General features: G+C 30.3%; 6 protein-coding genes and 2 pseudogenes across 7 annotated transcripts; all 8 read left to right on the top strand.

Annotated features, from left to right (window-relative positions):
- Window positions 1-318: 318 nt before the first annotated feature.
- LOC114743718 (cinnamoyl-CoA reductase 1-like) lies at window positions 319-1,804 on the top strand (the record flags this gene model as incomplete). The annotated part of the gene is made up of 3 exons (XM_028931938.1): window positions 319-515; window positions 998-1,184; window positions 1,627-1,804. Coding segments are annotated over 3 exons (529 nt in total), but the record flags the coding sequence as incomplete, so codon positions are not given.
- A 3,187-nt stretch (window positions 1,805-4,991) lies between these two features.
- Window positions 4,992-18,861, top strand: LOC114743721 (cinnamoyl-CoA reductase 1). The gene is made up of 7 exons (XM_028931939.1): window positions 4,992-4,996; window positions 15,296-15,400; window positions 16,048-16,220; window positions 16,428-16,619; window positions 17,410-17,572; window positions 18,067-18,253; window positions 18,697-18,861. The coding sequence occupies exons 2-7, from the start codon at window positions 15,298-15,300 to the stop codon at window positions 18,839-18,841; spliced, it is 963 nt and encodes a 320-aa protein (XP_028787772.1). The 5' UTR covers window positions 4,992-4,996; window positions 15,296-15,297; the 3' UTR covers window positions 18,842-18,861.
- On the top strand, window positions 6,046-11,545 carry LOC114743719 (cinnamoyl-CoA reductase 1-like; annotated as a pseudogene).
- On the top strand, window positions 12,431-14,870 carry LOC114743713 (cinnamoyl-CoA reductase 1). Its single transcript, XM_028931933.1, has 4 exons — window positions 12,431-12,543; window positions 13,177-13,261; window positions 13,908-14,125; window positions 14,699-14,870. Exons 1-4 carry the CDS (start codon window positions 12,431-12,433, stop codon window positions 14,868-14,870), a joined length of 588 nt encoding a protein of 195 aa, XP_028787766.1.
- An 8,028-nt stretch (window positions 18,862-26,889) lies between the features above and the next one.
- Window positions 26,890-32,750, top strand: LOC114743716 (tetraketide alpha-pyrone reductase 1). Of its 2 annotated transcripts, none has more exons than XM_028931937.1 (6): window positions 26,890-27,121; window positions 27,212-27,384; window positions 28,964-29,158; window positions 30,037-30,205; window positions 31,129-31,268; window positions 32,355-32,441. In XM_028931937.1, exons 1-6 carry the CDS (start codon window positions 26,989-26,991, stop codon window positions 32,358-32,360), a joined length of 816 nt encoding a protein of 271 aa, XP_028787770.1. In that variant the 5' UTR covers window positions 26,890-26,988; the 3' UTR covers window positions 32,361-32,441. The 2 variants fall into 2 exon arrangements, with proteins under 2 accessions (XP_028787770.1, XP_028787769.1); XM_028931936.1 differs by having other exon boundaries at window positions 26,891-27,121; window positions 31,129-31,315; window positions 32,355-32,750.
- A 1,666-nt stretch (window positions 32,751-34,416) lies between these two features.
- LOC114743715 (cinnamoyl-CoA reductase 1-like) lies at window positions 34,417-39,638 on the top strand. The gene is made up of 6 exons (XM_028931935.1): window positions 34,417-34,640; window positions 34,736-34,908; window positions 36,721-36,915; window positions 37,864-38,032; window positions 38,289-38,475; window positions 39,490-39,638. Exons 1-6 carry the CDS (start codon window positions 34,508-34,510, stop codon window positions 39,635-39,637), a joined length of 1,005 nt encoding a protein of 334 aa, XP_028787768.1. The 5' UTR covers window positions 34,417-34,507; the 3' UTR covers window position 39,638.
- Window positions 39,639-44,592: 4,954 nt separating this feature from the next.
- LOC114743717 (cinnamoyl-CoA reductase 1-like) lies at window positions 44,593-48,937 on the top strand (annotated as a pseudogene).
- A 15,431-nt stretch (window positions 48,938-64,368) lies between these two features.
- LOC114743714 (tetraketide alpha-pyrone reductase 1-like) lies at window positions 64,369-66,904 on the top strand (the record flags this gene model as incomplete). The annotated part of the gene is made up of 4 exons (XM_028931934.1): window positions 64,369-64,546; window positions 64,758-64,927; window positions 65,506-65,697; window positions 66,736-66,904. Coding segments are annotated over exons 1-4 (661 nt in total), but the record flags the coding sequence as incomplete, so codon positions are not given.
- Between the last annotated feature and the right edge of the window lie 94 nt (window positions 66,905-66,998).

The raw sequence follows: 66,998 nt of genomic DNA on the forward strand, positions 1-66,998 counted from the left end.
AACAATATTGCAACTTGGCTATCAATGCTGGTAAATCCATGAGGGCTCCTTCTCCCTGAAACAATCTAGAACTTGCCAAATTCTCAGTCAGACCCTTGTGTATTTTGCCTGCTGTCATGTCCTATGTTTTGACTAAGAGTGAGTTTGTTTTGATTTTGATTCCCATAGTTGTTCCATGGATATATGAAAATGAGATTATTTGTGATGCATAGCAATTTACAGCATCTTCAAGCGTGTTTGGAATCATCATGTTTGGGTGGTGATGTCAAAACCATGTTTTTGGCTTCTGCCAGTGTGATTCCAAACATGAATTTCCAGGTTTCCTTTGTTGCTTCGAATTTGGTGCTTTCAGCTTTGGTACAGAGTTTCCAAGATTTTGGCTGAAGATGCTGCCTGGAAATTTGTGAGGGAGAACAAAATTGACATGGTTACCATCAATCCAGCTACAACAATTGGACCACTCTTGCAACCAACGCTTAACGCTAGTGCTGCTGTAATTTTAAATCTGATAAATGGTAATAAACAATAACCTTTTTTTTTAGTATTCAAAGATCGTTTGAGTTAATTGATCATCTTCAGCAAAAATATTTTCATAGCTGTGGTGAGTGGAAATTTGATAACTAGTTATTTAACCGGTTGAAACAGTGGTCCAAGAGTTCGTAGTTCAGATGAGATTCAAATTAGTCATGATCGAAATAATATAATTTAATCAAAACATATATAAAAGTATTCATAAATAACCCTGAAAATCGTACAATATGTAAATAAAAATACATTAATTAATGAGTAAATAAAACATTTATGTATAAAATCACCTATGATCCAATAAAACAGAGTTATTCAAAGAAAAATATGACAAAACTACACAAGTTACTTGAGTTTTTAACATATTTACTAATTCAACTTACTTTAACTGCATTTTTTGATTCTTGAGAATTAATTATTCGTCTCTTATGAAAGGGACCGGAGAAAGTAGTTTTATCCTTGTTTAATGCAGGTGCACAAACATTTCCAAATAATAGTTTTGGATGGGTCAACGTGAAAGATGTTGCAAATGCCCATATTCAAGCATTTGAAACTTGTTCAGCTAATGGAAGATATGTTTTGGTTGAAAGGGTAGCACACTTCTATGATATTGTACAGATTTTGAGTGAACTATACCCCTTGTTGGAACTTCCTGAAAAGTAAGTTTGATTATATCTATAAGTTTGAAAATGCTTGCCTAATTATATATTCCTCTCTAACCTTATTGCAACATTATTGAAATTTTTTTAACATACTAAAAATAAAATTATTGATCATTTTTCTACTTTAATAGTTGTCTGTTCTCTCTTGCAATATATTATCATGTTAAACTGTAAATGTTGGAGCTTGAAAGAAGATAGGATGTATGGGTGATTACCCTTGTGATGGATTTTGTATCAATCCATCCATATTTTTCAAAAGAAAAAAGAAATTGAAACTATAAAAGAGTTAATGAAACATATGTTCTATAGAAGAGTTATTTAAATTTCCTATATTCCTGTGGCTTAATGATAACAGATTATGATCATAATCTTCAAAAATCATTTGGTAAACCAAGTCACTTGTTCTCACTCTCAATATGCACTTATTTATATTTAATAGGTGTGTAGACCAGAGGCCATTGGAGCCTAAATATCAGGTTTCTAAGGAAAAAGCAAAAACTTTGGGAATTGATTTTATTCCATTGGAAGTGAGCCTCATGGAGACTGTTGAAAGCTTAAAGGATAAGAAATTTGTCAACTTTTGACTTTGTAATCTTTCCTTGTAGAGTAAACATAGATTAACTCAGGCTTGGTTTGATCATTGAGTAATCATTAATAACGAGCAAAACACATTAAACTATTTTATAAAAAGTTATTTAATTGATTTAGATAATCTTACTAGTTTTGACTCAATAAGAATCTGGCATGGAAAGCACTTTATAATTGCAAAAATTTGTTACAAATAATAAATTTAGAAAAAATTTAGGTCAAGTTTCTTATATCTTTTGACCGAAAAAAAGTTTCCTATATCCATTATCTCAAGTTCTCCAATTATACATAGCCATGTGTCTTTTTTTTTTTGTTTCTTATGAATTTATAATTAAATGTCATTAAATGTTGATATTTTAAAAATAGGACAAATGGTCGATTAGAAAATTTAACACAATGGATATAGGAAATTTGATGTTGCTTTGAAACTTTCGTATATACAAAACATGACTAAATTCTTGTCTTAAAATTTTTAATGGAGGATTTTTTTTTTCAATTTCCTTTTCCATTTAACTGCTCAATCAGGAATAGATGATTCAGGTCTTTTAATATGAGTATCTTAGTCAGCTTTATTTAGGAAGAATCCCAAAAAAATATCTTTAAATTTTAAAATTCCAAATCAGTCTTATTTATTACATTTTAATAACAATGAATAAAATTTGAAAAACAAATAACAACATATTTTGGTAGTCATTCCAGATTTAATATTTTAAAATTTTAGAGCTTTTTTGAGTTTTTTTCGTTTATTTATTACTTATTTTGTGCTTGTATTTATTTATTACAAGACTCAGTAGGCTTCATCAACTAAGAAGCCACCTAAGAAAAGGAAGAGGTTTCACGGACAGAAGAAGAAGGGTTTTTTCCCCCTCTCTTTCGCTAAAGGAGAAGAAAGGTTAATCAAAAAAAAGATCCACATACTCAAGTTTCAACAATTTCATACCTAAGAGCTCCCACAAAATTTTTAACAGTTTCAAGAATTGCACAAATACAAAATTCAACATTTTCTCTCTTTTCCTCTGCTATACTAGTAACATAATTTTCTACCCTCTATATCACAACCATTTTCATTTACAAAATTGTTAATAGTGTGAATCAATAAATTCATTACCATTAAGTGTTATATATATATATATATATATATATATATAAATATTTATATAACTATCGTATATGTTTTGATGTCATAGCCACTAACATTTGCAAACGCAGGCAGAAGGGAATAAAATTCCATTGCAGGGAGTCATAAATCTTATGATGAACACAAGTTAATACTACTCCGATACTATATATAAAACCCATTTTGTAGTGTAGTCTGCTCATGCTGTGCTGACCTATCGAGTGGTAAAGAGAAGAGAGTACGAAAGAATAGTATCAAATGGGTCTTATATTTAGGACTGAATGAGTATATTACTTTGACATATCAATTAAAGAGTATAACAACTCAAAAAGAAGGGACAAACAATAACTAAAGAAAGTGAAGAATGAGAAGTAGGATTAGAACATAATCCTTCAAGAAAAGCCAAGAGGACAAGCCGATTCCACCAAATAAATACTACACCCTAATCCATTGTTCCTAGTAAGTGCCAATGCGAGCCCACTTTTCAAATCTTTTGGTCCATTAATCTTTGGGCCATTCATTACATGTTTGTATATTTCAATGGATCTCTTAACAGACTTGACATGTTACAAACCTAACCAAATAAATTCTAGTAATGTTATCCTATTATTAAAAAATTAATACTGACTATTGAAATAGTAATATTAATCATTAATATTTTTAATAATAAAAGATCATATTATTATGATTTTAAACTTTTATAACAAATTAACAGTCAAGAAAATTTTCGGGTGCCTAAAAAATTGAAAACTTCCTAAACAAATTTGTATATTAATACTGCATTTTATACTAATTTGATACTAATACTAAATAAGAAAAATTTAACTGGGGGAAAAAAAGAAGAAGAAAAATTTAACCATTTAGTCATTATTATTTTAACTTATTTACAATTTCTCAACTCAATTCTTTAAATTTCAACTATTTAATTTATTTATTTATATAATTATATCCCTTCTAAAATTATCCAGTACTCATCAAGAATTGACCAAGGTTTGAAATTTTGTTGGAAGAGGTTTCTGTATTTAGTGCCTCACATTGTCTTAAACAGGATTGTGCAATGCCAATGCTTATATTTAAAAAGAAAAGGGAAAATATTGATAACTATTATTAATTGATACTTGTTTAATTTTGTTTTTTCTTTTCCATATTTTTTCATTCCTCTGTTTTTTTTTTTTTAATACGAACTCGATCCTTGGAGCCCACGTAATGAAGCCATCATTTGGTAAAAGCTGACATAGCTGCGTAAATTTATGTGGCGATCGTAAGAGCACACGAAATGAATTCGTCAGTTGTTCTGAAATTTTTTTTTAAAAAAAAAGTAAAGAAATGAGAGGAGGAAGCAAAGCCCAATTTGTCGACCCAATATCAAAATCGAACTGCTTTTTTTCTTTTTTTGACCTCAACTATTTTCTATTGTGCTTTTGTTTTAAATAAACTTGATTTAAATAATGTAGAATTTATGCTTTTATTTTCAATAAAGAAAAATATAGGATGGCAATAAATTTTAATCGATAATAAAAAAAGTTCAAATCTAATCTAGGTGGTTTAAATCTACTGAAAAACAATTCCGATGATGAAAGATTCTCTATTCAAAAGTTCTTCCCCCACCCCCTAATTCTACGAATAAATTAAATTGTCCCAATTTTCGTTTCCTAAAATTTCATAGTTTTGTTGAGAAAAAAAATTAATCTCTATAAATTTTCTAAATAAGAGTACGACTTATGAATAAAATTGTGAAATTTTAAACTATAGTAGTTTCAATTAATTAAATAATAATAATCTTTAAAAAATTGTTATCAAGCTTTAGTCAATAAAGTTTTTTTTTTGCCAACGTCACTAAAGTTAATTATAATGTTTATGACTGCATCATTAAAAAAATTTCATATATCAGGTAGATTAAAATTTTAAGTTCAAACAAAAAAAAAAAGTATTCCCTCACCTTCATCAATTACCATAATCTTGCCTTAAATTTTCAATTTTTTTTGAACAGATAAAATATTCAGGTGAGTTAAATATCCAGAACTAATGCACATCCCAAGGCTCAAAGAACACCTATATCAAATAAAAATTGTAAAAATAAATTTATCATTTAAATGAAATAAAAGTGATTTTTTTGTAATTTAATTTATTTTCTAAAATTTCAAGTTAATTCTTTAATCTTACAAAGTTTGTTTTAAATCATCAAATTATATTGGTAATAATTATTATTATAAAAAGTAAATTTATTATCTTACCATTAAGAGGTTTGTTTGGTATGAGGGAAATAGACGAAGACAGAAGGGAAGAAAAATTTTAATAAGCTCATTTTAAAAAATTGAAAAAATAAGGTTATAAAATTTTGATTAAAAGAAAATGTAAAATAAAAGAGTAACTAAAATTAATCAAAAAATTTTAACCCCATTTTTTAAATTTTTTAAAACAATCTTATTAAAAATTTTCCTCCCTTCTCATTCTCTCCATTTCTCTCATAGCAAACTGATTATAAGTATATTTTGCAAATGTCTAAAATTTGAAAGCGTCACCTCATTTTCTTTCTATACGATACAAATTACCAATTTATGTAGATAAAAATTTAATTAAAAATAATAAATATGTTAAAAAAAGCCTTATTTTTACAGTAAACATATAAAAAAATACATTAAATACTTGGATATTTTCAACATATAACTTAAGGTTAACATAATTTTACATCCTAAAAGAATGACTTCTTATGGTTGTGTTGTCTAAAATTTAAAATTAATGATTTTGGTATTTAAAATTTAATAAAATTTGAAACTACAAGTTTTTATCATTGAAATTCGATTTTGTTTTAGTACGTTTAAAAATTTTTTAGTTTTTAGAACAGTATCTTTCAAGTATCAAAATTAAAATAAAATTATGTTTTAAAAATAAAAATTATTAGTTTAAAATTTTATGAACGGAAATCAAAATAAAATAAGATTTTAAACACTAAAATTACTGGTAAGAAAGAGGGTAGTCCTTAAAAAGGTGGGGTTAAGAATTGTTTATTATCAACAATTGTGAATATTTTATTGGACTCGTTTTGACGCTGACAGTGACGTGGCGGGAGGCACATGCTATATATACGCAAGGCTCCTCCAGTTTTGCCTCACTCCCATAAATAGGAAGGCAGCAGCAGGGCAACCAAGGAGGAAGACAGAAAATGAGCAACAACGCAGGGAAGCTCGTGTGTGTCACCGGTGCTTCTGGTTATATTGCTTCATGGCTGGTCAAGTTCCTTCTCAATCGTGGTTACACTGTCAAGGCCACTGTTCGCGACCCTAGTGAGTGATCGCTTTTTATTTTGTTTCTTTTATCTCTATGAAGTCTCCGGAATTCACTTTCCTTGCTGTGTTCTGTCACTACTTTTGGGATTTAGCATTGCTCAGATATCCGTTTCCATATCTTTTCTTTGTGGTTTTGTGGGAGGGGGAGTTTATATGGTAATTGAAAATTGAAGATTGATCCTTCTGATACGAACCTCTGCGAGAGCTATGTCCCTGCGAGCTCTTATCTCATCTTCCCGTCGTTGGACTCTAGTTTCAGGCCTTGCGATGGTTCATAAAAGATAAAATGGCCTCCAGCCAAGCATATCATCACTAAATTTCCCAGAAATGAATAAACATGGTCCTGTGAAGGGGATTCATGGCTCTGATATTTCCTTTTGCTTTGTACTTTTGCTAGTATTTGTAGTAAATTTGTGGCCGTATCCTTATCTTCACGAAACATATTCCTTTGATAGTGAAAATGAATATATGTGCAATTAGCTAGCAAGGATTAGGTTATGCTCATAAGGATAAAGATTTATTTTACATGGGTTCCCCAAAGATTCCATTTTGCATTATGCTTTCCAAGTTTCAGTGTCGTTGAATTGCGTCAATTTTTCTTGTTCTTTCTTATAATGCTAATTATTAGGATTTTGAATGACAATTTTATTTTGGTTTGTAACTCCCTGCAGATGATCCCAAAAGGTAGACACTTGGTCAAACTTGATGGTGCGAAGGAGAGATTGCACTTGGTTAAAGCAAATCTCCTGGATGGAGGTTCCTTTGACCCTGTTGTTGAGGGGTGTGAGGGGGTCTTTCATACTGCGTCTCCCTTTTATCATGATGTCAAAGATCCACAGGTTCATCGCATCCTTCATTTTGTTGACGGATATTTGAATGTGGTCTATCTATTGCAAAGCATTCTGTTTTTACTGCTTTAATCTGCGTGAACAGGGTTTTAAATATCTAGGAAGGTGAGAGGGAGCGGAGTGGGAGAGCCATTAAGATGAGGTCTTCCTCATCGCAGTTCCAAATGAGCAATCAAAAAGTTATTCTTACCTAGGAACCTGAAGGCCTTATAATAAGAGGACCAGAACATAGTATTTCATTTCCTCCAATAATCAGGCAGTTAATTCTGAACACTGATAAATTGTCATGTTGACATTTGCCAAAATTTTTCCCTTGGCAACTAATAGTATGATCTTGTCGATGTAGTTAAATGAATTCATTGTGTACCCTTGAACTTGAAATTAGGCAATCTTGAGTAAGGGGAACTCTAAGCAATTTATATTAAAACGAATAGAATGCCATGCCTTAGGCAAGTTCTATTCATGACGTATAATTATAATGTTGAAATGCCATAAAATTGAAGAGAAACACAACTGCACTTTCTGCCCTTACCCTCTTCGAATGGAACTATGTATTTTAGATCAAAGAAACGAGTAGGTCTCTCATTTTGAAATGGACTAGTGGCTGGTTTCATTAATAAATTGCTGTCTGGAATGTCTTAATCATGATTCTTGGCTAAGGAAAGTGGTAAACTATGTTGATGTTTTTTGATTACGCGTTTGACATTTTCTATAATTTATCAGTCAAGCACAGAAGCTACCAGTCTTTTTTGGCCTTATTTTCTAGCTCATGACTGTTATCTTTATCATTTCAGGCTGAACTGCTTGATCCGGCAGTGAAGGGAACTCTCAATGTTCTGAAGTCATGTGCTAAATTTCCATCTGTGAAAAGAGTTGTTTTAACTTCTTCCGTTGCTGCAGTTGCATATAACGGAAAGCCAAGAACTCCTGAAGTTGTTGTCGATGAGACATGGTTTTCAGATCCAGACTTTTGTAGGGAAGCTAAGGTATCCACTATATTCCATTGTACTAAATTACTAATGCGGAAGTTATCTGTATAATCCATGCTTGTTAAAATTTCTGATAGTGAATGCTGTATAGGGTTGAGATAGCAATTATCTATCTAATGGGAAAATCGGAATCGCATGATATAATGCATGCTTTAGCATTGTCAATAGTGGCCACCATGGTTGAATGGCATGAAGGTGCAGAGCCTATCTGCCATTAAGGTGGAATGGGTCTACTCTGGCACTATCTTGGAGTCAATGCGGGGAAATTAGTAAATAAAAAGAAAAATCTCCATAACACTCGTTCAATATTGTACCATGCGCTATGAATGCAGGGAAATTTATGAAGGCTCCTCCTCAGTGAAACAATCCCAGACCTTGCCCAAATCCTCAGTCAGATCAATTTCATCTTTTCTGTCATTATTTTCCTATCAACCACCCACAGACATCTCTCTCTCCCCCCCTTCCCTCCTTGTTTCCCCCATTTTTTTCAGCTTCTGAGGGAACGAGAGTGTATTTTGCTTGTTTTCAAGTCCTCTATTTCGACTAAAGTCTCTTAGTTTTGATTTTGATATCAACCAGTGATCCAGTGGCTGCAAATGTGATTATTTGGCAGGCATACTAATTTACAATGTCCTCAAGTTTCTTTCTTTTTCCAATTTTGTGCTCTCAGCTGTGGTACACAGTTTCAAAGACTTTGGCTGAAGATGCTGCTTGGAAATTTGTAAAGGAGAACAACATTGACATGGTTACCATCAATCCAGCAGTGGTGATAGGACCTCTCTTGCAACCAACTCTTAACACTAGTGCTGCTGCAGTTTTGAATATAATAAATGGTACTTTCTTTTTCTATTCATGAAGCATCTGAGTTACATGGTCAACTCCAACTCCATTGTTTTTCAGGGCTTTAGTAAATGAAAAAAGAACCAGCATCGGTGTCACAAGATAGTAAGTGCAGAACAAAGTGTGAAAGTTGCAATATTTTAATCAGTAGCTTAAACTTGTTTTAATGTGCATTGGAATTATAATGCTTAGCATTATGCTAGATGAAAACATTTGCTTTTCCTTTTGTAGCTTTAAACTTTTATAATGTTAGATACTCTTTATCCTCATTGACTTAAATTCTGCATTAAAAGGAATATGGAACCCATGGAGTGGAATTGGCACAAAAATCAGTGACATAATTCTTTTCTATACAAAATGTAAAGTAGACTTTGTCACTTAGGACGTGTTAGACACATGGACCTCAGTTGCTGGTTGAGAACAATGGTTTTATCTTTCAGAGGAACAAAATCATAATCTAAATTTATTTTCCTTCAAAATTTCTTTATTAAGGATCCAATAGTCTGACTTGTTTGTGATTTAACTTTTGTTGTTACTTTGAAAAATATTTGATGACTTTTATGTGTTATATATACTCTATGTTTGGCCCCAGACATGAGTTTTGCATTCCACCTTTTAGGGACTCTTTCCATCCTTGATTTATGCAGGTGCACAGACATTTCCAAATATGACTTTTGGATGGATCAATGTGAAAGATGTTGCAAATGCCCATATTCAAGCATTCGAAATTCCTTCTGCTAGCGGAAGATATTGTTTGGTTGAGAGAGTGGCCCACTACTCAGAGGTTGTGAAGATTTTACGTGAGCTGTACCCCACATTGCAACTTCCTGAAAAGTAAGTTCAATTATTTTTACAAGTTTAAGACTGGATATAGTGTATAGTTTAGTTATATGCCGTTCTCTAATCTGTTTGCGAATCTTTATCTTTTCTAAAATGTTGAAGCATAAATTATCTTTTTCATTTTTCTTTCTCAATGATTGTCTCTACTTTGTTGCGGTTTATTATCACATTAATCAATGGCTGTCTAATCTACCATATTTTGCAGTGAAAGCATCAAACTTTTTTATATTAACCTGAATAAGGGCCAATTTGTTTAAGATTGGAAAAAAGTGATTTTAATTAGGCTAAAAATGAGAAAGTTGTTGGAAGTACAAGGGAGTTTTTGGGAGAATTTAACCTAAACACATGAGGGATCTGTTGGAAATAGCATATTTTGATAAGCTATTCAGAATAGGTTGTAAAAAGGAAAGCTAAAATTGATTTTTTCCCCTAACAAAACCTTCATGATTAGCTTAACTTCTCCCAACAACTCAAGTGTCAAACCTAACTACAATCACTTTTTTTCTTTAATTTTAAACAAACTGGCCCTAAATTTACTTGTGTAAATCCTTGCATGAGTTACCACCATTTACCGTTTATCTTTATCTGTCCCAGGTTAATACTGATTAATGATTAATGTGGTCTGGAGTGTTATACAACGTATAGGTTATCAATTGTGATAAAATTGGTTAGAAGATATAAGAAGCACTTGAATTCTGGACGTGATGTAACCTTTTTATGCGGAAATTTCTTTAATGCGTGAAACATAGGACACATTCCAGTAAGTGACATGTTTCAACTTTCTATTTTAAGGAAAAAAAAATAATGAAGAAAGCAATGCTTTCTACTTTTTTTGGCACTGAAGTTTTTTATGGTACAACATGATCTACAAAGGAAGTTTTTTGTCCCGTCATTTTTTCAGGTTTTCATAAATGCCTAATGTTAAATTTAATACTGGAAATCTAGAATCTATCATGACCGAAAAATCAGCAATTAACTGCTGTGGAATATCTGTGTCGTCTTAGAGCTTGATGTAAATTTAGCTTTGTGTTTCCAGTATTTTGATCATTGTGTATTTTTGGGTCTTGAAGCGAATGATGTGTTTGAATTGGTGGTAATTAAAGACCTGAAATGATGAGTATTTACAACTTGAAATGAATGAATATTTTTGGATCCGGGGGAGGAAAAGGGATGGAAAGCTTCAATTTAAATATAAATTAAAGACTCGACCGTGACTGTCAATCAAATCTTTTAGCAAGGAGTTCTCATAGGCTACTTTTGGATCTTTGCATCTTCCAACATTTGTGATGTATTTTTCATGAATCCATACTTTCAATTGAAAGAAATCTAAAAGGAAATGTTTGATTCCCAAACACATCTAACTTAGAGCAATAGGAGAATTCTTTAACTTTCCTGATATTGTGTTCCTCTCATTTGATCGCAAGAGTTTGATCATATTCCTTCAAAACCATATTCTATTCTATAAACCAAATGGTCCGTATTCTCACTTCATACACATTGATTCTGATTTTTGCTAATCTCATTGCACTTGATAGGTGTGCGGATGATAAGCCGTTCGTGCCGACATACCAGGTTTCTAAAGAAAAGGCTAAAACACTGGGAATTGAATTTGTTCCGTTGGAAGTGAGTCTCAAGGAGACTGCGGAAAGCTTGAAGGAGAAGAAATTTGTCGACTTTTAATTTTGTAATCCCTATTTTAAGAGTAAATGTTGGTTGGTTAGCTCAAGCGTGCTTTGAGTTGTATCTGTGGATTTGAAAAGCTCTGATCTTTTGTAATACAATAAACGGTGCTTTATAGGACACTGAGAGGGGTACAATGCTTGCGTTCGGCAGGAGCTATTTTGAAAGACCTTTGGTTTGTCTGCGTGCTGGTTATAAATCAGTATTTTGAATGTCGGCATTTTTAGGTAAAATTAATCTAACGTTTTTACAGCTTTACCTGATTTTTAATCATGTCCCTGTATTTTTTTAATTAGGTCCTTCTAATTTCATTTAATTTTTAATCAGATTCCTATATATATTTTTTATCTTTTTATCAGGTTTTAGCTTTACATGACTTTAAACCAAGTTCCTGTGCTTTTTTTTCCTTATTTTTTTTTATCAACCACCTAAATCAAAAGGGATTTGATTAAAAATCAGATGAAATTGTAAAAATATTAATAAAAGAAGAAAATATAAGGACCTGTTTACAGTTATGTGAAATTATAAGGATTTGATTAAAAAAAAAATTAGAGAGATTTGGAGATTCATATCTACCTTATTTTTAATACCAGCATGAGCAAATTGAGGCGGAAAATATTTCAAGCAGTGTCTTCTTTTCTTTCTTTCTTTGTCTTTTTTTTTTTAAAAAAAAAGATTAACAAAGGCATCAACAAGGACTAACTACTGACATCTACATTATTAGCGACGTTAACTAATTCCTTCTCTGTCGGAGTTGCACCATGGGGTCCGTTGTCATGGATACTTTCTCATGAAGAATTGGCAAGCCGAGGTTCACTGAGTACGAAATTTAGAAAAATTCGCTGATTTATCGACTCCGGGTGTGATCCTCGTTTCCTAAGAAATACTACTACCTCCAGCGCTTAACACAAAAACTAGTTAATTAATTTGAGTAGATTATAAAAAAATTAGTTAAGTCGAGTATGTCTATTAAATAGGGATTATCTTTCTAACAATACTTTGCCGATCATATGTACCATTTCATAAAATTTTTAAGATGTGCACTTTGTATCAGATGTCCAAGCCTCTCAACCTAACAGAGAAATATGGTGCAAGCGGGTCTCCCTGTCTCACACCCTTGGAGAGAGTAGATTCATTTCCTGTTGCTCCGTTGCAGGGTAATTGCATGTGGGGTATGAAACGCACTGTTCCATCACTTTGGAGATATATTCAGGAATGCTCAGTTCTCTTGGACAATGGATAATGAAGTCCCATCGGGCCCAATCATAGGCCTTTTCAGGTCCATTTTGATAGCGCTTCTTCTTTAAGTTTCTTGTGGTGTGGATAACCTCCTGAGTTAAGAATAAGATGATATTGTCAATGCTTTGTCGCTCCTTCAATACTGCACAACACTCCATAATATGGTGAAATTAGTAAATAGAAAGAAAACCCCATGTCAGTCATATCCACAAAGAAAACTTCAGTAGTGCTGGGAAATCCACAAAGACTCTTCCTCCCTGAAATCATCTCAGACCTTGCCCAAATCCTCCGTCAGATGACTCACATCAGTTGTGTCTTCTTTTCATTTCATTATTTTCATCTTAACAACACACGGACCTCTGTGTATTTTTTCTATTTTTCATTAGAGCGTATTTTTCTTGTCTTGGTGTCCTCTATTTGGACTAAAGTCACTTTCGTTTAAGTTTTGAATCCCAAAGTTGTTCCAGTGGGTGAAAATGTGATTATTTGTCATGCATATGAATTCAAACTTTCCTCAAGTTGCTTGGTGTTTCCAATTTTTAACTTCCGGGTGTGGTACAGGGTTTCCAAGATTTTGGCTGAAGAAGCTGCCTTGAAATTTGCAGAAGAGAATAACATTGACTTGGTTGCAATGAATCCTGCTATGGTGAGATTGGACCTCTCTTGCAACCAATTCTCAACACAAGTGCTGCTGCAATTTTGAATCTAATAAATGGTAACCAATTTATACTCACAAATCATTTGAGTTACCTGTTCATCTTCGGCAAAATGATTTTATGGCTCTGGTCAACAGAAAAAGAATGGGGACTAGTTTCAAAAGATGGAGAGTAGGAAAAGGTAATGGAAGGTTATAATACTCTAAACAAGTTAAACTTGACTTAGTGTGCATTGGAATTGTAATGCTGACCATTCTTCCAGATCAGAATAATTTTCCTTTTTATCTTTATGCTTTAATATTGTCACACACTCTCATCTTATAGGAAATGGGATGGTGACCGCATCTCCAAGCATATGTTTGACGTAAGGACTTAAAATGCTGGTCTTGAACAATGGTTTTATCTTTAGATGAACCAAATTATATCCCTAAAATATTTTTCCTTGTCAAAACTAAGGTGGGGATTCATGCATGTGAAGCCGGATGTATACTATTTGTATTTTATATTGATTTATTTATTGAGGACATAAGCTGTTGATTCAATTTTTTTTGTTATTTCAGGAAGTATTAGCTGCCTACATGCGTATTAAGTATATCGTTTTTAGCCTGAGACAAGAATTTGTGTCAAACCTTTTAGGGACTCTTTCCATCCTTGCTTATTGATACAGGCGCACAGACATTTCCAAATAACACTCTTGGCTGGGTCAATGTGAAAGATGCTGCAAATGCCCATGTTAAAGTATTTGAAACTCCTTCAGCCAGCGGAAGATATTGTTTGGTTGGGAGCGCGGCACACTCCTCAGATGTTGTGAAGATTTTACGTGAGTTGCATCCAACATTGCAGCTTCCTGAAAAGTAAGTTCAATTATTTCCATAATTTTAAGATTTCATATGACATGTAGTTCAGTTATATATCTTTCTCAAATTTGTTTGTAACTTTATCTCTTTTCTGGAATGTCAATGCTTAAATTATCTGTATTTTTCTTTTTTCTTTAATAGCTGTTTCTACTTTATTTAGTACAAATGGTCTCTATGGTGCAACAGAACCCAGAAAGGAAGTTTTTGTTCGGTCATGTTTTGGAATTTGTTAAATAGTACGGAAAGTTAACTGTAATACAAGAACCCCTAGAATCTATCACAACCCAAGGATCTTCATCTGTTTAACTGCAGTGTGCACGTTCCATAATATCCATGGGGCGTCAGAGCTTGGTTTAATTTTCCACCCAAGGCTTCATTTAGTATTTCACTTCAGTCCTTCTATTTAGCCTTCCCAATGAAGGGTTCAACTGTGTTTTTCCTGTAATTGTTCATTATGTATACCTGCAACTTGAAATGATGGGTATGTTTGGATTGAAAGGAAGAATAATGATTGAAAGCTTTTGATGATTTTTCACTAATCATTTCTTGGCTTCTCATTACACTTGATAGGTGTGCGGACGATAAGCCATTCATGCCAAAATTTCAAGTTTCCAATGAAAAAGCAAAAGCATTGGGAATTGAATTTAACCCATTGGATGTGACCCTCAAGGATCAAGGAGACAGTGGAAAGCTTGAAGGAGAAGAAATTTGTCAACTTTTAACTTTTGTGACCTCTCTATGAACTGTAAATGTTGATTAAAGCTCAAGCATGCTCTGGGTTACTATGTATCTTCTTTGGAAGTAGTCACTCTAAGGTCCTTCTAATGTCCTCTGTAATTAAGTTAAATGCTGCTTGAGAAGGCATGGAAAAGGACACAAAAGTTGCATTGAATTGGGCCTGTTTCAAAAGAACTTTCTGTCTGTCAATGCTATGGTTATATTATAATAAAACATTATCGTCCAAACGATGATGATAATGTTAATTGAATGAATGGAGGCCTTGGTTACACGTAGAACCATTGAATCTTGTGATAATTGCAAAACGACAAACTAAATGCTGGAAAAGTGACTGTGGAACTAACTGATCATAATTGAACAGCTTCAATCCCTTTTTTCGTCCACTTCAATCCAAAATTAAGCCACAAAAAAGCAACGACGCAGGAAAAGGGATGGTGGTGTGTGTAACTGGTGCTTCTGGCTTTATTGCTTCATGGCTCGTCAAGCATCTTCTTCTCCGTGGCTACTCTGTCAGAGGCACTGTACGTAATCCAAGTGAGTTTCTCCTCCTTTCAATGTGTGCGTGTGTGTGTGTGTGTGTGTGTGTATTTACACAGGCGCGTATATATATTTGGATTGTTGAGTTGCCAAGCACAACTCTAGGAGTTATAGGACTTATTCGGGTTGGCTTATTGGGTTGGGTTGAGGCCGACTTGTATCTTAACTGTTTTTCCAGGAAAAAAAGAGAACAAGGATAAATAATATAACTTATTGAAAATTTATTAATACTTTTTTCTTGTCTAATGACTCTGCTTTATTTTAAAATCTAGATATGGTTATTGAAGATCGGATACAATGGATCCTACAGGGTATTTATGGAGAGATGAGGATATGAACCTATGGGAGAGCTTTATGTCCCAGCTAGCTAGCTCGTAAGCTTATTTATAAGCTGAAATATCTTTCCACGCCTTTAAATGGCAATTAAAAAAGTGAAACTGAAGCATATTATCATCACCAAACAACTAATAGATAATTAAATAAATAGACTATGACTGGTATATATCATCTATGGCTCTGATATTGCTTTTGACTTTGGACATTGTGGTTCCTTAGTGAAAATTCCGGCCATATCCTTGTCTCTCAACAAAAAAATATACTTCTGATTGTGACAGCTTAATTTGGCTTTTTGTGACTGCCTGCAGATGATCCAAAAAAGATAGACCACTTGCTGAAACTTGATGGCGCCAAGGAGAGATTGCAGCTGATGAAAGCAGATTTGATGGATGAAGGTTCCTTTGATCCTGTTATTGAGGGATGTGTGGGTGTCTTTCATACTGCTTCTCCCTTTATTATTAATGATATCAAAGATCCACAGGTTCTTCCCATTCTGCCTTTGTTGATAGCTTCATATTTGAAGTCAGGCTCCTTATGTTATAAGCACAGATCTAAAGAGAGAGCTCAATATCAAAAAACTAATGTATTGAATGGAACTTATTAATCTCACTACACTTGGGAGTCTTTCTAATGTGAGACTCATAATACCATAATTTTTAGCTCGTGACTGTTACACTCCTCGTTGCAGGATGAACTAATCGATCCAGCGGTCAAAGGGACTCTCAATGTTCTCAAGTCTTGTGCTAAATTTTCATCAGTGAAACGTGTCGTTTTAACTTCCTCCATTGCTACGGTTGCCTATAATAGAAAGCCTAGAACTCCTCAAGTTGTTGTTGATGAGACATGGTTATCAGATCTTGATTTAAGCAGGGAATCTAAGGTATGCTCTTTATTTTATTGTCCTTAAATTACTAATGCAGAAATGAGTAATGTTTGATTTGCCCAGAGGTCATCCAACATTAAGGTATGAGGGCCTTGCTCAGGCGACATCATGGTGTTAATAAAGATGTGACATAGACATCAGATTAGTCAACAGCCTAGAACTTCGAGACTGCCAAAGTCAGATGATGCTGTTAATGAGAATTGTTTCTCTCTCTCCCCCCTCCCTTACTTCTGCAACAAAATGGCAGTTATGGCCTCCATCAATGCTGCATGACAATGTCAATGGTTTTGTACATAGCCAAGTCTGGTCGCATATAAGCTCTCCTTGTCTATATACAAGTAGGAGGTCTCGGATTCAATCCTGTTTATAACCTTAGGACTTTACTGCCTTTCTTATAATGCAAAAGAAAAGCATTCCATGACACTCGCTCAACAATATTGCAACTTGGCTATCAATGCTGGTAAATCCATAAGCGGCTCCTTCCTCCTGAAACAATCTCAGACCTTGCCAAAATTCTCAGTCAGACCCTTGTGTATTTTGCCTGCTGTCATGTCCTATGTTTTGATTAAGAGTGAGTTTGTTTTGATTTTGAAATCCCATACTTGATCCGATGGATATATGCAAATGCGATTATTTGTGATGCATAGCAATTTACAGCATCTTCAAGCGTGTTTGGAATCATCATGTTTGGGTGGTGATGTCAAAACCATGTTTTTGGCTTCTGCTAGTGTGATTCCAAACATGAATTTCCAGGTTTCCTTTGTTGTTTCGAATTTGGTGCTTTCAGCTTTGGTACAGAGTTTCCAAGATTTTGGCTGAAGATGCTGCCCGGAAATTTGTGAGGGAGAACAAAATTGACATGGTTACCATCAATCCAGCTACAACAATTGGACCACTCTTGCAACCAACGCTTAACGCTAGTGCTGCTGTAATTTTAAATATGATAAATGGTAATAAACAATAACCCTTTTTTTTTTTTAGTATTCAAAGATCGTTTAAGTTAATTGATCATCTTCAGCAAAAATATTTTCATAGCTGTGGCTAGTGGAAATTTGATAACTGGTTATTTAACCAGTTGAAACGTTGGTCTAAGAGTTTGTAGTTCAGATGAGATTCAAATTAGTCATGATCGAAATAATATAATTTAATCAAAACATATATAAAAGTATTCATAAATAACCCTGAAAATCGTACAATATGTAAATAAAAATACATTAATTCATGAGTAAATAAAACATTTATGTATAAAACCACCTATGATCCAATGACCCAATAAAACAGAGTTATTCAAAGAAAAATATGACAAAACTACACAAGTTAGTTGAGTTTTTAACATATTTACTAATTCAACTTACTTTAACTGCATTTTTTGATTCTTGAGAATTAATTATTCCTCTCTTATGAAAGGGACCAGAGAAAGTAGCTTTATCCTTGTTTAATGCAGGTGCACAAACATTTCCAAATAATAGTTTTGGATGGGTCAACGTGAAAGATGTTGCAAATGCCCATATTCAAGCATTTGAAACTTGTTCAGCTAATGGAAGATATGTTTTGGTTGAAAGGGTAGCACACTTCTATGATATTGTACAGATTTTGAGTGAACTATACCCCTTGTTGGAACTTCCTGAAAAGTAAGTTTGATTATATCTATAAGTTTGAAAATGCTTACCTAATTATATATTCCTCTCTAACCTTATTGCAACATTATTGAAACTTTTTTAACATACTAAAAATAAAATTATTGACCATTTTTCTACTTTAATAGTTGTCTGTTCTCTCTTGCAATATATTATCATGTTAAACTGAAAATGTTGGAGCTTGGAAGAAGATAGGATGTATGGGTGATCACCCTTGTGATGGATTTTGTATCAATCCATCCATATTTTTCAAAAGAAAAAAGAAATTGAAACTATAGAAGAGTTAATGAAACACATGTTCTATAGAAGAGTTCTTTAAATTTCCTATATTCCTGTGGCTTAATGATAACAGATTATGGTCATAATCTTCAAAAACCATTTGGATAAACCGAGTCACTTGTTCTCACTCTTAATATGCATTTATTTATATCTAATAGGTGTGCAGACCAGAGGCCATTGGAGCCTAAATATCAGGTTTCTAAGGAAAAGGCAAAAGCTTTGGGAATTGATTTTACTCCATTGGAAGTGAGCCTCATGGAGACTGTTGAAAGCTTAAAGGATAAGAAATTTGTCAACTTTTGAATTTGTAATCTTTCCTTGTAGAGTAAACATAGATTAGCTCAAGCTTGGTTTGAGTCTACGCTGTGCTTGGGAAGACTTTGTATTGTACATGAAACCTGCTCTCTGAGTTCTATTCATGAGATACCTCCGACACAGTTTTATAAGATCAAAAAACTTTTAATGTTATTAATTTTTTTACAATATAATGACTTTCCAACTTCCTTTCTATTTAATGCTCCATTCATTTTTTTTTTCATATTAGAAACAACAAATATGTAAAAATTGTAACTTTTTTATCTCAAAAATATCCTTAATTGTAAGAGGAGTATAAGGAAAAGAATAAAAAAATAATTAAAATAAAGAGGATGGTGAAAGAGAGAGAATGTGTGGTAGAGAGAATATTTCATATGACATTAAATATACACATATTAAAATAAGTAATTAACTAAGGACAAAATAGAAAGTAAACAAAAAAGAAATTTTAAACAACTTCTAGATATTTCTTATAAATAGAAAACAAGTCATATGTGATGGTTGTTTCATATAAAAAATGTAATATCTCACATAATTATACTCATATACATGATAAAATACTTCATTTAAAAGTTTATATGTATATCTAGTATTTAAAAGAGGTCATAATTTCAAATATTTTTCTGACAAAACTTAACAAACTAAACCATTAAAGATAGTCATGGCAACAAAAATATAATATAGCATATGCTTGAGGAGAATAGAAGCTTTCACAGCTCACTCTATTGGTGGCTTCCCTTGATTCCTTCTAGATCCTTCACCTAAAAAATGTTAATATAAAAGATGAGATCTAACTTCTTAGTAACTACTAAAATTCTAACCTATATAAGTAAACCATACATGACAAATAAAAATATGATGATATATATATTTGTGTATGACAATAATGGATTTTTACATTCAACTCAATTTCACTTTCAATTCAACAATATACCAATATCATTTTCCAATATATCAAAGAAATAATGTAATATGCAACTTCCCTTATATTACCGACTATCTTTATATTGATGACTAGAGTCATAGGCTAATACATAGTCCAAGAGAAACTAATCATTTTACTGGATTATTTCAAGCTCACCAAAATTGGAGATATATCTGGCCAAAGATATAGAGCTCCAGTTCAGACTATGGCTCCCCTCCTTAGTAAATAAAAATAAAGAGGTGTCACATGTTCCACAATTCTAATAAATTCCCGGTCAAAGAAAAACATGGAAGAAGGGGTCTTGACAAGTGCTATCCACTGTGGATTGATTGATAGCATATCATATGGTAATTTTATATCCATTCAGATCTCCCTCTATCCACAGATAATGTTACATCAGAAGTACATCTTTAGATATATTATTAAAATAAGATAACAGTAAAATTTTTGCATCAATAACTATCAATATATTTAGATATTGATCGTAATTAATAACAATAAATCTTAACAAAATAAAGTAATATATTAAAATATTTATTTGAAAAATCATAATATATACATATATTTCAGTATGATATAATAAAAACTAATAAATTCACAACATAATTATACACAATTCACATATACATGAAAAAATTTTCAGAGTTACCTGTTACTCTTTAACTTACAAATAATCACACAATAATTATCCTAAAATTCTCAAGAATTTACAAAATTACACATAAATATTTCTTAATATATAACAAAACTATTCTAAATTTATTCTAAAATTCTAAGGTTACCTTCTAAAAAATTACAAAAATATATTAACTCTTCCAGACCTAGCTATTTATAATAGATACAATGTTATTTGGAAATAAAAAATTTTTCATATAAAACAATATTTAAAATTAATAACTTAAATAAATATGTATTTATTACCCAAAATGTAAATTATTTTATATTAAAATTCTCAATTTAAAATTTTTTAAGCCTAAAAAATTATTTCATTAATATATCTTTAACTTATTTAAACTGATTAAAACCTTAGTAATACATTAAATAACTCAAATAAATTATTTAACTTAAATTTAATCAGTAAAACATTCTATAGGTCTTAAATAACAAAATTTTCAATTAAAACATTAATTTAAAATTCTCAAAACTATCAATGAACAAATATAAACGGATTAAAATGTATTAATAATATATCTTTAAATTTCTACAGTTATCTATTGTCAAAACTCACTACTTACTCCACATTCAAACTGCAAAATTTTCTCTAAACATTATGATAATATTATCAATATAAAACTCTAAATATATAAGAATATCCATGAAAAAATTTGATAAAAAAAAAGTATATTCGTGTACATAAATAATCCTTAAAACCTGTCATGTACTCTGCAACTCAACTCGCTGGCTCTCTCTTTCTCTACTTCTCTCGCACAAAATGAAAAGAAGACAAAGATTGCAGATATTTAATATTCTTATATTTAATTCCCTTCTTTGATTTTCTTCTCTGCCTATATCTTATCCTATTCTGGAATTGGATTCTCTCCTTCCCTTTTTATGAGATCCAAACTTCACTTCTGAGTCTATCTGAGTATTAAATATATTTTCGCCATTTCACTTCTTAAATTACATTTTACTTCTTATCATTGGCTTCTTTTTTTTTTTTACAAAAATGTTATTGTAGTTTATTTATAATTTTACGTATACTTTTGTTATTATTTTTTCTTTTTCTTATTTAAAATAGTTAACAGATAATTACAAACGTAATAACTAAATTATAATTGAGTCTATCTCCGAACATTGAGGTTGAGCTAATAAAATTGTGATGGTATTTAGTTTTTATGAGATATTATAATGAATGAAACTTTGTTATTTTATTGTAAATTAAGATTAAATTTATTTAAATAATTAAATCATATGTATTTTTTATAGCTTCAAGACCTATTTAAAACACATAGCAAGTTTTTAAATAAGTTTAAAAAATTGTACATAAAATAGAGTTACAGCTTTTTATGCTTATTTAAAAGCCTACATCATAAGTAGGCTTTTGAAAAGGCTTCAAGCTTTATTAAGTCTTTTGAAGGCTCTAAAAAAGCTTAGGAGAAATTACAAATAAAAACTGCCAAATATGTAAAATTGTTATTTGAGACCCTTAATTTGAAAAATAGTAAAAAAGAACCCGATTTTATTTTTGTAAATGTAAAATCGTGATGAAATATTTGAAATACCCCTAAGTCAAATGACAAGTTGACTATGAAAATGAAAAGTTCACTTTAGTGAACGATAACTTCAGTAGATCAAATCACAACTTGGCTGAGGGTATGCCAAATGACAAGTTGACTATGAGAAATAATAAATTCACTTTAGCGAATAACAATTTTAGTAGACCAAATCACAATTTGATTGAGGGGGATTTTAGACATTTCATCATGATTTCATGTTTATAAAAGTAAAACCGGGTCCTTATTTGTTATTTTCTAAATTAAAAGTCCCAAATCACAACTCTATATATTTGGTGGTCTTTATTTGCAATTTCTCCAAAACTTACATGCAATTTTAGGCTTATATTTAGACTTTTGATCTGTGCTATAGGCTCAGACGTAATTAGCTAAAATCTGGCTTACTTTCATTCTTGGGTAAAGGGACTTAATTAACATGTTAAAGTTTGAGCTCAACTTGTTAATATGAAAGTTTGACTTGTAAAGATTAAACTAAAAATCTTTTCCTTGTGCGATGAACAGACTAGAATGTTTGATTAAATTTTGAATTTTAATAAATTGTATTATCGAAGGTAGCTCAAGATTCATTTCTTATAGAAGTGTGATTTTATTTATTTATTTAAATGAGATTTGAATTAAAGATTCGGAAATTAGAAGGAACATATAAAAATTTGAAATTATTATTTATTTCTCTATTTAAGTCCTCAATTGACATACCATTTAATTATGATGCTTTTCATTTAATTTAATATATTCAAATCTCAATTAAGATATTATTCAAATTCAAAATTAATTATTAATTTCTTCATTTAAGCCTCCAATTGAAATTCCATTTAATAATGATGCTCCTCAGTTAATCCAATATACACAAATCACAATCAAAATATTATTCAAATTTTATTAATTGAATATATTCAGATGTCATAATATCATACCCAACCCGTTTTTTAAACAAATTGGTATTATAAGTTTTTAAGAATATAGTTGATTACTTGATGACTTATTAACATTTTTCTTATTTTCTTACTTGGACTTATCAATAATTTTCTCGTTATTTTCCTTTAATATATAAATATTTTTGATAGTCAATATGGTTAATGGATGTGGACTTTAAAGATTCAAATATCATTTTCAATTTGTTAACAAAAGGGCAAAAAAAAAAAAATCACTTTCACTTTCAACTGATAATGCGTGGCTAATAGGCCTCTTATCTTGAAAATGAAAGTGGAGAACTCTTCAGTAAATTATGGTTACATCGTTAGTTAGGCATTTTTAATTCTATAATATATCATTCAATGAGTCAAGTATATAAGCTATCCTTTTCTTGTCTGAAAATAATGCTTCTTTTTTGTTCAAAATTTTTAAAAATTTTTAGTACAAAACTCATAAAAAAACTGTCCAAGAAATTATTATTATTATTATTATTATTATTATTTGGACTGAAAATTATTAACTTTCATACATTTTATATTTCCAACAAAACTACAGATTAAAATTTGCAAAAAAAAATGTAAATTAAATTCTACTGCTATTTCATGGACACACACGAGCAGGGGGATTTAGAATTTTTTATCAATTAACTTGTCTTGTTGTTATATATTTCAGGGTTAAAAGTATGTTCATATTTTGTGATGAAGTGTCATTATATTTGAAAATTCCCTAATTATCATTTTCGATGTAGGAATATTTTTTTTAAAAAAAAAAATCTAAGATAGAGGCTTAAGTGACGTAAACCCTTACTTCATATATGGTTCACTTCTAATATTGAGCCATCTAAAACGACTATGTTGATAACGTGAAATTGAACGAATGGGGCCGTTTCTTTTATGTATCGAATCTTCGTGGTCAAAGTTCACAGCTGCAAAACGACAACCTAAAATGAGTGACGTTATTTTGATATCTCAAGAGCCACGGCGATGAAACGATGCTTTTTTAAAATTTTTTTTATGATTTCTCAAAAAAAAATTCTAAAATTATTGTTTTCTTTAAAAAAAATTCTTAAAAAATAAATACAAAATCATTTTATCACCTTAAAATATTATAACGTTAGTCATTTTATATAGAATCTAATAATCAAAATATAAAAAAAAAATAGATTAACAAAGTAACATTTCAATAGCTGGGGCAATTGCCGCAAACAGTAGAGGACGTCAGAAGTCTCAAACACGTGGAAGACTTAGTGTGTAGTTCGAAAGCGAGGGGGGTGGGGCTAGCATATGAAACCCCCAACCATACAAAGAAACAGCTTCACCATCCAAAATTTAATGACTTTTTTTTGGCCCATCAAAATTTAATGACCTGAACTTGCCTTATTAATTTTATCCCTTCAAAGTTTGTATTATGTGTAGAACTTATGGTATGACGCTTTCAATATGTTTTTATTGAAATAAAAAAAATCTTTAAGTCTCATTAATTCTATCTTATAATTTAATAATGGAACAAAGTACGAATTTATTCTGAAAGTTTATACTTAGGAGTGCTAGGTATTTAGAAATATTTTTTAGTTTAATGTCACCATGAAAGTTTTCAAGTCGTAGTAATATTGTCCTAGCCATTATTTAGGTTAAGTTTGACTATTAGTTGACTAACTATGCTAAGTTGATATATCCACGTATTGTTCATATTATTTTCTTTTCCGAGTTGAGATGTAAATTTACCTCAAAAGCTTTTACTCAAGAACGCTGGGTATCTTAAAGTTCAAATTGGAGCAATATTGCCCCAATTGTTATTCATGTTAAGTGTAACCATTAACTAACCAAATATGCTGAGTTGGTAGGTTTATGTATACTCTTCTAGTTCTATTTATAAGTCACTTCCAACATGTCTCACACAGATCAAAAAACATCTTAAACTTTATTAACTTTCATTTAAAATTCAATAACTTTTTAACTTTATCTCTATTTAATATATATTATGTCTCATGTAAACAAAGTCAACAGAATAATTAATAAAGGGTAAAATTATATACATGCAAAAAAAAAATCTCCCAATGCCTTGTAAATAGGATCAGAAAATATCTTCTCTTATAAGTAGGACTAGAGGAGCAATCCACTTTATTTTTTTTCTAAGTTATCCACTTTATTTTTTGTTCATAATCCTAATGCCACTTCTCCCATACAAAAACAACTCTACATCTATTATTTTGTCATTCACTTTTAGTTTAATATTCTTTATAAGAACAAAAGTATAGTATAAAAATATAGTAAATTTCAATTTTATTCTTATTTGTACTGGGCAAATGTGCAATTTTATATATGATCTTATAATGAAGTTTGTTAACATGTTAAAAAAACAAGGTTTAACACGTTAAGCATTTTTCAGAAACAAATTTAAACAGTAAAGGCTTGATTAGTTAACGCATTAGGTGGAGAGGTTAACACATTAGGGGATGTTTCCACAAAACTGGACTTTGACAGTAAGGCTCATTTCTCCGTTTTTCTGATAAGAAGGATGAAATTCCTGCACAAAAAATACTAAAACTCAAAAGGTTATAATATTTAAGTTCTCAGGTCGTCTCTTCAATCTCTTCAACCAAAACAATCTTTTTACTAATTTTGTTATCATCAAAACAAGTTGATTCAAGCTTTCTCTCTCTTGATGATGATGTGTAAAACCTTATCCTTTAAGTCCTATTTATAAGGAAGAGAGAATATTTTTCTTAATCCTATTTATAAAATACTTCATAAATTTTTAGTATTAATATATTATTTTGTTCTTCATTTGTTATAGTATAGATAGTTATTTTTTGAAAGGTTTATATATTAAATAAGAGTAAACCTAACTTTGTTATATTAGTAAAAAGTTAATATAGTTTAAAATTTTTTTTTTATTTGTGTGAAACATCCTAGAAGTATTTTTATTATATCAAGTTATCAAATTCATAAGTTTGCTTCTCTTAATCTATGCAAATAAATAGGAAGCGACAAAGCATAAAGGGAACAAAAAATGATAGAGGAAGAACACATTTTATTCATCTCAATAGATAGTTATTAATTACACAGCCAAGTCGAAGTGAAACACAACAAAAGTTCATCATAATCCGCAAAAATTACGTAACTTGAATTATGATAACACAGGAAAAACAAAAACAGAATACAACAAACAAATACGGTACACATTTTCTGCATTTTTTCTCACCCGCATTATAAGAAGAAGATGATGATGATTAATTCAACGGAGATTGATAAATATCTCCCGTGAAATTACTTCAAACCATTCAATTCCTTTAGGTTATCCAAGGGGTTGCTTCTGGAGCCTGCAGGCTGATAAGGGCAGATCGTGACGGGCTTCGTCCTTTACTGGGGCCACCCAAAACCACGATGATAACTTTCGTTGAATGAATGGACGCTGTCCTTACACGTTGATCCAATATCGGCGCCGAGCGTGAAATCTCATTGGAAACAACCAATAAGTATATAATAAAAAAAATCACTGAAAATTAGTTAAAATTAATAAATATATAAGATGCATGCTACCTCTTATCGTTAATATAAAAATTTAGTAACTAATTTGTGGATATTAAAAAATTAGTTAAATTTATTATTTATAATATTTAAATGTTGTTTTTTCTAAAATACTCAATCAATCATATGTATTGAAAATACGTTTTATAAATATTAAATATAAAGCATATTGAAATCTTGCGTTAAGAACTGGAAGTGGTACTTTCTTTTGTGAACTATGCCCTTATTATTTGTAAAGAGGATAAGATAAACAATAAATAAAGAGAAAGATGACACAAAAAATTTAATGAGAAGGTGTTGTATTAATCAAAACACTGCGAAAATGCATTAAATGTAAACGCAAAATTTAAAAAAAAAACCATTAAATGTTGAAATAAACTCAACAACCCCTCCCCCCAAAATTTAAAGCTTATAAATAGCAGCGAAGTGACCGAGGACTGGTGTGAAGGAAGGGGAAGTGAGGGCTAGCTGATATAATTATAACTAAGCAGCTTCAACATTCTTTCATTTCATCGGCCACTGTAATCCAAAACGATGGCACAAAGCAACGACGCAGGGAAAGGAATGGTGGTGTGCGTCACTGGTGCTTCTGGCTTTATTGCTTCATGGCTCGTCAAGCTTCTTCTTCTTCGTGGCTACACTGTGAGAGCCACCGTGCGTGATCCAAGTGAGTTATGTATATATTTCAGTTTCATCATTTGGTTGCTCTTGGGAATTTGTAACATTCTGATGATATTGTCTTTAATTACTAATGAAGATGATCCGAGGAAGGTAGAGCATTTGGTGAAACTGGAAGGAGCAAAGGAGAGATTGCATCTGATGAAAGCAGATCTGTTGGAAGAGGGTTCCTTTGATTCTGCTGTTGAAGGCTGTGTCGGTGTCTTCCACACTGCTTCACCTGTGGTTCTTGGTCTCCACGTCGACCCTCAGGTTCATTTCATTCGAATTTAACCAACATTATTACCAATGCATATACCATAGGGACGATTCAAAATTGGGACCCAAGTAATGAAGCAAATTAAGTATTACTCCTCCGGTCGTAAACGTAAAGCTCATTTTATAATATTACAAAATGAGCCGTATATTTAGGATCAGAAGAGTATTAGTGATCATCTCAATTTGGATAATCATTGTTAGATCATAATTCCTCCTGCCCTCTTTTTTTGTAAGAGATGTTCCCTTCTATAAAGGATATTTAGAAGGTGTCTCGAATTTTGTTTGTTGAATTCTCACTTAATGCCTCATATTACTTATATGAACGTATTTAAATATCACGTATTCTCTTTTTCTTCACATAAATGATGGTGTTTTGTATTAAAAAAAATTATATTTTTTTACTTATTTTTTTATTTTTAATTAATTTTAACTAATATTTTGAATAAAAAGAAAGGAGGGGTTAAGAGATTTGATTTAAGAGTTATTTTTTAAAAGGGATGTAAAATTAATTACACCATTAAATGTGCTCTAATGACTAAGTGGCGTTGACTTTGGTCAACGTCACGCCATCAACCGTTGGTTGTTCGATCATTGACTGGCGCTGGAACGGCTGTCATTGAATCATATCGACAAATGGCGTGTGTTTTCTGCCCAAGTTATCCAAACTCATGAATAAAGAATTAACATTAAAATATTAATATTTTAAATATTCTTATGAGAAGCTATTAATAATAAATCAAATTTTTGGTGTGGAATTAGAATTAATTTACTTGCCCGTAATCCTATGGGTAAATTTTTCAGAGTTAATATCATTAGTCCTTAAAATCTTACCTCATTTTAATTTTAGTCCATAAAATTTAAAACTTAATGGTTTTGATGCTTCAAATCTTCTTCTAGAGACTACAACCATTGTTTCGGGGACTAAAAATATTGAGGCGGAGTAAAATGAGATCAAATGTAAAAAACCAAAACCACTGATTTTAAATTTCAGGAACTAAACTAAAATAATGCCAAACTTAAAAATACTTTTGCCTCTATTCATATATCTTACAAAAGCAAATTAAGGGCATGTTAGGAAAATACCCCCTCTGTGTTGGAGGGCCTTAGTCTTCTTTTTTAAAAAAAAGAAAGATATATTTTAGTTTTGTCTAATCATTTAATGAGTTTTTTCCCCCTAATTTTACCCTTACCATATGCATTTTATTTTTTCTTTTGGCTATTGACTGTATATACTGCATTATTTATGAGACATGTACACACTCGCCTCTCATCACCTTTATCCCCATATATTCTCTTTCTTTTTTCTTTTATTGCCTCTTTTACTTATTTTCTTCATTAATAAGGTCATATTTAAAAAAAACATGCCTTACATATTTATTATTTTAAACTGATTTTAACTAATTTCTTAGTAACTGTAAATCGGTTAAACCATGCTTATATTTTAAAATGGAGGGAGTACATATTAGCACGAATCATATGGGATGTTTTTGGGACTTTCCATAAATCATCAGAGGTTTGGCGATTAATAATGATAAGCTTCTAACTAAGAGCCGCTCTTTTTTGAATGTTTCAGAATGATCTTATTGAGCCAGCAGTTAGAGGAACTCTGAATGTTCTTAGATCATGCGCAAAATCAACGTCACTGAAACGACTCGTTTTAACCTCTTCCATATCTGCAGTGATGTGTAATGGAAAGCCTCTAACTTCAGACGTTGTTCTTGATGAATCATGCTTTTCAACTCCGGATGGTTGCGAGCAATTTAGCCCGGTACGTATTATTATTATTATTATTTTTTATTACTGCATTTGATTTAACTAACTAATACCGGTTTCTCTTTGGTCCTTTTTATAAGATGTACCTATATAATTGAATTATATATTTGGATCATTAAAAAGTTGGTTAAACTTGGTTATTAAAGACAATATGCAATAAAGATGCGATTTATTTTTTGAAAATACCCATACTGATATGGAAAGACAAATAGTGAGTGTGGATCAATAGGTAAGGGACAAAAATGAAAAAATGGTACTGAAAAAAAAAATTTCGCACAAGCTATTAGTATTTCTTATAAATAGAAGCAATTCATCCCTCAAGAGAATTCTCTTATGAATAATAAATTCTTTAATTTTTGGGAGTATTGACAAAGGCCAACACCAAGTGAAATAAGGCAAGAGAAAGATAAGGCGGAACCAATATAGAAATTGTTTTGTGTGGTGATTATTCAACATAGTAAATTTGAGAAAGCGAGACTCACGAGCAAATGAGCGATATGCGTCACAAAATTATAAACCACACTGTAAATATATAAATTATAAATATTAAGAATAACATTATTTTTTTATTTTTTAAACTACATTTTACTTCTTATCTTTAGTCTTCTACTTTTATTTTTAAAAAATTTATTGTCGTTTGTTTATAGTTGTATCTATATTTTTGTTACTATTTTTACTCTTTCTTATTTAAGATATTTAATAAATAATTAAAAGCACATTAATTAAATTATAATAGTGTCGATCGCTAAACATTAAACTAGTAATTATTGATTTAAATGGCGCATCTAGTTTTTAATATGTAATGCGATTTTAATTTGTAAGTCTCTTATAATGTCCTTGGAATTTCTTGTTGTTCATAATTTTTGTTCGCAGGAATGGACAGGATATAAACTTTCCAAGACACTGGCAGAAGGAGCTGCTTGGAAATTTGCGAAAGAAAATAACATCGACATGGTTACTATCAATCCAGCAATGGTGATAGGACCTCTCTTGCAACCAACACTTAACGCATCGGTAGAAGCAATTTTAATTCTATTTAATGGTAATTTTATAATTTATCTTTAACTCTATTTAATGCTAATTTTAATTTATCTTTAATCATATTTAATGGTAATTTTAATTTATATCTTTGGCACACTTTTTTCCCATCTGATAATGCTCAACATACAAACGATACAACTAAATTTTTGGTTAAGAGTGTTTTGTGGATGGTTGGTTATCTTCACGTGACCCAAACCTATCAAGTTTTTATTTGACTTTATGCGGCAAATGTCACCATCCTTGTGTCCTTTTCTATGATTGTGTCTATAGATACGCATTTAATTTTGTTTCCAAAAGAAGAATGAGCATGTATCTAAATACGCAAAGGTAGAAAAAACTTTGTTCTATTTACTTATACTTATTATGTCTAATTTTCTTTTAAAATTTTAGTGCGTGAATTTTTTAAAAAATGATAAAAATTCACATAGATAAGCTTTCAAAGTTATGTTAGACAATCATTAATAATAAAATCCACTTATGCAAGATTTGATAGGAAAATTACTTAATAAATTTAAATAAATGGACTTAAATTTTGTTTATGATAATTAAGCATTATTTCCAACGGGACTACTCACACGCCCGCACTTCCCCTTAGCCACATGGGGATTTGATTCCCCAACCTCTTCAATAATAAGAGGGATGGGGTGATATCATTATAAGTCAAGGCTCATTGGTAATGTCCTTAATTAACATTGTTCTTTCTTGTAACTTGTAAGGTCTTCCAAAGTGTTACTTTTTGTTTGGATCGTATCCATTATGTCAGATTTTTCAATTACGTATAATTATGTGTTTTATTTTTTTTTCATATGGGTTTATAATTAAATTACAATATCTTAAAAAAAGGACACTTGGTTAAATGTAATTGATGAATTTGACATAATAAGGAGTCTTTAATGTTCATATATCCTTAATTACTTGATGTAGGTGCAAAGACATTTCCAAATAAAGTTTATGGGTGGGTCCATGTGAAAGATGTTGCCGATGCCCATATCAAAGCATTTGAAATTCCTTCGGCTAATGGAAGATATTGTTTGGCTGAGACAGTGAAACACTACTCTGAAATAGTACAGATTCTACGTGAACTATACCCAATGTTACAATTTCCAGACAAGTAAGTTCAATTATATATTTTATTATTTTTAGTAAGAATGCATATATAAGAAAGACACACACACACATCTTGATTTCTTATTTTCTCCAAACTACGTTAAATTAATTATATGTGTCCGTGTGTCACTTTTCTGCTTTAATGATTACCTATACTATGTAATAGAATATTTCTGCCTTCATTTTTTTAGGTTAATATTATCTTTAGCTTTTAAGATTGATATCATTTTAGTTTTGATCTCTTAAATTTAAAACAAGTAGTTTTGTTCCTCGAGCTTTGATCTCATTTTGATTTCATTTTGTTAAATTTGAAACCAATAGTTTTATCTCTAAAATTTGACCTCATTTTATCTACTTAGAGATTAATTGTTGGTCCCTAGAACAAAGACTAAAACCAAAATGTGGTCAAATTTTAGGGACTAAAACCATTGGTTTCAAATTTCAATAACCAAAACCAAAATCAAATCAAATTTCAAAAATAAAAACTACAAATTTTAAATTTGAGGAATCAAAACTAAAAAAATGTTAGACTTCAGGGACTTAAAATAGTATTAATCCTTCTTTTTATAAACATAATTTAACCAAATCATGCGTGTCAAGGCAGGTAGTTAAAATTAGCTCAAATAAATTATTGAACTTTTTCTTGAAGGTATGTGGTCATCATGATTTGAAAATTGAGGAAATTTAATAGAATGCTATTGGGTGCGATGAGGTCACTTTTTATTCTTTATGCACATCTCTTCCTTTTCTCCCCTTATCTTTTCTGATTTTATTTTTCTTTTAGCTTTCCTAGAGAAAATGTTCGTGGCTGTTTGAACATTCTAGAGAATTCAGTATTTTGATTATTCTATGCAGGAGATTTCATTAAGTTTCTTCATTATGAATTGATCTTAATTCTTCTTCTTCTTCTTCGTATCTTCCCCCCCCCCCCCCGCAAGGAGTATTTGATGTTATTTATCCAAATTAATTTTTTTATTTATGTTGACAATTAATGTCGTCGTCTAATATATCTTTTAATTACTTTTGTTTCTCAAACTTGTTAGGTGTGAGGAACAACCCCTGAAGCCAACATATCGAATTTCTAAGGATAAGGCGAAGACATTAGGAATTAGTGAGTTCATTCCATTTGAAGTGAGTCTAATAGAGACGGTGGAAAGTTTCAAACAAAAGAAAATGGTTGACTTTTAAATTGTGCTATATATATATATATATATATATATATATATATATATATATAGCCAAGTCATAATATATATCTTTGCGGAATAAATGTTGATTACAATAATCATGATTTTGTATGAAAAAACTTGTGTGTTTTGGTTCAAACCAATTTCCATTACAATAATGTAAATATGTTTTGCTTGAGAAGACCTATTATTGTAATATATATCAAGCTTGTATTGAATAAAAATAAACCAAATAGATACTATAAGTGGAAATGATGAATCCCTTAACAGAAGTAGCATAAATAGAATAAAATTAATAATTAGATTGTATTCATATACATCACATGAAATTTAAAAATGAACATATAAACATAGATAAAAATTAAATAATAAAACCAAACAGATCTTTTTATAGCTTATATAAAGTTAGCCACCCGCATCGGATTTGGTCCACGGGCTTCGTTCTTTATTGCACGATGATAACAATAATTGAATGAGTGGGCGTTTACCTACTACGGCGATCCAATGTCGGACTCGAGCGTGGAATCCCATTAAAAACAACCAATAAAAATATGATAAAAAAATCAGTTAAAATTAGATTTTCCTAACACATAGATCCAATGTCGGACTCAAGTGTGGAATCTGATTAAAAACAACCAATAAGAATATAATAAAAAAATCAGCTAAAATTACGTTTTCCTAACACGTAGATCTAATGTTGAACTCGGGTGTGAAATCCCATTAAAAACAACCAATAAGAATATAATAAAAAAATCAGCTAAATTACGTTTTCCTAACACGTAGATCTAATGTCAAACTCGGGCGTAGAATCCCATTAAAAACAACCAATAAGAATATAATAAAAAATCAGCTAAAATTACGTTTTCTTAACACGTAGATCTAATGTCGGACTCGAGCGTAGAATCCCATTAAAAACAACCAATAAGAATATAATAAAAAAATCAGCTAAAATTACGTTTTCTTAACACATAGATCCAATGTCGGACTCGAGCGTAGAATCCCATTAAAAACAACCAATAAGAATATAATAAAAAAAATCAGCTAAAATTACGTTTTCTTAACACGTAGATCCAATGTCAAACTCGAGCGTAGAATCCCATTAAAAACAACCAATAAGAATATAATAAAAAAATCAGTTAAAATTAGTTAAAATTAACAAATTCATAAGGTATCTACCTCTTATCCTTAATATAAAAATTTAGTAACCAATTTGCAAATATTAAAAAAATTATTTAAATTTATTATTTATGATAATTAGATATTATTTTTCTTAAAATATCCAATCAATCATATGTATTGAAAATACACTTTTAGAAACTCCTTCACATATATAATCGCCAATAGAACTTAGGGGCAAAATATATAAATATTAAAGATAAAGTAAATTGAGATCTTATATTAAGAACAAAAAATAGTATTTTCTTTTTAAAAAATATGCCTTTATTATTTGTAAAGAGGTTAAGAGAAACAATAAATAAAGAAAAAGATGGAAAAAATTGTAAACGCAAAATTAAAAAAAAAAAAACTATACATTTGATCTTTTAACTTTGTTCAAAGTTTCAATTTGATTCATTAACTTTAAAAAATATACATTTAGTCTTTTAACCCTAAAATCACTAGACTTTAATAATGATTTTCTTATAACGATAATGAATATCTTGAAAATTAAACTTGATAATATTTTATCAACATTTAACATTTAAGATTTTAATGTCATCATTTTTTGAAAAAAATTTTAAGATAAAAGACTAAAAACATACTTTTTAAAGTTAAGGGATCAAATTGAAACCCCATATAAAGTTGAAGGAACAAATACATTCTTTAGCTAAACAAAACCATTAAATGTTGAAATAAACTCAAAAACCCCTTCCCAAAATCTAAAGCTTATAAATAACAGTGAAGCGATCGAGGAATGGTGTGAAGCAAGAGGAAGTGAGGGCTAGCTGATATAATCATAATTAAGCAGCCTCGATATTCTTTCATTTCATCAGCCACTTTAATCCAAAACGATGGCACAAAGCAGCGACGCAGGGAAAGGGATGGTGGTGTGCGTCACTGGTGCTTCTGGCTATATAGCTTCATGGCTCGTCAAGCTTCTTCTTCTTCGTGGCTACACTGTGAGAGCCACCGTGCGTAATCCAAGTGAGTTATGTATATATTTCAGTTTCATCATTTGGTTGTTCTTTGGATGGGAATTTGTAATATTCTGATGATATTGTCTTTAATTACTAATGAAGATGATCCGAGGAAGGTAGAGCATTTGGTGAAACTGGAAGGAGCAAAGGAGAGATTGCAGCTGATGAAAGCAGATCTGTTGGAAGAAGGTTCCTTTGATGCTGCTGTCGAAGGCTGTGTCGGTGTCTTCCACACTGCTTCTCCTGTGGTTTATAGTGTCGACGTCGACCCTCAGGTTCATTTCATTCAAATTTAACCACCACTAACAATTATGGAAACAGACCAAATCAGGCCTAACCCTTAACAGCTTAGGCCGATGGTGAGGCCTATTGGCCTGCGGCATGTGAAAGGTTTTTTTTTCTCCTAGGCCTGGCCTGTAATTAAACCTGGCTTGGTCTGTAGCTTGTAATCAAAATTGAGACCCAAGTAATGAAGCAAATTAAGTACTATCCTTCTGGTCCTAAATACAAGATCCATGTCATTCTTTTGGTCTTTAATATATGACCTTATTGTTGAGTTAATTTTGATTTTAAATATAAGATATATTTCTCATATTTATAAGTTTTTCCTAAACTACCCTATGAATCTCCCTCAACCATAATCAAGTAGAAGAGGAAAAGAGGATATTAAGGAAAATGATTATGGTATTTTAGGAAAAATATGTCACATTTCTTACAATTAACTAACTTACCTAACTTCTTTAATTTCATCAAATTAGTTAAATAGGTCTTATATTAGAGACCAGAAGAGTATAGCACAACTATATTTGGGATCAAGGGAGTATTGCTGATCATCTCACTTTGGATAATCTTTGTTAGATATTAATTACTCCCTCCCTCCCTTTTTGTAAGAGATGTTCCCTTTTACAAGGGATATTTAGAGGGTGTCTCGAATTTTGCTTGTTAATTTCTTATATCAATGTATTTCATTCTCACATATTCTTTTTTTTCCCATAAGTGAGAATTTTTTTAATTAAAACAATTATATATTTTTACATTTTTATTTTTAATTAAATTTAACTAATGCTTCACGTAGTTTGGCCAATTGTTTTTTAATAAAAAAAGAAGAGGGGTAAGAGATTTGGCGGTAAATTTTTTAAAGTGATGTAAAATTAATTACACCATTAAATGTGCGCTAATGACTAAGTAGCGTTGACTAAGATTGGTCAACATCGAGCCATCAACCGTTGGTTGGTCGATCATTGACATGCGCCGGAGCGGCTATCATTGAATCATGTCTATAAATGGCATGTGTTTTCTGCCCAAGTTATCCAAACTCATATATAAAGAATTAACATTAAAATATTAATATTTTAAATATTCTTATGAGCAGCTATTAATAATAAATCAAAATTTTGGTATGGAATTATAATTAATTTACTTTCCTGTAATCCTATGGGTAAATTATTCAGAGTTAATATCATTAGTCCTTAAAATCTTACCTCATTTTAATTTTAGTCCATAAAATTTAAAACCTAATGGCTTCGATGCTTCAAATATTCTTTTAGAGACTACAACCATTGTTTTGGGGACCAAAAATATTAAGGCAGAGTAAAATGAGATCAAATTTTAGAAACCAAAAACCACTGATTTCAAATTTCAGGAACTAAACTAAAATAATATCAAATTTAAAAATATTTTTGCTTCTATTCATATGTCTTACAAAAACAAATTAAGGGCATGTTAGGAAAATACTCCCTCTGATAATATACATTTTGTTGGAGGGCCTTAGTTTTTTTAAAAAATAAGATACATTTCAGTTTTGTCCGATGATTTAATGAGTTTTTTTCCCTTCTAATTTTACCCTTAATATATGCATTTTATTTTTTCTTGCTATTGACTGTGTACACTGCATTATTTATGAGACATGTACACACTCCTCTCATCACCTTTATTCCCATATATTCTCTTTCTTCTTTTTTTTAATTGCCTCTTTTACTCATTTTCTTCATTAATAAGGGCATATTTGGGGGGAAAAAAATACATGCCTTGCATGTTTATGGGAGTTTCCATAAATCATCAGAGCCACTCTTTTTTGAATGTTTCAGAAAGATCTCATTGAGCCAGCAGTTAGAGGAACTCTGAATGTTCTTAGATCATGCGCAAAATCAACATCACTGAAACGGCTCGTTTTGACCTCTTCCATATGTGCAGTGATGTGTAATGGAAAGCCTTTAACATCAGACGTTGTTCTTGATGAATCATGTTTTTCAATTCCAGATGCTTGCAACGAATTTAGGCCGGTACGTATTATTATTACTACATCTAGTTCTAATTATAAGATCCTCTTTATAGTCTACAAATAAAATCTTATAATTAGAATTGAAAGAAATATTATTTATTACTATGTTTAGTTTAACTAATTAATGCCGGTTTCTCTCCGGTCCTTTTTATAAGATGTGCATAGTTGAATTTCATACGTGGATCATTACAAATTTGGTTAAAATTGGTTATTAAAGACAATATGTATTAAAGATGAGATTTATTTTTTAAAAATAACCTTGCTGATTTATGGAAAGACAGATAGTGAGTGTGGATCAATAGTTAAGGGACAAAAATGAAAAAAATGATACTGAAAAGAAAATTTTCGTACAAGCTATTAGTATTTCTTATAAATAGAAGCAATTCATCCCTCAAGAGAATTCTCTTATAAAAATAAATTCTTAATTTTTGGGGCAGTGACAAAAGCCAACGCCAAGTGAAATAAGGCAAGAGAAAGATAAAGGTGGAACCAATAAAGTAATTCTTTTGTGTGGTGATTATTCAACATAGTGAATTTGAGAAAGCGACACTTAAGAGTAAGAGCAATGAGCAATATATGTTATAAAATTATAAACCACAATGTAAGTATATAAATTATAAATATTAAGAATAACATAATTTTTTTTATTTTTAAACTACATTTTACTTCTTATCTTTACTCTTCCAATTTTATTTTTTAAAATTTTATTGTCGTTTGTTTATAGTTGTATCTATATTCTTGTTACTATTTTTACTTTCTTATTTAAAATAGTTAATAAATAATTAAAAGTACATTAATTAAATTATAATTGTGTCGATCACTAAACATCAAACTAGTAAATATTGATTTAAATGGTGCATCTAGTTTTTAATATGTAATGTGATTTTAATTCATAATTTTCTTATAATACCCTTGGACTTTCTTGTTGTTTCATAATTTTTGTTCGCAGGAATGGTCAGCATATATACTTTCCAAGACATTGGCAGAAGGAGCTGCCTGGAAATTTGCAAAAGAAAATAACATCGACATGGCTGCCATCAATCCAGCAGTGGTGATAGGACCTATCTTGCAACCAACACTTAACGCATCGGTAGAAGAAATTTTAATTCTATTTAATGGTAATTTTATAATTTATCCTTAACTCTATTTAATGGTAATTTTAATTTATTATCTAACTTCGGCATACTTTTTTCCATCTGATTATGTTCAACGTACATATAATATTTCAAAAATAGAAAACATGGTCAAATATAATTGGTGAATTTGACATAATAACTATAATAAACTTAAGGATTGTCCTATATATATTTTCTTGTGTTGCTTCTCATAATAAGGAGTCTTTAATGTTCACATAACCTTAACTGCTTGATGTAGGTGCAAAGACATTTCCAAATAAAGTTTATGGGTGGGTCCATGTGAAAGATGTTGCCGATGCCCATATCCAAGCATTTGAAATTCCTTCAGCTAATGGAAGATATTGCTTGGCTGAGTCAGTGAAACACTATTCTGAAGTAGTACAGATTTTGCGTGAACTATACCCAACGTTACAATTTCCAGACAAGTAAGTTCGTTTTCAATAAGAATGCATATATAAGAAGGATAGATAGATGTACGTATACACATACTCATCTTGATTTCTTATTTTCACCAAAATTTTTGTTAAATTAAATATATGTGTCTGTGCGTCACATATCTGCTTTAATGATTATCTGTACTATGTAATAGAATATTGCTCCCTTCATTTTTTTTAGACTAATATCATCTTTAGTTTTTAAAATTTAACATTATTTTAATTTTAATTTCTGAAATTTGAAACGAATAGTTTTGTTCTTTGAGCTTTGATGTCATTTTGATTTTATTCTGTAAAATTTGAAACCAATAGTTTTGGTTTCCAAAATTTGACCTCATTTTGATTCACTTAAAGATTAATTTTTAGTCCTTCTAACAAAGACCAAAACTAAAATGAGGTCAAATTTCACGGATCAAAACCATTGGTCTCATATTTCAATGACCAAAACCAAAATCAAGTCAAATTTCAAAAATCAAAACTACAAATTTTAAATTTCAGGAACCAAAACCAAAATGACATTAAACTTTAAGGAATAAAAATAGTATTCACCTTTTTTTTATGAACATAATTTAACCAAATCATGCGTGTTACGGAAGGTACTTAAAATTAGCTCAAATAAATTAGGGGACTTTTTCTTGAAGGTATGTGGTCATCATGATTTAAAAATTGAGGAAATTTAATAGGATGATATTGTGTGCGATGAGGTCAATTTGTCTTCTTTATGCACATTTCTCCCTTCTTTCCCCTTGTCTTTTCCGATTATATTTTAGAGAAAATGTTCGTGGCTGTTTGAACATTCTAGAGAATTCAGTATTTTGATTATTCTATATAGGAGATTTCATTAAGTTTCTTGATTATGAATTGATCTTAATTCTTCTTCTTCTTCTTCATATCTTTATTTCTTTACCCTCCCATAGAGCATTCGATGTTATTTATCCAATTTAAGTTTTTATTTATGTTGACAATTAATATCTTTTAATTTCTTTTGTTTTTTAAACTTATTAGGTGTGAGGAGGAACAACCCTTTCATCCAACATACCGAATTTCTAAGGATAAGGCGAAGACATTGGGAATTGGTGAGTTCATTCCATTTGAAGTGAGTCTAAGGGAGACGGTGGAAAGTTTCAAAGAAAAGAAAATGGTTGACTTTTAAATCGTGCTCTCTCTCTCTCTCTCTCTCTATATATATATATATATATATAGCCAAGTCATAACATATATCTTTGCGGAATAAATGTTGATTACAATAATCATGATTTTGTATGAAAAAACTTGTGTGTTTTGGTTCAAACCAATTTCCATTACAATAACGTAAATATGTTTTGCTTGAGAAGACCTATTATTATAATATATATCAAGCTTGTATTGAATAAAAATAAACCAAATAGATCCTATAAGTGAAAATGATGAATCCCTTAACAGAAGTAGCATAAATAGAATAAAACTAATAATTAGATTGTATTCATATACATCACATGAAATTTAAAAATGAACATATAAACATAGATAAAAATAATAAAACCAAACAGATCTTTTTATACCTTATACAAAGTAAGCCACGCCATGTGGGATTTGGTCCTCTCAGCATCCTTTTCCTCGGCATCCCAAAATCTTGTCCATCAAAATAATCCAACAGTTTACAGTACACCAGGTCATCAAGCTCTCAAAAATGCATTTTTGCTTTCAATAACCTTCGGTTGCTCTCTCTTCTTCTGACGTCCTAAATATCTTCGGCTGTAGAAAGATAAATGATTCACAATTTAAAGTCTAAAAGGGCCAGCTAACCTGAATGATGAATGAAGCCAAGAAAATACTCAATATAAAAAATAGATAATTAATTTGTAAATATTAAAATAATTAGTTAAATTAGTTATTTATAATTATGTAATATATAAAAGTTGTCTTTTCTAAAATACATTTATTAATCTTGTATATTGGAACTATCTTTTAATGAAAATTTCTTAATTTACTCTATGTAATTACCATAAGAATTACTTGGGAGTAAAATGAATTAAATATTTGAGATAAATTGGATTGTTTCTTATATTTAGAACCAAATATATTAAAGGTCGGGAGTAGTAACTACCAAGCACTTAGATCAACTAGTAAGAGTTGTTCCAGCTTAATCAAGGGTCACAAGTTCAATCATTTGGGAACGCAACAGTGTAGGTGGTAGGATCGCTGCCCATATGACTCCTACCATGGTTTAATCCGCATTATATGGTTTGTAATTCTCTGAGAAGTTGGCCCTAAATATGAAATCTTGATCAATTTGCTTTGTCCTCCAAATATATAATTTCATTTTCTAAAGTATTTACATTGATTCCATATATTAAGGGGTTTTAAGGGCAATCATGATTTAAAAAGATACTATAAGAAAATCAAGTTATATTTGCTAGAAATATTTAATTTGCTTAACTAATTTTTTTAATCTATTCAGATTAATTAAATAGAGATAGTATATATCAATACATTATGTTAATCAAACAGAGCGCCTCTACTTGGGGAGAAACTTTTGTTATGCTTATTGATCTCTCGTCTCTACTTGGAGTTGGAAGCGTGGTGATTTTAATTTTTCTTTCCGTCAAGATTGTTGGACGGAGGTGGAGGAGATTCAATGAAAATTTATTTTTAAGAGCTAGATAGCTAATTTATAAAAATTAAAAAATTATTAGTTGACTTAATTATTGGTAATAAACGTACTTTGATTTCTTTAAAAATAAAATATACTAACTACTTCTCAATTTTATCTAAATTATAAAAACTTCTCCTCTATTTTGAAAACAGATAAAAAATTTCATTAAAATTAAAATACATGTTACACAAATCTCTCTTATATGTTTGGGATTATATTTCCATCCATCCCAATGTTAGTTGACCGTTAAGTTTGACTTTTTAAATTTTTATTTTGACTAAAATGCCCTTCAATAACATAAGAATTATTTAAACATTTATATATGTTTTTATGCCAAACATTTTATATTTTTTAAAAGCTACTTTTTTATACAACCAAAAATAATTTTAATACATTTATTTTCAAACGTTCTAGTATGTTATAAAATTTATTAATTTTTATTATATTATAAAATTTTATAATTTTAATTTTTCATCATATCAATTCAAATTTATTTATTTAGGTTTCTTTTAAATGGCTAAAAATTTTAAATTTATTTTTTAATCATATAATATAAATGATGAAAGTTTTAGAGATTATATAAATAATTTAAATTTAATATTTAAAATTTTTAAACAAAATTTTTTACAAACATTTAAAAACATAGTTACTTAATTATAAATTTATTTAAAGAATTAATCAAATTTGTTAGGTCAACATTAACTAAGCTATTTAAGTTTTTGTGCCAAAAGAAATTAAACAAATAAATACTATTGAAAATAAAAAACTTAAGAAAAAGAAATTTTTTTTAAATATTTTGCAAAATGATTTTAGTTTAAATTAGAGATTTAGTATGATGAAGAGTAAAATAGTAAATAAAATTTTGGACTCGTTTAGGTTGACAATTAGAAGCATATTTTATATAAGTCAAAATAAAATTCTTCTTATATATTTATTTCAACCTTTAACTATATATGACAAAGTAACTTGATATTATTAAAATACTATATATACTCATTTAACTCAAAATTTTAGAAGATTTTGACTATACATGAGAGCCGCAGGGGTGTTCATGGAGCACCAGAGCAAGGCTGCTAACGTTCCGTGGTTTACTGGGCTACCCAATCCGGCGACTGTAACAACGTTAATTGAATGAATGGAGACATTTTCTCGTGTGTACAATTGTAGAATCCTCGTCGCTGGTCAAAGTTGATGATTACAAACGACAAACTAAATGCGTGGGAGATGCTAACAGGGTTGGGTCTAATAAAAATAACTAGTCATTCGTGACCAATCAAGATTCAAATCTCTATTAGAAGAGGTATCTACATTTAGTACCTGACAGTATTTTGAATAGAATTATCTTTAATAAGATGAGATCTATATTTTAGCAAGTGATGTGGATTAAATTTATGAAGTTTTTAAATTTTAACCGTATTAAAATTTTGCTTACTCTATTTACAAATTTTCTTATATTTTTTGTTTCTTTCTCTCTTTTTAATATAAATTAAATAAGAATAAAATTAAAAAAGTATTAAATATATTATAAGTTACTTATATTTAAAATCAAAACTTCTTCCCTTCTCTTAGTAATTTATATTTAGGACCGGCATCATAAAGCAAAACGAAGCGGGGGCTAACTCATATAATTATAATTAAACAGCTTCATATATAATAATTCTTTCATTTCGTCGCCCACTATATTAATCCAAAATGAAGCCGCAAAGCAAGCAAGGGTAATATGGGAATCCTAGGCAACGAGGAATAGGGAAGGTTGGGGCTGCTACTGCTGCTTCCAGCTTTATCGCTTCACGACACGAGTCATGACTCATCAAGTTCCTTTTCTCGAGGCTACTGGGTCAGAGCCAGTGTACGTGATCCAAGTGTTTGGCCGTAATTGTTTTCAACCACCCAAATGCATGAATGTAAATATGTTTCATTAAAATTTAAAAAAATTAAATCTAATTTTATTTTAAAATTTATTAATTTATTTTTATTTAATATACACTAGTTATTCTTCCATTCTTATTTACAAAATAAAAAAAGAGTTTTTTTTATCTTATTTATAAGTTATTTCACTAAATTATAAACATCACTATATTATTTCACACTTCATTTATTATTACACAAATTTTTTTATTTGTTAACTAAGTTAACGAGATTTATAAGGTTTTTTTTTAATTTTAAAAAGACATGTTGAAACTGACTTATAAATAGAATCATAAAAATATACCTTATGAGAATAAAGCTAACATAATAATAATAATAATAATAATAATAAATAAAAAAAATGAAACATACTCCTTCCGTTGTTTTTTATAAAAAATAATTTCTCTCATAGTGGTATCTCTAAATATAAGAAACATCTTTTTTGTCTAAAATTTTAAACTTGTCTTTTTATTTTTACCCCATTAAATATATGCTACTTATTATCTTTCTACAATAAATTTTCACGTATTATCTATCATATACTTTTTTTTACAGATAAAAGTATAATTAAAAATATATATTACACATTTATTGCTTTCAACTAATATTTCAAACTGCTAGATTTGGTAGTTATTTCTTATAGTAAGAAGAGGAGGGAGTAATATTGTACTCCCTCTCATTCTTTTTATAAGAGCCTGAAATTTAAATTACTTTGGTCCTTTTTATAATATCTCATCTATGATTGTCTGAACATTTAATGCGTTTTTATTATTTTTGTTTCTAATTAATTTTACATATTGCATTAATTAAAAGATTGGCAAGTTGCCATATTAAATTTTTTTTTTCATATTTTTTCTCTCTTACTTGTCCCATATAAATAAAGGTATGCTTGAAAAAAAATTATTTCTTATATATTTATTATTTTTAATTAATTTTAATTATTTTTTAAAATCGGGTAATTTAGTTAGCAAGCTCTTTATAAAAAGAACCAGATACTACCTTATAAATAGAAATACATTGAATTTGTACTTATAATAAATGCCACGAAAACAAATTTTGATAAATATATCAATTTTTTTACCAGCGATAAATATATCAATTAATAGGGATTCCCTCCATTTATTGTCATTAACTCATTGATATTCAATACGGTAATAATTACTACTACTTCCGGTCTTAATTATAAGACCTAGTTGACTTATTTGAGGAGATTAAGGAAGTAAGTTAAGTTGATTATTTGTAATAAATAAGTGTTGTCATTCCTAAAATATCTTTACTAATTAAGTATATTGGCTAAAACTATCATTATTAGAAAGATTATCTTGGAAAAAAATGCATAAATAAGAGACAAAATGAACTGGGATCTTATAATTAGGACCAAATAAAAAGTCAAATGGAGTCTTATAATAAGGACCGGAGGTAGTAGTATATAACAACACAGTCTCACGTTATTACTGCGTCAAGTCCAAGAAAAATTTTCTAGTATAAATCTCTCTTTTTCTCGCCAAAACTGTTTCACTCATAGTCAGATACCATCCATTGAACCTCGCCTGCATTGAGAGAGAAAGAGAATGGAAATGGAAAGCAACGCAGGAAAGGGAAAAGTGGTGTGCGTCACTGGCGCTTCTGGCTTTATAGCTTCATGGCTCGTTAAGCTTCTTCTTCTTCGTGGTTAATCTGTCAGAGGCACTGTTCGTGATCTAAGTGAGCTCTCTCCTTCAATTCTATGACCACTCACCAGCTTTTGTGTTTCTTAACCACAGTTTCTGGTGAAGAGTTTCCATCATAAAAGTCCTTAATTAGATTATTAGATACCATTTTCTTATAATAAAGCAAACCTGTTTGTTTTCAAAATGTTCTCTTCGCCATTTTTCTGCAGATGATTCAAACAAGACAGAACACTTGCTGAAACTGGAAGGAGCAAAGGAGAGATTGCAGCTTGTGGAAGCAAATCTGTTGGAAGAAGGTTCCTTTGATTCTGCAGTTGAAGGCTGTGAGGGCGTCTTCCACACTGCTTCTCCTGTTTCTCTTGCTGTCAAAGATCCTCAGGTTCATTTCTATCCAAGTTAATTATATACTACTGAGAGAAATTTTTTATATTAATACACAATTTTATCTTTTATTTATTATTATATTAATTTAATTTAGATGAGGTACAATATATATTAAATAAAAATAAAGTTAGAAAGTTACTGGATTTTAAATAAAAGCTGATGAAGTTTTAACGTTTTTCTTGATCTGTGTAAAATATGCTGAAACTGATTTATAAATAGAACTAGAAGAGTGGACAAAATTACATATTGATCCATGTAATTAACTAATTAACTAAGCAAATTAATTTTATCTCCTAATGGCCACCTGAATTTGAATAATTTTTAATAGGTCTCAAGAGATCTGCTCTTTTTGAATATTTTCAGACTGAACTTGTTGAGCCAGCAGTAAGAGGAGCTATCAATGTTCTGAAATCATGTGCAAAATCACCATCAGTGAAACGAGTCATTTTAACCTCTTCCATATCTGCAGTAATGTGTAACGGAAAGCCTTTAACTTCAGACGTTATAATTGATGAAACTTGGTTTTCAACTCCAGATGGCTGCAAAGGAATTAGCCAGGTATATGTATAATTACTCCCATTTGGTTTCAAATAATAATTAACATTGGCGTAGGTAATTTTCTTTTGATGCTTTTATAAATATGAATCCTTTTCTCAGTAAGAATTTTAATCTTGGTTCAACTTAGACATTGTGAGGGTTTGAAGGTATGAGACCTAATTTCTATTGATAAATTATATATCAAATGTATATTATAAAGCTGCAAACGACTATGAAAGTATGTACGCTATAAATACTTCGGAAAACAATTTTTTAATTTTTTTTTAAAAAAACTGAATTATTTATGACTTTTAAAATCACATTTTACTTCTTATCTTTGCTCTTCTAATTTCATTTTTTTAAAATTTTATCCCTTTCTTACTTAAAATAGTTAATAAATAATTAAAAAAATTAATTAAATTATAATTGAGCCGATCGCTAAACTCTGGACTAGCTAGTAACTATTCATTTAATGGCGGATCTATCAACTTTTGATATTTAATGTATAATTTTCTTATATTGCCCTTGGAATTTCTTGTTGTCTTGTAATTTTTCGTCCGCAGGAATGGTCAGGATATGTACTTTCCAAGACATTGGCAGAAGAAGCTGCATGGAAATTTACAAAAGAAAATGACATCGACATGGTCACTATCAATCCAGCAATGGTGATAGGACCTCCCTTGCAGCCAACGCTTAACACATCCATAGAAGCAATTTTAATTCTATTTAATGGTAATTTTAATTTATCTAACTTTGGCACACTTTTCTCAATATAATTATGTGATGGTTGGTAGTTTTTATGTGACACAACGTATCAAGCGTTAATTTGACTTTATGAGCCGATTATCGCCGTCATCATGTCCTTTTCTATGATGTGTGTCTTTAGATTGATCATTAATTGGCCAAAAAAAAAAGAGGTGATCTTTAATTTTTACCCTCCCCCAAAAAATGAGTGAGCATATATATAAACATGCAGGGGGAAAAATACATGAAACAAAAAAAAAAACGTTAAAATTGGAATAAAGGAAGCTTAATAAAGAAACAAAATAAAGTCACAAAAAACCAATACTGAAACCATTAACTGACTCTATCTAAATTTTGCACCACCGTGCACTCACATAATCAATATAGTGAATAGGAGGCTCTTTCATTTTTGTTCACTCCATATTTTCTCTCTTAATCTTTTAATTAATCTACATCTACATATAAGCATTTGTTTCTAAATGCACGAAAAGAAATTTTTTCAGAATATATATATGTGTGCGCCATCTTTTAATTATATATTTGCTTCGAATCTGTGTATCTTTTAATTAAATATATTGTTGTGCTGTCTCTCATAATATAATGACTCTTCAATTCTCATATATCCTTAATTACCTGATGCAGGTGCAAAGACATTTCCAAATAAAGTGTATGGGTGGGTCCATGTGAAAGATGTTGCCAATGCCCATATCCAAGCATTTGAAATTCCTTCAGCTAATGGAAGATATTGTTTGGCTGAGTCAGTGAAACACTATTGTGAAATCATAAAGATTTTACATGAATTATACCCAACGTTACAACTTCCAAACAAGTAAGTTCAGTTGTATATTTTATCACTTTAACTGCTTTTAATAAGAATATAATGCACACATATATAAGAAAGATATATATCTTGATTTCTTATCTTCCCCTAATTTTTGTTAATGATTAAATCAATTATGTATATGTCATTTTTCTGCTTCAATGATAATCTATAGTATGTGTGTGTGCATATATATATTATTGGAGAATTGCAATAAGGTCTTCTAAAAAAATTATATTCACAAAAAAATACAATAATAAATCAGCAATTTGTAATGACAAATTTTAGAGTAGAAAACGACAAATGGTTTTAACTGCTCATTTGTCATTGAGACTTCTTAATAATTATTTTACTTCTTTAGAACCTCACTATAATTCTCTCTCTTTTTTCTTTTTTCTCTTTCTATACATATTTTAACCAAATCATGCGTGCCAAGGGAGGCAGCAGTTAAAATTAAGTAAAATCTTTCAATTTTGTCAAAAAAATATTGTAGCAATCTGAGAGACGTAAAAAGTCTTTGCTGCAATAGTACCCAATTATATGTATAACTGATTATTGTCACCTTTCTATTCATCTTGTTTTCTCGAAGTTTATATGGAAATCAACTGAGCATGATGTGCACCTCTGCTCGCACAACTCATAAATTTTCACTCGTTTAGCCAAACTCATATAAACTTGATTTCTATTATAACGAAAACTAAAGATTTAATTAGAAGACTTTTTTATTTTGTAAATTGAAGTTATTTTAGTAGTTCATGATTTAAAAATTGAGGAATATAATAGAACCTACACCTTCTTTTTCAGCTTTGTTAGATAAGAATTCAAGGTTGTTTGAACTTTCTAGGTTAGGTTCCAGTATCTTGATTATTATAAGGGATTGTTTAAGCAGTTTATTGACTATGAATTGATCTTAATTCTTCTTTCTTCATACCTTGTTTGATCTCTCTTCCTTGGGAATATTTGGCCGTATTATTTATCCAAATTAAGTTTTTATTTAGGAAAAATGACATAAAAAGTTGAAAATTACAATATTCCAATTCAGAGGTCAAAATCTTAGGGGAGGAAGTAGTACCTAATCTGATATTTTGTAAATATAATCAAATGACTAAAATACCCTTGCATCAGATTTTTTTTTTAAAATGAAAAAGTAGTTATTAAACTTGTTATTATAAGTACATTTCTTGTTATTAGTTGTTCAACACTTGTTATTATGAGTTTACAGCTTATTAATAAAGAACTTGTCATTGCCAGTATATCTTTTGTCATTTGCTGTTCAATACTTGTTATTGTTAGTTAACACATTGTTAATAAACTTTTTGAAACAATGACATTTTTGTTATTTAACTGCTTTTACAAAATACCAAACCAGGTATCACTTTCTCTCATGAGATTTTAACCTCTTAGGTGCCTGAACTAAGATATTGCAATTTTGAACTTCTTTTTATGTCATTTTTCCTTTTATTTATGTTGACAATTTCTAATATCTTTTAATTTCTTTCTTTCTCTAAATTATTATTAGGTGTGTCGATGATCAACCCTTGACGCCAACATGTCAAATTTCCAAGGAAAAGGTGAAGACGTTAGGAATTGAGTTCATTCCATTTGAAGTGAGCCTAAGAGAGACGGTCGAAAGTTTCAAAGAAAGGAAATTTGTTGATTTTTAATTAAATTATTGTATTTATTACAATAATCATGATTTTGTATTTAAAAAAATTGTTTCTTTGGGTTTAGACCAATTCCTGCCGTAATAATGTAGACATGTTTACGTTCCATCAAAAAAGATGTAGACATGTTTATTGTTGTTTGAGAAGACATTATTAATTGTAACATATCGAGCTTGTATTAAATAAAAAAAAAACAAATAGACACTTTGAAATAAATCCCTTATCAGAAGTAGAATCGATAGGGAAAAAAATATTGATAAATTACACACTTGTGTGTGTGTATATGTCCCAAGGGATTAAAACTTATGTAGTTATATATCATTCTAGTCCTTATTATTTGTCACTTATAGAGAGGGGTTTTAGTCTTTTTTTAATTTATTTGCCACTTGTGTCCTTTTTAATACTTCATTTTTAATTATCTGGAATTAATTATAGTAAGTAAGGTGAAGAGAGGGAATATAATACATGAAAGAATATGTTACTACCTCCGGTCCTAATTATAAGACCCAATTGACTTATTTGAGGAGATTAAGGAAATAAGTTAAGTTAGTTATTTGTAATAAATAAGTATTGTCATTCCTAAAATCCTTACTAATTAAGTGTATTGGCTAGAACTATCATTATTAGAAGGATTATCTTGGAAAAAATGCATAAATATGAGAAACAAAATGGATTGGGGTCTTATAATTAGGACCAAATAAAAAGTCAAACAGGGTCTTATATTAAGGACCGGATGTAGTAGTATTTAATGCTCTCCTTAATAAGGGCAAAACCGAAAGATTTCATCTATTTAATAATCTCCTTAGTATACGAGAAATACAAGTGACAAATAATAAGAATTAGAGTAACATACATTATTAAGTAAACTCCAATTTTATTTAATACACTAGTATGTACCAAGGGATTCAAACCTGTAAATAGCGTAATTAAACTTAAGACTTGTTTGGAATCACAATTATAAGTACTTAAATATATTTCATGTAAATTGAGACAAAACTGTTCTCATATACTTACATCATATTCCCTAAATCACAATTAAAAAGCTGTTTGTTAGACATTCTAAATAGGCTCTTAATATGAAAGTTTGACTTATAAATATTAAATTACTTTTGACTCATTAAATTAAATTCATGAGGCCTATTTATACTTAATCTTATAAATAATTTTCCCTTCTTTTTTCCTTACACACACAGAGGTTCAAAATATCAATTTCACTTACAGATGATAATATCTGGCTAATAAATCTCTTAATAACTTGTAACACCTCACATAATTATGTCAATATACGCAATAAAATATTTAATTTAAAAATCCATACATATTTCTAACACTGCAAACAAGTCAAAATTTTAAAACATTTCTAACAGAACTTAACAACATAAACTATTAAAGTCTTATAGTCATAGCAAATAAAAATATAACATAACATGTGCTTGAGGAGCACAAAAGCCTTCACGGCTCACTCCATTGGTGCCTTCCCTTGATTCCTACTAGATCTTTCGCCTGAAAATTGTTAATATAGGGGGGTGAGATCAAACGTCTCAGTAACTACTGAAATTCTAACCTATATAAGCAAATCATATATGATAAAGCAAAAATATGTTTATATGTGTGTATATAAATATATTAAAAATCAGATTTGAGGCGTTCAATTCAATTTCTTTTTTTTTTTCTCTTTTCAATATATCCAAAAATAATGCAATATGCTGCCTCCTTTATATCACCGTCCACCCTTATACCGCTGACTGGAGCCATAGGCTAACACATAGTCTAATAGGAACTAATCCATTTTACTGAATTATTCCAAGCTCATCGATACGAGAGATATATCCAGCTAAAGATATAGAGCTCAAGCTCGGACTATGGCTCCCCTCCTTTGTGAATAGGGAGGTGTCACATGTCCCACAGCTCCAATGAATTCCCGGCCAAAGGAAAACATGGAAGAAGGGGCCTTGACAAGTGCCATCCACTGTGTACCGAGTGATGGCATACCACGTGGTAATTTTATATCCATGCAATCTCCTTCTATCCTTAACCCAACAATGCATGTCAGATGCCAATACTATTACATCATAAATACGTCCTTAAATATATTAAAAATAAGATAGCAATAAAACTTATATACCATTTAATAGCAATTCACGACAATTCCATAGCCATCAATATATTTAATTATTAACCATAATTAACAGCAATAAATCTTAACAAAATCAAATAACATACCAAAACATTCATTTGAAAAATCACAATATTATATTTCAATATACAAAAATATAGTAAATTCATAATACAATCATACACAATTTACATGTACAAGAAAGAATTTTCAGAGTTACCTGGTACTCTTTAACTTACAAATATTCACACAAGATTACTTCAAATCTCAAGGGTCTACAAAATTACACATAAATATTTATTAATATAAACTCATAACTACTTCAAAACTACTCTAAAATTCTAAGACTACCCTCTAAACCAAAATTACATAAATATATTAACTCTCCCAAATCTAGGCATTTATAATAGATATAATATTATTTTGAAAAATATAACTTATATAAAAGGCTATTTAAATTTAACAACTTAAGTGAATATATTTTTATTACCCAAAATCTAAATATTTCGTATTAAAATTCTCAATTATTTATTATAATCTCATTTAAAATTTTTTCTCAAACCAAACAACTTCTTTTTAAATTATAAATAAACTGTAACTTTATCTAATTTCACAAAATTCTCAATTTACAATTTTTCAAGCCTTCAAAAATTATTTCGAAAATATATCTTTAACTTATTCAATATTTAAACAGATTAAAATCTCAATAATATATTAAATAACTCAAATAAATTATTTAACTCAAATTTAATCGGTAAAAACATATTACAAGCCTAAATAACAAATTTTTCAACTAAAATCTTAGTTTAAAATTCTCAAAGTAATCATTCAACAAAAATAAACCGATTAAAATTCCTTAATAATGGATTTTTAAATTTCTACAGTCATATATTGTCAAAACCCTATATTTACTTCATATCTAAACGGTAAAATTTTCTCTAAACTTGATAATGAAACTAATAATATAAAGCTCTAAATATATAAAAAATATTCATAAAGAAAATATAATGAAAAGAAGTAGTTTTGTGTACCTAAATTATCTCCAAAACTATCAGGTACTCTGCTACTCAGCTCTCTCTCCCCTTTCCTCTCTACTTCTCACTCTCTTTTCTCTTCTTTCGCTCTCTCTTCCTCTTCCGTCTCTCTTCCTCTAGCTTGCAAGAAACAACCAGGATGAGGATATATATAATACTCCCACATGTAATTTTCCACCGTCCTTCCACTTCCATCCGTACCTTCCCCCTTTCTTTTTTCTATCATTTACTACTACTCCTCCCCCAAATTCTCCTTTCATGTACTATACCCCATTTTTTTCCAACCTGCGTCCTTCTTTTTTCCTTCTTCAATTAATACTATTGTCAATTTTTCCACCTTCATTTACTATTCTTTCCCAACATTCTTCCTTCATCCGTTCCTTCTTTTCTTTTTCTTCTCTTCATTTAATACTCCTTCTCCTTTTTCAACCTTATACCACCCTTCTTTCCATTTTCTTTATTCTTCTAATTTACTACCCTCTCCCAAACTTCTACTTTCAAAGTCAAATGCCACAACTTTCCATCAAATTCGGTGGAAAGTTGTCTCTCTTCTCTCTTTTTTTTTTACTAATAAAATACTACCTCCGGTCTTTAATATAAAACCCCGTTTGACTTTTTGTTTGGTCTTAATTATAAGACCCCAATCCATTTTGTCTCTCATATTTATACATTTTTTTCCAAGATAGTTCTTTTAATAATGATAGTTCTAACCAATACACTTAATTAGCAAAGATATTTTAGGAATTACAACACTTATTTATTACAAATAACTAACTTAACTTCAATCTCCTCAAATTAGTCAACTAGGTCTTATAATTAGGACCGGAGGTAGTATTATATATATTTTGATTTGCAAATTTTTTTTTTGAAAAGTATATTACATAACTAGTAAATGAAAGGGGAGGACTCTTCAGTAAATTATGTTAACATTTCTGTCTTTACGAATCCGGAAGCAACAATACTTTTTTGCTAGGACAAAAAACACTAATTAAAATGTAATTATGGTGACTAAAATTTATTCGACAAAGATATTCTATGTTGCATTTTTAAAAGTTGAAAATTTTCTTTTCTTTGAAGCTTTCTATCATCTCCTTTATACTCACTTTAAATGGAATGAACTTAATTCCAAGTGCATTAGCTCTCTCTTTGGAAACTTGGAAGGTTTGCATGAAGGGCTTATCATCTGTGCTCTTGATAAGTTTATTGTGAAAGCAAAAAATTAATTAAATTAGTAATTATCTTAAAGTGGATATAGATATGCAACTAGATATTTAAATTGAGAGTAACTAATTATAACTAGTACTTTCTCTGATCTTAAATATAAGACTCATTTTGTAGTGTAATTTATACTATAATTATAACATAAATTACACTACAAAATGGGTCTAACATTTAGGATATAGAAGTATAACATTTTTAACTTTACACGCACACACATTCCCGCCTTCTAAAATTTTTATAAATTGAGAGAGAACAAGGTGAACAGTATATGATACTCAGCTATGCAAAGATTTTTCTTTAAAAAATTCATTTAGGGAAAAATAAGGTGAAAAATCTCTGACAAATGCGTTATTTACTTAAATACATAGAGATAGCCATCTATGATGATATACTGCTCCTTACTTAGAGAAAATTAATTACTATATTTAGTTAGTCAGGAGGTTGTTGTTTTATACTTATAATCATGACAAAATATCTTATATATGGATTGGATGAAGTATTACAGATTATAAACACATCAAAGAAGAAAAATGGCATATACTCATCTGGTTATAAATATAAGATTTATTTTGTATTGTAAATTACATTATAAAATAGGTCTTACATTTAGAACTGAAAGAGTAGTTAATTTGATCTTGAACATTCTAGGAAAGATACCATGACACAGAAAATTGGGGTAGAAAATGGGAAGCCCAAATATATTTCATTAAAATTATAAAAAATATTCGGACACTCACTTATGTGGAAGTTGTAATGTTGGGAACAATTGACGTAAAATCTTCACAGTTTCTAAGTAATGTTTCACTGACTCAACCAAACAATATCTTCCTCTGGCTAAAGAATTTTCAAATGCTTGGATATGGGCATTTGCAACATCTTTCACATGAACCCATCCTAAACTAAAATTTGGAAATGTTGGTGCTCCTGCATTATATTAAACAAGAATCACAATTCCAAACAACAACAAAAAGAGAGGAATCAATTAAATTGACCATATTTGTATAACTTTAATGAAATAAGTCAAAATTGAAAGGAAAAAATTTATTAAAAACAAAGAATTTTTCATACCCCTCCAATCCTAAATATAAAAGTTCACTACAAGAAAATAGCAAGTTAGCAGCGGAACATTTCTATCGGTTCAACAAAACCGCTACAAATTTGCATATTTCTAACGGTTTTAAGACAAACCGCTAGAAATTAGCATCACTTTGACAATTTTCTAGCGGTTATATGCCAACCGCTAGAAAATCACAGCTAGAAGTCTTCTCGGGTTTTGACGCACACTTGGCGCCAAAATTCTAGCGTTTATTTTCTAGCGGTTTGTATGACGAAACCGCTAGAAAATGCAATGAGTCGTCTAATTTTCTAGCGGTTCATAATCATGAACTTTCTAGTGATTTTGTCGAAAACTGCTAGAAAATATTTAATTTTTCTCAAGGTAGTTTTCATAACCGTTAGCAGTTTCTAGCATTTTCATTTAAATATTATTTTTTCAGAATTATATATGAATATTGGTATATATTTTAATTAAGTTATATTATTTTAATTATTGTTGAGTTAATCGTAATCTAACTATAATTAGACCATTGATTCTTGAAGTATCTGTCCCGTCCAGCTTTCAGTATATTGGTCACACACACACAGACACACACACACACACACAATTATATATATGGAGAGAGACGCGTACACACGCACACATAACCCAACCCGTCATTTTGTCCTTGTCATCAAATTATTAAGTTGATGTTAGGCTGAGTTTAGATTCCCTCCTCCCACCGTCATAGCAAGACCAAGTCATTGTTTTTTCATCGAAGATGCTAAAATAATAGAATATATATTTAAAATATTATATATTAATAAAATTATAAATATTTAATACAAAAATAAAATTATTCTAAATTTTATATGCTGTAAAATTAATAAATAATTAGATGGTTCCCACATATTGTATGACTATGGCTTCTGAAAAACTAGCAGAATTATTTATATTGCATGTTGTAAATCACCAAAAGTATTGTATGACTATGACTATCATCACATAAAGCATCATATACTTGCGCTTCATGCATAACTAAGGAGGTAGGTTATAAATCACTAAGAGTATTGGCCATGCATTATGTGCGCTATTAAGAGTATCGTAAGGGTTGATTCTATTTGTACAAAGCTCAAGGCAAAGATTTCTTGGTTCAAGTCCAAATTCTGGAAACGTTTCACCTATTTTTTGCCATTGAGGAGAATCAGAAGGGTGCTGAAAATATATTTCATTTGATATTCTCTCATCAGGATGCCATCTTAACTTGTTTGCTTTTGTTGGATTAGCAAATAAACACTTAAATCGTGGTATTATCGGAAGATACCATAACACCTTCAAAGGTTACCTTTTATTTATCTCATAACCGTCACAGTTACCAACACAACCCATGTTCTTCTTCACTTTATATCGTGAAGTTTTGCGTTTTAGACACTCACTTAGACCAGCATACTTTTTTTTGTACAACATACAGTCATTAAGATAAGCGTATATTTTTTCATAACCCATACCCATCTAAGACAATATTTTCTTTGCCTTATATACACGATTTGGAAGAACATTATCAGTTGAAAGCATGTCACTGATTAATTGAAGCAACTCTGTGAAACTTTTGTCAGTCTACCCATTATTTGCTTTCAAATTGAATAATTTCAACGCGGCTATCAACTGTGTATACTTAGAACACTCAGGATATAAATGTATCTCCACATCACTTTGCAAGCTATCATTTACATGTGACCATGCAAAGAACTCTGCCCCTACATCACAAATCATATCTCTCATTCCATCATTTACATCATACATAACTTCCTGATCTTCTTGAAGCACTGAATTTGTTCCTACTTCACCATGTCATATCCATCTTATATATCGAAGATTTATACTATCACAAAACAAATGATCCCTAATATCATCAATATTTAGTCGACTCTCACTTAAACACTTGACACATGGGCAAAAATACATTTCATTTTTGGTAGGAGCATTCATTTTAGCAAATTTAATAAATCTTTCTACTCCGTTCTCATATTCATCACTTATTCTCAAAGCACTCATCAAACTATGATTCATCTATTATTGCTTAAGGAATTTCGAACAATTTAATTTCGTTTAGCACAATCCCAACAAACATTAAGCAAATTCAAAACTAATGATATCAATTTAATCTGATTCATTGCAATTACAACATAAAACATCTCATGCCCATAATAACTATATCATCGTGCCAATTCCTAAAATTTAAAAAGACATAAAAATTACTTTTACAAATAATGGAGAGTTTACCTGTAATATAATAAAAATCCAAACATTATCATGAGAACAAGCCTTCTATTGACAACTAATTAATGCATAACAACCTTCTTAATTTTCAAATCCATTATCCAATTAATATATAATGTTAAAGCTTCCTCTTGGATGTAATTAACATTCTAATTCAATACATATAGGATAATTCTCTTTTAGACATTTTAACAAACACTTTTTATGCATTAATTTTCAAACAAATTTAACAAGGATTTCAATCTTCAAATCCTAATCCCAATCAATGTAAACAACTTTAAACATATCTAAATGTAATTTCTTCATTAATAATTTATAGAAAAACTATCTAAATGCAATCTTTGTTAGAAAAACTTACACATGATTTTTAATCTTAAAAAATTGATTTTCTTTTTTTGTATTTAGAAATGGATAGAGTAGTTTTTTAAATAAGGCTTGATGGCCGGGCATATCACTTTCGCCAACAAAAAAAAGAAAACAAGAAATAACTTAATTACGCAACCTTCAAGGAACCAATCTCATATAGGCTCAGCTCTAAATTCTACCACGCATGGATGGACATGGACGACGAAGAGAAAAGGCAACCAACAACAACACCTCCCTCTTGTATCCATTAGTTTTCAATTTATTAAACTAACTACATGTATAAAAGAACTAAAACAGGAACATTGAACTTACCTTCACTGCAGAGTCTTCTTTAATTTCTGGGCTGGCTTCGACTTGGACTATCACGGCCAGGAGAGAGAAGGCGGAAGCGAGAATGTTGCTGCGTGGAAGATTCACCGCTTCGAGTTGCTGTCTTTCACGACGCAGGAGCTTCGTTCACGGAGTCTAGTGTGGAGGAGATTCATGGGATTGAACTTCTCCATGGCGTCGAGCTTCTCCACAGCGTTGAGCTACAGATTGACGGCGTTGAGCTGATCACGGGGTGGAGGAGATTCAGTTAAGACAGATGGAGACGAGAGGCAAAGCTAAGACAGATATGAGAGGGAGATGAGAGATTCAGATTTTCGAGGCGGCAGGTAAGGCAAATTTTTAAGTAAACAGACGAGAAGGTGGCTATCTTCTCGTCTGTTTCAGTGAAACTAACGAGAAGATTATAACTTTTCGTCTGTTTAACTGAAACAGACGAAAAGCTTCTCGTTTGCTTCTCTTAGACAGACGAGAAGCTTCTTATTCTCCTCCCTTTTTACAAACAGAGGAGAATATGGAGGTTTTTCTTCTCTGTTTTTGGAATCAGATATAAATAAAAAAGGTAAATAGAACATTTTATTGTAGTGATAATTTGAATCATAAGGTAGGGCTGTTCACGGGACGGATCGGGATTAGAACAGGCCTGTCCCAATTCCGTCCCGATGAACAGTAACGGAACAGAAAATCTGTCTCGTGTCCCGATCTATCTCGATACTATCTCGGTCCATCCGGGATGAGACCAATACGTCCCGATATATATATTTTTTATTTTTTTAATTTTTTTAGTTTTTTAATAAAATCTGATTTTTTTAATTATAGTTTTTTGGACTTAGGCCTTATAAAAATATCTTTTTATTTTTTTTATTTGTTTGGACACTCTTCAACAAAAACCCAAAATATTACATATAATAGTTATTAAAAACTCTAAACAAAAACTTTTAACACAATAGAAACTTGCTAAAAATTCTAATCATCAATAATCTTAAATCATCAACAAATATAAAAACTCTAAATAAATATATCTATAGTTCCATATAATAGTTTCAAATCTTTAAAAAAAATAAAAGAATAATATTATATAAATAGGATAAAAAAAATTTTAAAAAAAGGAATAGGGACGGGACTGGGACGGGACGGTCCCGTCCCGTGTCCTATCTCGTCCCGGTCTCTTTTTTGTCCTGTCTCAGTTTGTCCCATCCCGAAAAATTTTGAGACGGATCCGTCCAGTCCCAATAAGGTCGGGACCGGAATGGGCCGACTGGGATGGGCCAGCCTTGAACACCCCTATCATAAGGTAACTCGGTCGGTCTTGAACACCCCTATCATAAGGTAACTTGTTATGTCTTTTTAAATTTTATTTAATCTCGGCTGCCAATAAGCCCTTGTTGTTTGTGGCTGCCGTCTGGCTGCTGGCTGCTGGCTGCTGGCTGCTGTGCCGTTTGATGATAATTAATTGATGACTTGGCGTTTAATTACATGTAAAAAGAAAAATTAATTCTACACGCTGTAAATGTGATTTTCAGCATTTTTCAAAAAATTTATCTAAACACCTATATTTTCCTTAAATTAATATTTTCCAAAATCATGCTTATAAATCAATTTTATCTAAACTCTCTTTTAACCAACACTGCTAATTAATGGCCAGCTGCTATTTACTACTCTATTTGTTTCTTTTTATAAAAAATAAGTATAATCTTTATCTTGTCCTTATTTGTAAGAAACATTTACATGATGACTTATATTTTCTTAGTGAGTTTTCTATTCTACTCCCATTAGTTACTAATTTTAATATTTAATATATTTATTATCTTATGTACCAAACTATCATTTTTTTATTTTAATAATTTTTTTATTCTCTTCCTTATACTTTCTTTGTCATAAATAAGGATACTTTTTATATATAAAAAAAAACTTATAATTTTTACATATGTATTGTCTTTATCAAATTTTAACTAACTTGTGGATATGCTTTATTTGGTCAAATGTTTCATTAATACTAATTACAAAAGCCATATCTGTGAATTACATAGTATGATCAGTATTAAACATATATAGCACTGCATACCTCAAATTCATTGCTAAATTCTGGGGCTGTAAACCGTGTTTCATCAACAACCATTTCAGGAGTTCTAGGCATCCCATTATGTACAAATTTAAATTGGTTCCTGCTATCTTTTGTGGGATTAAACATAATGTTTAGGGATATTGGCATTAACAAACATGGGCTTCCTCTTCAATAAAAAACTAAAAGCGTCTATAATCCCCAATCCACGTATAGTTAGAACCTTATATGTGCATTCATTAGTTCTTCTTGATTTATGTATTATCAGGTACTAAATGTGGGCGCCCTCTTAGTGAGAATTTGAATTTTGATTCGCTACATTGTGGGAGATTATCTTCTTCCACTAATTTGGACTCAACTTCCATTGGTTGGTCTCTCTTTTTTTTTTTTTTTTAGGAAACAAAAAATTTAAGTGAATTGGTTTCTGGGAACTCACCAAGGCTAGGACATGCCTTTAGGCTCAGAAAGTACTCACAGAGATATCTACAGATTGCCCACCAACAAAGTCTTCACATTGGCAGTAGGATTCAAAATCACAACCGTATGAGTTATGAGCTGATTTCTTAACAACTGGACTAACTCTTGTTGGTCACTGGTCGGTCTCTCTCTGTGTGTTTTTTTTTTTGGCTGCCCACCCAGTTCATCGGAGCTTTGCTTCGACTACATTTGTATCCAACTCGCATCGCGCACCTGGCTGTGGTGGGTGGTCTCCCAACAGGGATTTTTGCATACCCTGAGGCTCGAACTTGAGACCTCGCTTAAACGGTACTAAGCCAATTACCACTTGGATCAACCCCCTGTTGGTCACTGGTTGGTCTCTTGTTTAATGAGGATTGTGGCTGGACAAGTTAGCGGAACGAGGCCCAGATTTTTTGCATTGGGGTTGGGCCAGGGCAATGACAATTGGGCCCAATTAAAAGCGCATGCATGCGTTGTATATGGACTAACGTTTAGACATCGGTTAGCCCAAATAGATAACACTTCGTTAGCCCAAATGGAAGAGGAAGAGGAGTTAAAAGCCCACTTATATCCTAATAGGAATAAAAGAAAAGGGGGATAAATTTTGCTCTTGCCGTAACCAAAAAAGAGTTTTTGTTTTGGGCTCTTGCCTTCCATGAATTTCCATTTTTGCCCTTCCTTAACCCAACTGGTGCCACATCATCACCAATCACAAATCAAAAATATTAACAAAATAAATATATCATTTAGCTCATTTAATTCCTAAAATACCCTTGTGAACAAATATGCACTAAGATGCCTAATCATGCCCGAATAAATCAATTTAAACTCACAAGAGGCTAAGATTAGCTACCAAAAAACGCACACACATGTATGGCTCTATTAGCAATCTAATCTTTTCTTTTTTGTGCAATTTAACTTTCCTGATGTATAGTCTATTTTTGTGTGTGTAATCTATCTTCTCTTACGTTCTAATTATGCTTTGTGCAATTCATATTCCCTACGTGTAAATTAAATCATCTTCTTTTATGTGCAATTGTTCCTTTCCATGTGTAATCTTTCTCATTTATTAATTATTAATGGCATTTTTGTCATTTTTAATGTCTTTTTATTTCTTCTCAGCGACCAAAATGTTTCAGATAATTTCAGGAACTGTTCTCCAACTAAATTTTTAGTGTGATGGCCAATTTTCCCCATAAAATTCATATTTCATGCTCATATAAAATGAATAAAACCATGCACAAGCTATAAACATTATAATTCATTCTTTTCAGAATAGTTTTTTTTTGGGGGGGAGTTTGTATTACATATAGATTTTTTAATATAGAGAAATTCATGGCAAGTGCACATGGGTAACTAATGGTTTTGTATTACTGGAAAAGTTTGTCTCCCCATCATCCATGACGTGATATAGATCACCAAAAATGACAAAAAAATAGTTAAAAATTACTAAATACTAAATAAGTAATATCAATAAAAATTTGTTAATATTTACATATTTAGTATTGTTAACATTAAATAAAATATTGCTTTAGTACTTTTCAATTTCTATTTTTTAATATTTTTTCTATTGATAACTCAATCAAAATTCAAACATTGGTACCCTCAGAATAATAGTAGTAACAGTGCGGCCAACATTTATCATTTAATTTTTTCTGAACTATTATTGGCCAGGCCACCTTGCACTAGTCCAATTGGGCTAGGATGACTAATCATACTCCATAATTTGAAAAGTAAGGCCCATGTGCCCCCTACCTATATAACATATCGTGTAGCAGATACCATGTGCATTGTGACGACGAATAACCGTCCTATCTATAGCATCTCATATTTGGCTTTGAATTTTATACTTTTTTTGGCTGGCTAGTGTCTTTTATCGGTTATTCTTCTAGTTTTATTTATAAGATAGAGAAAAAATTATTTTTCTTTCTTCTATTTCAAATTCATATCATTAAATTTTCAACATGAATGTATTATTTTAATACTTATTAACACATAGATTACTTTTTTTTTATTAAAAAGTGTATATGTTGAGTAAAATTGAAAAATAGTTAAATTTTAAATTAAAATTAACGAGGTTCAATTTTTTTTTAGTTTTGATAAAATATGCTTGAAGTAACTTATAAATAAGACAAAGAAGTATAAATTAACCAAACCAATTTTCATTAAGAATAACATAATATTAGCAAGGAAATTAAGGTAAGAGACAAACCTTAACCTATTACTAAGAAATGTTAAAAAATGATGCGTGTGTGATAAAAATAATTAATTTAACTTATATTTTTAATTTTTTAAAATTATTTAATTAACTTTTATATTTAGAAATGGAAGTAGTACAAAGGTAAACAATTTGGTTAAACCCACCCTTCAATTGGCAATTTTTAGTCAATTTTGTGTGCGTGTGTGGACGTTAACTGTTGACCCAACCACCCCACTAACATGCACATCATTTAGCACAATTGGCGTACAAGATTGAGTAGAATCAACGTCACTTTCGTGGGCGTGGCAGACGTGGCTGGAGAGCACATCTCATGCTCGTGAAAAAATGTGCATGGAATGCTTTAATTTAAAACCATCTGCATTGATTTTGAATAAATCAGATTTAATTTAATTATTTTATGTTTTAAATAATTTTTTTATTTAAATATGTTGAATTCAAAACAGAGATGATTTATGACTAAAATTTTTTTTAAAAAATAAGTTTATTATTAAAAAATTTGTAGATTAAAAGCTTTAAATTTGAACAATTCAAATCATATTTTCAATGATTCAGATTTCATCACAATAATGTTAATAGCTGTGTTGTGATGCCAATAATTGAGGCAAGATTTAATTATGTGGGGCCAAAATTAAAAAACATATATAATATAAATTTATATAAATATTTGGAAATGCATGCATAATAAAAAAAAATTTAAAATCTTATGGAGACATCGTCCTTACCGGTTCCTCTTCTTTCCGTACCTGCATGTCTGTGCATCCCCCATCTCCTCTTTCCCCCCAATCATCATGCCCATGTGCTCTGAACTAGAATATATATACTCACACGCGTATCTTATCTATAAATTATTTTTAACGTATATTATACAAATCAAATAAAATCTTAAATTTTATTAACTCTTATTTAAAATTTAATAACTTTTTAATTTTATTTCTATTTAATATATAATATACTCCATGTAAATAAATTCAACACAATAATAAATAAATAGGTAAAATTATACATCCACATAAAACTTTTTTTTAGTACCTTATAAATAAAACAAAAAAATATCTTCTTTCTCTGTTTTAAAATAAGACCAGAGGAGCATATATCAAAGGCCAAAATTTAGTCTAGCTTTTGAAAATCATTATCCATTATTTTCACCAGATTGATTTTTTTAATTTGACGTGCTTCTTGCCCCCCATCAATAATTCATGGACATTCTAACTCTTTTGTCAATGTTAAAAATGATGCTCCCTCATGTTGTTCTGTTCCCTTGTGTTCTATTTATAAAATTCTAAAATTTAAAACGATTTGGTCTTTTTTATAAAATCTTATTAAAGATTGTTTGAACATTAAATAGATTTTATCAATTTTTTTCTCAATTAATTTTTTTATCTCTTTTCCGTTATCTTTTTCTCATATTATATTCTCTTTTATTTTTTATATCTCATTACTTGTATTTTTTTCTCTTATTTGCTTCCTCATTAAATAAGAGTATACTTAAAAAAAAAAAGAGGTGTAATTTTTATATATTTATTGCTTTTAACTAATTTTAACTATTTTCTCAAACCACGTAATTTAGTTAATAGGATATTATAAAAAAGATGGGAGGGACGGAGTAGTTAATTTATTAAACATGTTTTAAATGGAAATTTTTTTCGTTTTTATCAATATTAATTAAAGTTGCGAAGGACAGAAAAATATACAAAGAGTTATTCCTTATGGCTCAAAATCAAGTCATTGAAAAAACTTAATATATTTTTTTACAAACTTAATTTTGGATTTATCTAATCATTTAATGTTTTTTTTATTTGATTAATTATATGTTTCTCTCAATTTTTTTAATTTTTTCTCATCTCTTTTTTCACTCATTCTCTTTCACTTACCCCCTTTATAAATAAAAGGTAGTTTAAAAAATAAATTACATTTTTTACATATTTATTATCTTTAACTAATTTTAACTAATTTTTTGAATTGCGTAATTTAGTTATTTAATACTACCTCTGGTCCTTAATATAAAACCTCGTTTGATTTTTATTTTGATTCTAAATATGAGATCCTAATCCACATTGTCTCTCATACTTATTCATTTTTTCTTAAAATAGTTCTTCTAATAATGGTAGTTCTAGCCAATAAACTTGATTAGCAAGGATATTTTAGGAAAAAAATAACATATTTATTATAAATAACTAACTTAATTTGTTTTCTTAATCTATTCAAATTAGTCAACGAGCTCTTATATTTAAAATTGGAGGCACTATTTATATTATGAACCGCAAGGAACACATCTACATATTAATTATATGCATAAAATTGACAAATAAACATTATTTACTCTTTCAATAATGACTTATATTTTGCACAGGAGATGGTAGTATACAGAGCTCCGTATCCTGCCTATTCTGAGGAATACACATCAGTACCGCCCTGCATAGCAAAACGAGAGAGAGAGAGAGAGAGGGTATGGAGGAAGGAAGGCAGAAGAATGGAAAGTTGGTGTGCGTCACTGGTGCTTCCGGCTTCCTGGCTTCTTGGCTCGTCAAGCTCCTTCTTCTTCGTGGTTACACTGTCAAGGCCACTGTTCGTGACCCTAGTGCGTTCCCCTCCTCAATATCATCTCCCTATTTTTGGTCCGAAACATCGGGCTGCCATTTTCATACTGCTTTGCCTTGTTCATCACCACTGTCATTTTCTCGTGAAGCAATGCTCCCCCCCCCCCCAGGGGTGTCCATCGCTATATATATATATATATATTGTTGTTTCTTATGTGCTGTTCACAGAAGTTCCATTTTATGTGACCACAGATGATTCAAGAAAGGTATCTCACTTGGTTGAAATGGAAGGAGCAAAGGAGAGATTGCATCTAATGAAAGCAAATCTGATGGAGGAAGGGTCCTTTGACTCTGCTGTTGAAGGCTGTGAGGGTGTCTTTCATACTGCCTCTCCTGTTTCCGTTGATGTCAAAGACCCTCAGGTTCTTATCATTCTATACAATACATCCAACAACGAAGTGCCAAATCCCTTTTGAGTGTAGTTCAGGGTTAAATTAATGCTTTGATATATTTCTGCAGTCTATTCAGATGGTAATAGTTTCAATTGTTAACAATAACAAGTGCTAAATCCTTTCTGTTTGAGAGTAGAGTTCAAGGTTAAATGCTTTGAAAATATATACTACCTCCTGTGCTTAATATAAGAGCTCATTTGACTTTTATTTTGGTAATAAATATAAGACCCTAATTCACTCTGTCTCTCATAGTTATTTATTTTTTTAAAGGTAGTTTTAATAATAATTATAGTTCTAACTAATACAATTGATTAGTAAAGATATTTTAGGAAAGATAATATTTATTTATTATAATAACTAACGAAATTAATTTTCTTAATCTACTCAAATTAGTCAATTAACTCTTATATTAAGGACCGCAAGTAGTATGTATTTCGGCAATCTATACAGAAATTAACATTGGTATCAAAAAGTTTCGACTACTAAGATTCTTCACTGTTGGTCTTTGTCATAATCATGTAAACTACTTGGTAATTTGTTCATTTCAGACTGAACTCATAGAGCCAGCAGTGAAGGGAACTCTCAATGTTCTAAAGTCATGTGCAAAATCGACATCATTGAAACGAGTTGTTATGACTTCTTCCTTGGCTACAATATTATTTAATGGAAAGCCTAAGACTCCTCAAACTGTTGCTGATGAAACCTGGTTTTCAGATCCAGAATTTTGTGATGAGTATGAGGTAGGCATACAAAATACAGAATTGCATCGTTTTGCGACAACAAAATATTATAATGTCTCTCATTTTATCTATAAACTGATAATCAAGGGAAAAATGATAGTTCGATACTTCTATCACCTCATTTGTCAAGATTCAGTTTGGATGCTCATCACCAAATCTGAACTATCTAAAAAATTGAATAGTTCATACTCAATATGATTGTCTTTTTATATTTTTAATAGTTTAATATTTTAATATGTAAATAATCTAAAATAAAGATCATGTCTTGTCAGTTATAATTTTTCTATTGAAAAACTATCAGTTTAAAAATTTTTTAAATATGCACCATTAAAATTATAAATTTGAACGTTATCGATCTCATTCCAGTAATAAATACCGTAATACTCATTATTAATGAGTACTAAAACTGATTTCTATGTGCAGCATGCACTAAACATTTTCTACTCAGCAATTATGTGAATGTATCTCTTTCATCAACCTCAAATTTATGCAAATATACAATACTTGCGTGAATCTTATCTTCAAAAGTCATCTTAAGAAAAAGGTAATCTTTTTCAGTTTTCCTTTTTGCCAACATAAAAAGGGTCGTCTCAATAATGTCAAGCACGAGAAAGGGAGAGGTGAGAGCCACATACACATATGAGGAAAAAGTGGGTCCCCACATCCTCTTTTATTTTCTTTTCTCATTTCAAACGACCTATTCTAAGTGATGTGTACTTGTGTTTGGGATGCATATGATGGTAAGGAAAAATAACATTTAGGTCTCAAAATTTCAGTTTAGTTATAGTAATATGTTCTTAAGAATTTTATTAATAATAAGTTGCAAATACTGATTTAAACAGGTACAAATATACTAATATTAGTTTCAAATCATTGGACATGGTTTATGAAACTTAAAAACTCGAACTAAAATTGATATTCCTCTATTTGTAACTATTCAAATCAATAATTATAACTAATTTTCTTGCAAAGTTTTATTGGGCCTAACTATTTGGAGCATCCTTCTAGTTTCATTCATCTATATTCTTATTCTTTCAGCACTGGTCCGGCTATATACTTTCCAAGACTTTGGCTGAAGAAGCTGCTTGGAAATTTGTGAAAGAAAACAACATTGATATGGTTACTATTAATCCAGGAACAGTGATAGGACCTCTCTTGCAACCAACACTTAACACAAGTTCAACTACAGTTGCAATTATATTCAATGGTAATTTTAATTTATTTTGCTTTAATTTGATCTGATACACATTTCCAAATGTTTGAAATATAAACTAAACTTGAGCGAGGGTATTGGAATGATT

Source organism: Neltuma alba, unplaced genomic scaffold, assembly GCF_004799145.2.
Source record: "Neltuma alba isolate B1F8T4 unplaced genomic scaffold, ASM479914v2 tig00004102_pilon, whole genome shotgun sequence".
Lineage (NCBI taxonomy): Eukaryota > Viridiplantae > Streptophyta > Magnoliopsida > Fabales > Fabaceae > Neltuma > Neltuma alba.

Coding starts and splice junctions, on each gene's coding strand:
- LOC114743713 (XM_028931933.1), top strand. CDS start 12,431: ATGTCCAAGCCTCTCAACCTAACAGAGAAATATGGTGCAAGCGGGTCT. Junction 12,544..13,176: donor CCGTTGCAGGGTAATTGCAT/GTGGGGTATGAA, acceptor GGTGTGGTACAG/GGTTTCCAAGATTTTGGCTG. Junction 13,262..13,907: donor TTGCAATGAATCCTGCTATG/GTGAGATTGGAC, acceptor CAAACCTTTTAG/GGACTCTTTCCATCCTTGCT.
- LOC114743715 (XM_028931935.1), top strand. CDS start 34,508: ATGGCACAAAGCAGCGACGCAGGGAAAGGGATGGTGGTGTGCGTCACT. Junction 36,916..37,863: donor CTTGCAACGAATTTAGGCCG/GTACGTATTATT, acceptor TTTTGTTCGCAG/GAATGGTCAGCATATATACT. Junction 38,033..38,288: donor AATTTTAATTCTATTTAATG/GTAATTTTATAA, acceptor TGCTTGATGTAG/GTGCAAAGACATTTCCAAAT.
- LOC114743716 (XM_028931936.1), top strand. CDS start 26,989: ATGGCACAAAGCAACGACGCAGGGAAAGGAATGGTGGTGTGCGTCACT. Junction 30,206..31,128: donor AATTTTAATTCTATTTAATG/GTAATTTTATAA, acceptor TACTTGATGTAG/GTGCAAAGACATTTCCAAAT. Junction 31,316..32,354: donor ATGTTACAATTTCCAGACAA/GTAAGTTCAATT, acceptor CAAACTTGTTAG/GTGTGAGGAACAACCCCTGA.
- LOC114743721 (XM_028931939.1), top strand. CDS start 15,298: ATGGTGGTGTGTGTAACTGGTGCTTCTGGCTTTATTGCTTCATGGCTC. Junction 16,221..16,427: donor ATGATATCAAAGATCCACAG/GTTCTTCCCATT, acceptor TCCTCGTTGCAG/GATGAACTAATCGATCCAGC. Junction 18,254..18,696: donor TTGTTGGAACTTCCTGAAAA/GTAAGTTTGATT, acceptor TATATCTAATAG/GTGTGCAGACCAGAGGCCAT.